The sequence below is a fragment of the Daucus carota genome, chromosome 8, assembly GCF_001625215.2.
Source record: "Daucus carota subsp. sativus chromosome 8, DH1 v3.0, whole genome shotgun sequence".
Classification (NCBI taxonomy): domain Eukaryota; kingdom Viridiplantae; phylum Streptophyta; class Magnoliopsida; order Apiales; family Apiaceae; genus Daucus; species Daucus carota.
Window position 1 is genome coordinate 22,284,154 of NC_030388.2, and position 60,143 is coordinate 22,344,296.

The 60,143-nt window shown below is 36.9% G+C and overlaps 7 protein-coding genes across 9 annotated transcripts; 5 read left to right on the forward strand and 2 right to left on the reverse strand.

Moving 5' to 3' along the window:
- The first annotated feature begins 5,500 nt into the window (after window positions 1-5,500).
- On the forward strand, window positions 5,501-8,302 carry LOC108197468 (uncharacterized). Its single transcript, XM_017365101.2, has 5 exons — window positions 5,501-5,643; window positions 6,262-6,512; window positions 6,606-6,817; window positions 7,160-7,427; window positions 7,691-8,302. Exons 1-5 carry the CDS (start codon window positions 5,610-5,612, stop codon window positions 8,012-8,014), a joined length of 1,089 nt encoding a protein of 362 aa, XP_017220590.1. The 5' UTR covers window positions 5,501-5,609; the 3' UTR covers window positions 8,015-8,302.
- A 127-nt stretch (window positions 8,303-8,429) lies between these two features.
- On the forward strand, window positions 8,430-11,230 carry LOC108199078 (protein SOSEKI 5). Its single transcript, XM_017366833.2, has 3 exons — window positions 8,430-10,133; window positions 10,271-10,340; window positions 10,453-11,230. Exons 1-3 carry the CDS (start codon window positions 9,848-9,850, stop codon window positions 10,979-10,981), a joined length of 885 nt encoding a protein of 294 aa, XP_017222322.1. The 5' UTR covers window positions 8,430-9,847; the 3' UTR covers window positions 10,982-11,230.
- A 2,848-nt stretch (window positions 11,231-14,078) lies between these two features.
- On the forward strand, window positions 14,079-15,208 carry LOC108198708 (uncharacterized). The gene is made up of 3 exons (XM_017366484.2): window positions 14,079-14,279; window positions 14,360-14,449; window positions 14,988-15,208. Exons 1-2 carry the CDS (start codon window positions 14,187-14,189, stop codon window positions 14,447-14,449), a joined length of 183 nt encoding a protein of 60 aa, XP_017221973.1. The 5' UTR covers window positions 14,079-14,186; the 3' UTR covers window positions 14,988-15,208.
- A 5,885-nt stretch (window positions 15,209-21,093) lies between these two features.
- LOC108198873 (zinc finger protein ZAT11) lies at window positions 21,094-21,899 on the forward strand. The gene has a single exon (XM_017366647.2). It carries the CDS (start codon window positions 21,181-21,183, stop codon window positions 21,724-21,726), a length of 546 nt encoding a protein of 181 aa, XP_017222136.1. The 5' UTR covers window positions 21,094-21,180; the 3' UTR covers window positions 21,727-21,899.
- A 6,113-nt stretch (window positions 21,900-28,012) lies between these two features.
- Window positions 28,013-30,332, forward strand: LOC108197827 (zinc finger protein ZAT4). 2 transcript variants are annotated; one of them, XM_064083596.1, is made up of 3 exons: window positions 28,013-28,702; window positions 28,736-28,819; window positions 29,763-30,332. In XM_064083596.1, the coding sequence occupies exons 1-3, from the start codon at window positions 28,192-28,194 to the stop codon at window positions 30,146-30,148; spliced, it is 981 nt and encodes a 326-aa protein (XP_063939666.1). In that variant the 5' UTR covers window positions 28,013-28,191; the 3' UTR covers window positions 30,149-30,332. The 2 variants fall into 2 exon arrangements, with proteins under 2 accessions (XP_063939666.1, XP_017221026.1); XM_017365537.2 differs by having other exon boundaries at window positions 28,016-28,819.
- A 153-nt stretch (window positions 30,333-30,485) lies between these two features.
- Window positions 30,486-33,545, reverse strand: LOC108197828 (WAT1-related protein At2g39510). Of its 2 annotated transcripts, XM_064083598.1 has the most exons (7): window positions 32,306-33,545; window positions 32,096-32,158; window positions 31,877-31,993; window positions 31,340-31,626; window positions 31,078-31,239; window positions 30,736-30,887; window positions 30,486-30,635 (listed from the first exon to the last, which is right to left on the reverse strand). In XM_064083598.1, the coding sequence occupies exons 1-4, from the start codon at window positions 32,515-32,517 to the stop codon at window positions 31,347-31,349; spliced, it is 672 nt and encodes a 223-aa protein (XP_063939668.1). In that variant the 5' UTR covers window positions 32,518-33,545; the 3' UTR covers window positions 30,486-30,635; window positions 30,736-30,887; window positions 31,078-31,239; window positions 31,340-31,346. The 2 variants fall into 2 exon arrangements, with proteins under 2 accessions (XP_063939668.1, XP_063939667.1); XM_064083597.1 differs by having other exon boundaries at window positions 31,078-31,626.
- A 144-nt stretch (window positions 33,546-33,689) lies between these two features.
- LOC108197884 (WAT1-related protein At2g39510) lies at window positions 33,690-36,260 on the reverse strand. The gene is made up of 7 exons (XM_017365625.2): window positions 35,857-36,260; window positions 35,664-35,726; window positions 35,463-35,579; window positions 35,127-35,364; window positions 34,818-34,979; window positions 34,211-34,362; window positions 33,690-34,114 (listed from the first exon to the last, which is right to left on the reverse strand). Exons 1-7 carry the CDS (start codon window positions 36,063-36,065, stop codon window positions 33,919-33,921), a joined length of 1,137 nt encoding a protein of 378 aa, XP_017221114.1. The 5' UTR covers window positions 36,066-36,260; the 3' UTR covers window positions 33,690-33,918.
- Between the last annotated feature and the right edge of the window lie 23,883 nt (window positions 36,261-60,143).

The following is a 60,143-nucleotide window of genomic DNA, read 5'->3' on the forward strand; positions in this document are numbered from 1 at the left end:
TAACGGACCGTCCACGAACGCGGTTATTCTAGGTTAGTTGACTTAGGATCAAGTTAGAATTATATGCATGCCACATAATTTTCATCCATGATGTTAGATTCTCTTAACGAAATTGAATAAATGCAAGTTATTATTTTTTTGATGAGTCAGCTTCAATTTTTTGAGTTTGATGATACATCTACAAATGAGTCAAGATCATAATTATTTGTTCTTCATTTAACTCGTCTAATTTGTTATGTCATATATCTCTAGTCATAGTTACATATTCCCGATCTCTCGAATGAGTAATTATACTTCATTGATGATTGTTGAAATCTAAAAATTATCACCTTGTAAAATATATATAGATAAAAAGTTAAAATCATATTATTAAAAATATATTTTCTTACAATTGCATGTAGCCTCAATATGATTTAAAAACTTATGACATGCAATTTTATTGTGATTATAAAACTTAAGACATACGTACACTTACATATGAATGTTACAGCTTAGGCGCTTCTAAAATGATACCAGCTTCTGTTACTCTTCTTCATGAACTCGAGATGGCATCCAAATCAGGGTAAGTTTTTTCTTCTTAAAGTGATGATATGATCAATAAGTTTTATGACCAATAAATATATTGCATATACTGCTCTAATTATATAATTACGAATAATATATTTATAATAATATGTACACACACGTAATAGAAAATGAAATTGTATGTAAATAGATGTACAAACACGTAATAGAAAATGATAGTAGTGATTCATAATTTACGATTCATTTTACTTTATAAATTTTATCTTCTTTTTTTTTCAGGTGTATGGTAGCTTTAACCAAATTAAAGTGTGCATTTGATGTGCTACACAAACATTTGAACTTTGTTCTAGTGGTATGTTTAATTTCGAATAGTTTTTTTTAGTTGTTTAATAAAACATGTTTTTAATTAGATGAAATAAATCATACTAATCTTATATTTCGTACTATACCTCAGTTGTTTTTCTTACATTTTTCATGACCTAATTATTTATATAATTTTTTAAATATTTAAAATCTAAAGGGTGTTTAAGTTGGAGTAGATTTTTAAATAATTTAAATATTTATTCATATTATAATAGTTACTCCTTTATTATGAATAAAATGAGTTGTTGGAGTTATTATTTTTTCAGAGAAGATAAAGATACAAGCTTAATTTAATTAACGAGTAAAATATAAATTTTAAGTACCGACTAATTATCAATTTTTCTTAATAATATAATATGTTTGAGAGTTATATGTCAGACTCTTATATAATATATTACTTCACTTTCAAGAAAGTTATTGTTTGTTATATAATAATTTTTAAATAGTTTTCTATTGTAATTATCAACTTTCTTTACAATAATTTTTATTTATCCATATATTTCCTCACATACCTAAAATTTTATATTCTTTTAATCCCTTTTACATGTTCTTTTTAGAAAATATATATGTACTCACATACTTGTTTTTTATCTTTTCAAAAAAAAATTGAAATAACTTTTCCCATAAAATAGTCATATATATTATTTTCATCGTTTTATATGTGTGTTTATATAAATAACTTATTTTTACCAATTATCATTACAAATTCTATCATAAAACGAACAAGTTTACCATAATTTAGCATATTTATATTATGTATTTGCTTTTCGTAAAACAGAATCAATACATGCTTATATGTTTTAATCTCTGAGTCTTGTCAAAGCAACATTTTTTATCTAATTGATTAATATTATATAATGTGATTTATATGCAGTTGGAGAAGGAGGTGCTTGCCAAGTAAGACAAAAATCACAGAAAGGAACGTGGCAAGTAATAAATATTCTAGAATCATATATTTCTATAAACTCTCAAACTAATCTTCAGTTTCGCATTGGCTTTAATTTTTATGTTATGATGTGGTGATTTTATCATGTTGATTTTAATTTTAACTGCTAAAAGAATATGTTGGTGATGGGCATGAATATGAAATTGGTGAACAGTTTTTTTGATATTATTTCTGAATAAGTTTTGACATCGGTCAACGGAGAATAAAGGAGTGCAGGTTCATTTTCTATATTTTTCATACATGTATTGATTCCTGATCTAAAATATTATTATTCTAGAGTTAAGTTCCATGTAGTCTACATATTTACTGTAGTACCGTAGACCACGTATATTCTGCAATTATAGAATGGAATAAAAAAACATTGCAAAATGTATGAAACTTGTTATTTTGTGAAATACATTCTATAAATATCACTATTTCATGAAAAATATTGAAAATCATTTATGTTCGACAAGTAGAACACATATGTTCTGTAATATGTAAATATGTTCTGCAAACTTGACATGTTTTGCAGAATAATATGTTTTTCACTATTTAACTTGTAGAATGTTTAGGATTGTCAAAATTTTTAACAAAATAATGATGTTTATAGAACATGATTTGCAAAATAACACATTTTGCAATGTTTTTATGCTATTCAATAGTTGCAGAACATACGTGGTCTACGGTACTACAGTAAATATGTGGACTACATGGAACTTTGTTCTATTATTCTAATATATATGTTCACCCATTAATTCATTATTCGTAGCTTAACAATCTGATTAATCCTTGATCAAAGTCCCGATCAACTCAATTAATCTACATTTTATCTTTATTTCGTGATTTCACCGATTAAGTCAATTTCCTACTTTTTACAACACTTTCTAATATTAAGAATCAAAATATATATTAAGTTAATTAGTTTATTCCCTCAAAATATTCGAAAAGCAAAATAGTTCATGTGGGTGTTTGGGTGGGGCATTTAGGTCCTGCTTCTAGAGTTTTAAGTTAGAATCGCTTATTCGTAGTGTTTGTGTAAAAAATCGATAAGCACTTATAAAAAATTAGGATTTCTAACTTTTGTTTCATGACTTTATTTTTTTCCCAAACATTTTAATCACTTATAAGTCTAATTAACTTCTAACTTTTACTTCATTTTTTTTACTTTATATAAGAAGCACTTATTTTAAGTCCATAGCTTTAAGCTGAGTAAAAGGAAAGTGTGAAGTTGCGTGTAATATTGGTCTTATAAATTTATCTTCAGAATTATGTTTATATATTATATATAATAATATATAATAAATTTTTAAAAACATTCTTATTTTATATGTGTTATTAATAAATAACGCGCACTGCATTTTCCTCATGTGGCAAATAAAGTCAGATCTATACAAAATATGTACAGCGTAACCTAAATATCGTATCAAGAGATCTTTGATATGATATAAATATTAAACTTTTAGAAAATTATTATAATATCGTATCAAGAGATCTTTTTAAAATCTACTGGTAGTCTCCTATAACTTAATTTTTAGTGATTTTTGTTTTTTAAATTTAAAATTTTATTTAAGAATTTTTAAAAATATTTTGAAGATCTTAGCTAGTTTATTTTCTGCAGTAGGTTATTTGTTATGAGTTTATTCTCTGGGGTGACAACTTTGAATTTGACCCGAACATTTTAAAAATCATTACTTGAACAGAGAGTAACTTTATAAACTTGCTTGTTAAAAAACAAACACGAGTTATTTTTATATATTTCATGTAATAAAAACTGGTAAGCAATCTTGATTCTCTAGCTTAGTGCGCATCTCGAGATAACAAGACGTTCTCTATACATAACACCACGCCAAAATTTAATCATTATAAAAATAATACTCTATGAAATTCAGCCGCTCAGGAGGTTTTTTTTATAACTATGCGGTCTTGTTTCGTTGATTTTCTTAATAAATTTTTTTGGCAAAGTTTTTTTTTTTTTTCGTTCTTATTCGTTTTCAGAAGGTTTTTTGGATTTGTGAGTGGATCGGTTATTTCCTAATGTAGGTTCGTGGTGTTATATGTAATCATTTTTGTTTGCTCTCATTTGTTATAATTATAATTTGATTTCTCTCCGTGTTGAGAGTGAGTGATTTTTTTCTATTTTTGTGAGAGTTGATTTGGATTTATCGATAAAATCTTTCGGGAATTGCATTTATGGTTGATAGCTCAAACAATTTTTTTTTAAAAAGATGGTGGACACATAGCAAGGATCCATATGAATATACTATCTTCATTTTTAACATCGCTTACTTGTCTCATCTTGGTACGAGGACAGACAGATCAATGAATAGATGATGTTGTGTGAGTATCTACAGGCTCTAAATTATCAACAGACAGATCAATGAATAGATGATGTTGTGTGAGTATTTACAGACTCTGAATTATCAACGAGCTCTCCAAATACGTTGAAACGTGTTAATCTATTTTATATTTGTTTGACTCGATCATTTTTATAAATACCGTATCACTATTATTTATTGAATTATCTTATTCACTTCAAAAAAAAACTATATGGACAGTTTACAACATTTTTAATTCTCTCCAAACGAATATTTAACTTCAAATTCAAAGAGAAAATAAAAAAATTAAATGATCTTAGTTCTCCCTCGTCTTTCTAAAAACTATATAAGTGTTCTTAACTTATTCATTAAATATAATATTTTTTTTAATTATTGTACTAACTTTTTGGAAGTCATTATTTATTTTTATTTTTTTAGAAATGATTTAAGAGCCTCCATGAACATGAAGACATGAATATGCTCTTACGACTTGGAGAAGCTACTGCCTACTAGTTGTATTCGGTATCTAGTTAGTTTACTGGGGACCATCAAACTGCAATGGAGTTGCATGTGACAGATGCAAAATACCAATTTATATTTATATAATTTAAGCATCGAATGTGCATGGACCATGGCGACGGCTTACTTCCGGTTGACTTATCACAATATAAATTTTGTAAAATTAATATCGACTAGTTGTTGGCTTTGAATTTATCTTCTCCTGTTTATGTAGTCTTGTATTCCATTCGGATTCGATTTATATTATTCACTTCTTTTATTTCAAGGATAAATAAAAGATAATAGTCGACGATAATGATCCAATTCTATACATTATCTCTCCAAATGAATAAAGTATTAAAATTTAAAAAATATATAAATAATAAAATCATTATTTTAATATAAAATTAACACAAATTGGATCAGTAAATTTGAAGCGCTGTTAAAATTATATTAAAAATTTATAATACAAGAAAAACTTAGTAATATATAAAAACTCATTATGCCAACGAGAATAAGATTAATAGTAGATGAAAACTAAACGGCTTATGCTCTGTTGTCCATTGACATCCAGGTTCGACGCTGATTATACTAATTTATATATAGACTTGCATTGTCAAAAAAAATAGATGAAAACTCATCGTGCGAGAAAAGTTTTTAATTCTTTCTGAGATGCTTTAACATATATATTCTTTCGGCCCGACTCCTGGGCCTGATATTGAGCATGGACCCATAACGTCACGGCCCATATAGGACATTCATATACAGACAGCCCACTCATTAAAGTATTATCGTAAAGATACTCGGCAGTGACATAAAACTTTAAAGACTAATAATTTGTGTGGGCCCCTCTACGGCAACTACTTCTATGCTAATGCAAATGCAACTACGTATAATTTATAACCACATGTATAAATATGGGTGAACATTAACAGTGATAGGTTGTCAAGATTGTTGGGCAACTAATACATTCAGCTACCATGGATGGCAAGAAGAGGTTTCAGTTCTTATCAGGTTCATTTCTTACAAATCTTCTTATACATCGATTTGTGATGGACCTTTTAAATGACTGATTTTATAGTGTGTTCGTGAGCACGTTAATAATCATTTTTTGGTGACTTCGTGAATTTCTATTGACTTCAATTTCAATTAATAATAATGATACACTACAGAAAATATTGCCAATCAAAATCTTTCCGCTAAATAGATGTAGTTGTTAGTATGTGCTTACGAGCACATATTAGGAAGCCTATTTATAAGATACTCAGGCTGTAATGAAATGTATTTTTGGAAATATCTTGACTTAGAGTTTCTTGATTGATTGCTGGGAATTTGGAGTATGTGGTGTGAGTTTGGAGTGGTTTTGTGGAAATTATGTGATGATATTTCATTTTGTTATCAACAAATATGGTGTTTCATAGGAATGACTCTGGTTGGTCGGTCATGAAATTTACGGGAACTTAGTCAAAATCAGCGTCTCTTAAGCTTTGTTTGTCTAAGAGCTGGTAAATTTTATTTATGAATGGATTTAAGGCAAAGTTTATGTAATGTGATATTGCTTTGACTTTCACTCAGTCATAACTTATAAGTTATAACACTTGTTTTACCAAGATTTGTATTCTTGTGTTTCAGTGATGTTTCGGAGGACTGTAGTCTTTCTCTTGATCGGGCTTCTAGCATGGGCTTATCAGGAAATGTGTCCTCCTCCTCCAAAATTGTGTGGATCGCCTGGAGGTCCACCTGTTACTGGTCCTAGAATAAAGCTCAGGGATGGAAGACATCTGGCCTATATGGAGCTCGGAGCACCCAAAGATGTGGCCAAGTATAAGATAATCCTCGTCCATGGCTTTGGCTCTAACAGATTTGATACAGTTGTATCAAAGGTTACTTTGATTGCTGACAAAGAACATTTTACTTTTGGTCTGTTACATTATTCAGATGGTTCATTACAAATGAATGAATTGGTGTTTTGATAGGATTTACTTGAAGAGATGGGGGCAACTCTAGTTACTTTTGACAGACCAGGCTACGGAGAAAGTGATCCTGATCCAAAGCGAACATCCAAAAGTAGCGCCCTTGACATACAAGAACTTGCAGATCAATTGGGATTAGGAGCTAAATTCTATGTAGTTGGGTTTTCTATGGGAGGGCAGGTGGCTTGGGGCTGCCTTGAGCACATCCCGGAAAGGTAACTTCGAATTTTGTGAGGTCAATATTGGTACTATGCAAAGTGTGATTAATATTATGAAGACAGTTGAGAAAATACAAAATAAAATTAAAAAGACATCAAATAAGAATTTTGGTACCTAGTGATTCAAATTAGTTCTGGAAATGCATTTGAAGGTTATCATGGATTGGGGGATTGGGTGATAAGTTTTTCACCATACTTAAGTTGTTTTAATCATGTATTTGACTTCATCATCTTTATGGAATCCAAACTTCCCAAAAGTTTGGGGTATCATCAAGTACAACAATTCTTTGAAAGAAAATTATGCTTTATCTTAGTTGAGATGCGTTGGTGTGCTGGCAGGTTGGCTGGAGTAGCACTTCTTGCTCCGGTTGTCAACTACTGGTGGCCTGGTTTTCCTGCCAATTTATCTACAGAAGCTTACTATGAGCAGCGTGTAGAAGACCAGTGGGCACTTCGGGTTTCTCACTACACCCCGTGGCTAACATACTGGTGGAATACTCAGAAGTTGTTTCCAAGCTCTAGTGTTGCTTCTGGAAGGCCCAATTTCTCTCGTCAAGATATTGAAATTTTGACCAAACTTGCTGTAGCTGGAAAACCAAAAGACAAGGTATTACTTCACTTGTCACATATTCGTAGTTCTGTAACAATTCATAAATAACAAGCGAAGTAACTTGTAGATGATCATACACAAGTCAACAAGAAAACTCATATTTCAAGGTTTTGAAATATTCAATTGATGACAGACACGGAATAAGTTTAATATCATGACACATGAGGTAGAATAGCACGGGGTTATATATGATATACTTAAAATATAGAGAGTGTATGTTGGAACAAAATAGTAATTGGCTTTGATTTTTCTGTTAATAGCCCCTGCAGGGATATTCTACACAACAGGGAAAATTTGAGTCCGAGTACCGAGACATGATTATTGGATTTGGGAAGTCAGAGTTAAATCCAATGGATCTGAAAAATCCATTTGCTGGCAAAGATGGCTCAGTTCATCTTTGGCAGGGAGACGAGGACGGCCTTGTTCCTGTTACATTGCAGCGATATATTGCTGGGAAACTCCCATGGATTCGTTACCATGAACTAGCTGGTGCTGGACATGTTTTTCCATTAGATAAGCATATGGGTGAAACTATCTTCAAAACTCTTCTACTAGGGGAGAATGAACCAACTGCAGACAAGTAGCTAAACATCGTTCTTTCCCCGTATCAATATGTATACTCTTCTTCTTAAGGGTACTTTCTCATTGTTAGTCACGTTACATTTGTGTAGATGAGGATGGGTATGTAGGTGCTGAAGCAGTAATATAAAAGAAAACTTGCAAATTTGTTGAGTCTTTTTTATATTACCGCAATCTGCGTGATAGTATTACAGCAGTCGGTTTTATTGTATGATCTATAACTCTATTATTGGTTTCTTCTAAGGATAGAAGAAGTACAACACTATCTTGAATAGTTATGAATTTTGTCTTAATTAATTTTTGTTATAAACTTGATAATACTGCATTGGTTTATCTAATTATCTATTGCATCTCTGCATTAGGGGGCAGTGATGAATTCATTCACATTAAAAGCGCGCAACTATGCTATCTGGTATATGTTCCAGAATATATATACCATCTCTGTGTTTCAAAATAAAATTCTGATGTCTTGCTCAGATGTTTCCGACGTGCAAGTCTCTTATGACCTCTTATATAATTCAATAACAGGTACTGCCAATGTTTTCAATCTTCGGTTGTTTATATGAATGGTATGCAACACAACACATTTCTTGGTTGTTTCATGCTTTCTGTTCAAGTAGCATTCTGGAAATAGAATTTTATTTTGTATTTAATTGACATGTAAATTCCAACTAGATCTCAACCAAATAGGCTGTAATCGGTGACTGAGCTTTAGTATATCATGCATTGGTTCAGAGAGAAGAGCTAGCAGAGAGAGCTTCGATAAGTAGAGTAAACACGTTGACATAGAAACATGCTGTGGCAGCCATGGGTGAAGCTGCTACTTCTCTATGTACTAGACTATGACAAGAAGAACTTCCTTGGCCTGGACTCAGTTTGAGCTGGTATGTGAGATCATTTTAAGAACTTCAATGACTGAGACTTCTCACCTTCTAGTGTTACAACCATTAACGATCATTTTAATCTCTCTGATCAATTGCTGACCCTGTTACAAGATGTCAAGATTTAATGTGCTCTGCTCAAATGTTAACTTATTAAATAACTCACTGTAGACTTCACTTGCTCTAACTCGCCATTCTATGCCCGTGTCTATTAAACTCTAACTCGAGACCTAGAGGGGACAGGGAGTGATATAGCTAAAAGACCACTGATGACCGCAATGTTCTTGCAGGTTTGTAAAGTTTTAAATATTTTGTGTCACTCTCCGCTGTGCTGCTGGGAGCAGTTGAACCAAATTATGTATTCAAGATCACATTTTACACACGAAATCACCAGCTTTCTCTGAGTGATATATAACATACCAGACATGAGTTATTTATAGGCAACAACTCCTAATAAACCTGTTTATATTCTATATATTACCCCATGTCCCCATCTATCAACCCTGTTATCAAATAATTAAATTTGTTGTTCTGTCTGACTGTCTCCCCCACTTTAATTTTTAATTTCTCAGACCAAAAGGTTAAACAGAGCTTATTCTGCTATGTAAACTTACAAAACATGCGTTCATAGCTTAGGTAATGCTCCACAGCACAAGTAACACAACAGCCTGATAGTGTCTTCGTATAATCACATGTCCACTGTACTATTCCCATTATTAATACCTAATGCCATGCACTTGTACTAATATATTAGAACATCCCAATAGATTATTAATAGTTACACACCAGGTTCCAGGCGGGAATAGCCTTCAAATTCGAAGTAATCATCTAGCTAGCTGCTTAAATTTCCTAAGCTCTTCCATAATCCCCTTTAAATATCAGATTTCACACACAAATACTCACAACTCGACACTGTTCTTTAGATAGTTCACATTTTGTAAGTGAAATAATTGATCTATGGCCGCCAAGGCAAGATCGAGCACAGAGCTTTTGATCCCAAACAAAAAGCACTACTATGGCCATACGAATCATAGTAGTAGGAGTAGCAGTGTAGATCAAGAAAGCAGCAAGAATATATGGGTGGAAACCGAACAAGTTAACAAGTCCAAGAGGATTAGCAGAAGTGGTGGTAGTAAACTAGTCGAGGTTGTGTACTACATTTCTTCTCCAAATGGCAACCTTCAGCATCCTCATTTCATGGAGGTTTCTCTCCCTCATTCCTCCCATGAACTCCACTTTAAAGGTACCTTATTAATCACTACAAAATGTCCAAATTTTCCGCCTTTTGGTCAAGTACTAATCTCAGTGACATGAACACTTTAGCTGAGTAGCTGTGTAGACTTGACTCAAATTTTGTCTTCCATAACATTTTTGGTGCAGATGTGATTAACAGATTAAACGAACTCCGAGGAGAGGGAATGGCCAGCATGTACTCATGGTCTTCAAAACGGTATTCTATTAAATACTCTGCAATGTAGACAGATACAATGTTCCACTAATCTTCCATTCAGAAAAAAGGTACTTATCCCTTGAAATTTTTTTAACATCTTAAAAAATTACAGGAGCTACAAGAACGGATACGTGTGGCAAGACCTATCTGAAAACGACATCATTAATCCAACAAACGGCAAAGATGAATACATAATCAAAGGCTCCGAGCTCATCCAACACTCTTCTTCATCTACCATAACATCCTCTGAATCCGCGTCTCAAAACATGCCTGAGAAATGCAATGAAGGCCGAAAAATCACTGCATCTCCAGCAAAAATAGTCAAGAGAAGGAACCAGTCCTGGAGCTCATTTGATAACCCTCCTACAACAAATGAGAACAAAGTGTATAAATGTGAGTCTAGCAGAGGGTTCGCAGGAGTTGTGACGGGGAAAGAGAATGCCTTAGAGGTCTGTGGGGAAGATGTGTCGCCTACAGCATCACATTGTGAATCGGAAGTGCTGGAAAGCGCGAGTGGATGTAGTGAAATGGAGTACAGGAGTGGTGATCGGACGGTTAAGAATTTAAGAGGGAGGATGAAAGTTACGAAAATGTTGATGCAGTTTATTAGGTGTGGTTCTGTTCCCATGAAAGGATTGTGATCTTGCAGTTTCGAGTTTGGACAAGGGAGTGAAATGTTGTGACAAGAGAGTATTATGTGATTGTGGTCACTGGTCTGGTTGCAAGTTTGTTCAAGATGTTTATGTTTGCAGTTTGTGCTTTGCAGTTCTTTTTGCCAGGTCTGCAGTTTGCAGACATATATATTCAGAACATTTTCTACAATTTTTGATGATGATTATCTTGTATGATTTTTACATGTTATCTTTGTTATAGTGAATGGTTTACTGATATTTTCTCTTTGATTAAAAACTTTTCTACATTCAAAAGTTCCTAAAAGCTAGAGAACTTGGTCACAACATGTGGATGGAATTGTTGCAACGAGGTAAACATCATTGTCAATGTCTTCCAATCAAGGTCTGGCTGAGGAGAATGAAGGATCGAGGGGTGTTTGGGTCGTGTATGGGAATGAGATTCGAAAATTGGATGATCGGAATTCCATTTCTTGCACAAAATTCGTAATTCAAATACTAACGCATCAATTTGATTTGAAATTTCGATTTTTATTAACCGACTCATTAACTATTAACTATAAATCAAATGCTTCTTAAATTAATTCAACAACTTAGACTAATTTCCTCAACTGGCACCCGTCTCAACCCCATTAACCTTGATTGGGACTTCTTTTTGTATACCCTGCTCGATCTGCGCTCGTTTACGTCTGCAATTATTTTATCATAGACCACATGGATCAGTAATGTAGAAAATAAAGAGATAATTCTGAAATATATTTATGTACGATTGAGAATGCATAAATCTAATTATAACGTTAAGTATTAATCATACATCACTTTCAAAAACTTAAAACTCAAGCTTAAACAGAAAAATTGTTTTTGAATTAGTTCTAAGGTGAAATTATATTATACTTTGATTCTTCGTGAATAAAATTTCGATTACATATTTTTTTAAAATTAAACAAAAATAATTTTATTTGTATAATCAAAATATTTAAAAATATGTGTTAAGAACTAAAATATTATATAATTAAAATATATATTATTTTTAATTAAAAATTTTCTCCTCTCAAATTGAGACTAAACAGATCAGACTTTACTGAAATATACACATCCAATATAAATAAAATTTTAAAATGTGCAATATCTGATAAAAAAAATCATCAATTTAAATTATTAAAAATTAAAAATGGATTATTAATATAAAATTGACAGCGTAATAAAATTTAAACCAAAAAATTGAACCTGTGCATTTCTTGAGGGAGAAGATTGGAATACAGTTACATTGGGTTTTGGGGTGTAGGGTTTACAAGAAAGAAAGGTACCGTAGTTGATCAAAATCAAAAATGGTAGCCAGAAATATTGAAATTGAATTGAAGAAACTCCGTCAAGAGAAAAGGATCTGGCATGCCGCTTGTCTCATATTTTGGGGACTTGCTATTTTTGTATGTAACAAGTCGTATTTGTAATTCACATTATCGATTAAGCAATTCATATTTTCTCAATTTTGATACAATCACAAAATCTCAGGAAAGGAGTATGTGCAAGGAAAGGGTAAAGATAGGAGGAAAGGAATATGTGCAAGGAACGGGAAAGCATGTGGGAGGAATGCGAGGTTGATTTTCTGACAGTTCGAATAAAGGACACCTGTCACTGGTTGTATTTTATTTCGGTTCCATTTAATTAATTAGCATTTGTGTTTGCATAAGGAAATTTGTAATGGGAAAGAAAACTAGATCTTAGCCTGAATTATGAACATCTCTATGCTCTCTGTATCTTCTCTGGATTCCTATTAATATTCAGTATTACTCTTCAGGATTACTTTTCGTATTGGTTGATTCTTAGCATTATGTTACAAGATGTCAAGATCAAATGTGCTTTGCTCAAATGTTCGCTTACTAAATAACTCAGTGTAGAATATGGTTTTTGAGCTATTTACTTGAGAAAAACAATTCAGTAATGTCGTTGCGCAAAGCAGGCAGGAAAGTAGAGAAGGTATGAACGATACATCTTTCTGCTGCAGTTTAACGTCTTCCATATATTAAAAGGATGATTATGATATAACTGTTTGTTTGATGTAATTACTGTTTTCCCTAGTATGATTGAAATTCTTAATTTGCTCGCCATTCTATGCCCGTGGCTATTAAACTCTTACTCGAGACCTGGAGGGGACAGGGAGTCATATAGCTAAAAGACCACTGATGACTGCAATGTTCTTGCAGGTTTGCAGGTGTGTTATTCTCCGCTGTGCTGCTGCGGGCAGTTGAACCAAATTATGGAATCAAGATCACATTTTACACATGGAACTCGCTAGCTTTCTCTGAGTGATATATAACACACCAGAAATGAGTTATGTGTATAGGCAACAACCCCCAATAAAGCTGTTTATATTCTATATATTACCCCATGTCCCCATCTATCAACCCTGTTATGCAATAATAAATTTTGTTGCTCTGTCTAACTCCCAAGTTAACTTTTAATCTCTTAGACCAAAAGGTTAAACAGAGCTTATTCTGCTAATTTAATAACTTCCGCTAAATTCTTGACTGCACCCCTCTCAACCTCATTCACCATTCAATCTCACTGTGGGTGGGTGGGTTTATGATGAAAATACCTCATGTATATGCTTGAACTGCGCTCATTTATGTCAGCAATAATTTTATCACAGATTCAATAAATTCCAAGGCAGAAAGAAGAGATAATTTTAAAGTTAATTTGTGTACAATTGAGAAGGCATAGATTTTAAATTAGTTCTAAGGTGAAATTATTATAGATTTTGATTCTTGATGAATAAAAATTTTGGTCACATGTTTTTGTTTAAAATAGACTAAAGCGTAATTTTGATTATGTGATCTAAATATTTAAAGATGCATGTCAAAAATCAAAATGTCATGTAGTAAAAAGTTATATGGATTATTTTTAATAAAAGTTAGTTCTCTATTCTCTCAAATTAACATCAACCTAATCATATTTTACTAAAATCTACTTATATTATATAATTAAAATTATAAAAATAATGTAAATATACAAGTTTCAATTAAAAATAAATTAGTTTAAATCATAAAAAAATAAAATTAATATTAATGAATTGACGGTGTAATAATATTGAAACCGAAATTCGATTCCAAATTTATGTGCACTTGGTGAGGGAGAGCACAGGGGAGTACAGTTGGGTTTTGCCTTTTGGGGGTTTAGGGTTCACAAGAAAGAAAGGTACAGCACTTGAAAATCGAAAATGGTAGCCAGAAATATTGAATGGAAGAAAGTCCTGCACGAGAAGAAGTTCTGGTTTGCTTCTTTTCTCATTGCTTGGGCAGCTGGTCTCCAGGTATTGCCTTTTGTGTGTATAACAAGTCATATTTGTAATTCACATTACCAATTAAGCAACTCATGCTTTCTCAATTTCAGGGGCATATGATGTGGTTGAAGAGGCAAGACTCTTTCAAGGAAAAGTTTGGGAATCTTGATCAGACAACCGAGATCGAGGAAAATTCTTAGGTGTTACAGTTTCCGGTCTATCGATATCTTGTTAATTCTATACTGTTTCATTTCTGGTTCTGCTGGTAATATATATACATGGCTTGATCGTAGATGATAATTTGTATTTTGTTATGGTGCTTATAGTTGGCTGTTTCGAATTATGTTATGTAGAAGACTGCATTCTGTTCACTTAGTGATTTTGTTATTCAATACTGAGTTTATCTGAATATAGGGATGACTAAACAGCTACAATGTCCGGTCGCAGAAATAAAATGATTGATACCTAAATGCTCAGAATATATGTTATGTAGAGTAAATGTAAACTCACTTGCTTGGGCCTTAGAGTCTTGGACTATTCACGGAATTCTGCTTAATTTAAAAAATTCCGGTTTTATGAATGAAACATTGTCTTATCGAAGATACTATCTTAGCTTGTCCAGAACCTCTATCAGCAGCTTGCCTGCTGTTAGGGATCCACAGTTATGGTCTCTCGGTTTACTAGGTAACTGGAATATCTTCTTCCGTTTCTAATTAACTCCTAGTTATCTTTATCTAGATGGAAAAGGTTGATGGAATCGCCAATGCACAAAGCACAAGTACAATGTGTAAGTTTTGCTACAAGAATACGAGAAGGAGGGAGCGGGCTTCCAGATTCAGTCCTCATTTCTTAATTTTGTGATTTTATATGCTGTCTTGTGGACACTTCTGAACAGTTCGATATCGGCTTTCATAATCCTGAACATTTTTGATAGTATTACAGATACTTGTACTGATCTACTATTCTGCCCTTCGTGTCCTGGCTATTCACAGAGTATGAAAAGCTGATGATTAATTAGTTATCATAAGCTGTCATGAAAAAACTTCATTTTAATACCATTAGCTGGCAGGCCTTTGATGCAATCAAGGCAGTAAGCTTCGGATCAGGTCCATCAAACCTGAACGAAAATAAGGGATCCAGCTTAGTGGTCTACCCTTTTTTTCAATGCAGCAAGAACTAGTTTTTTTCGGTAACAACAATTTTATTATTGCTACACTTTTAGTATGGTTATAGGTTTTAATAGATTCTGAATTCTGCAGTCCGCATACCATCATAGCACTCTAGGAGATTTTTGGAGGACATCTTGGTAGATGTACGAGTATGATTTACTCTACTCTAGTTTTTCTCATTCGACACTGGAGTATTCTCTGCAAGAAAGAATATCAAAAGTGAATAAGAGAATAAATATTCCAAGTTCGAGGCTTATACTCTAGCTGTCGAAAGTTACTATGTAGGCTATAATTTTAGAAGGTTTTACCCATTTTGATTACAAGAGTTTGAGGGTTCAAATTTCTGTGAAGGTAGAGTGTGTAAGTGTTCAATTATTTGTAATTGACCATATATCAGCTGTTTTGTGTGTCTGTGGAATCAAGCAGGACTTCGGGTGACTTGTATGCCAGTCTTAAGTGTTTCAAGGTAGACATCTTTCACTCTTTCTTTCAGTATAACTACAGTTACTAATAGCATAGTCAAAAATATACGAGGATAATATAAATTCTGATCATCTTCTGCAAGGCACTAATATGTTATTTGTATTTAGAGCACATCCTACGACTTGGTATAAAGACATATATAGGCATTTAGTAGCGCTAAACCTTCTGTCCCAACCAAGAAAGGACAATTTTTCCAGCTAGTGGATGCAATGGTGATTACAATTGTACTAATTTCTATATCTAGTTCTAGACCAGAACCAAGAAGTTTGCCTTGGAACTTAATTAGTTATTTGCTACTGTATCAACTGCTTTTCGTGTGTAATGTATTGAATGCTGAATGAAAATTGTAGCAACGTGGTATTTTTCCTGGGTGTTTTATATTGTCAAGTGACAGATACATGAGCAGACAGTTGCGACTTGCAAACTAGATTTTAGTTTCATTTTTTTTATGATTGTCAAATAAGGCTTTCCGGTCTTCAAATTTTAGGAGAGTCGGCTATAAACATAAACTCTCACATTGATGGATCTTTTGACTCGTCAATTTTTCAGAACAGAAGTGATCCCCTACCTAGCTCAAAAGTGACTTTTGCGATCACTCTGAGCATGGTGAGTTTTTTCAGTTTGCAAGAAACCGAACCATATACATAGGTGAAGTAAGACTAAACAACTGATATCTCATTGGACCTTATTCAGCTATCATTATATGAAATGTATTTGAATGGTTCTAACCATTACGCTACGAATTAATATTTAAAACTAAAATGAACTAGAAAACGAGTGATCAACTAGTTGGCAACATCTTTAATTTATATTTTGAGTGATGGCTCATGGCATTTATGGTTAATCAAAGCTGATGGAGTATTAGTTTACATAAAGTCAAATAATGAATTTATTAGGGTTGCTAAAATTGTTAGAAAATATGGAGCTTACAGAAGAAACGGGTGCTTTTATAAAGCTCATTCTGGAGGAGTAAGAATGAGGAGTTTTACGGCTTCAGACAATTGACTATTATCAGTTAAAATTTGGTCAATTTGACCACAAAAATTCAAACAAAACAGATAAACTGGACAATTAACTATTATCAGTTAAAATTTGGTCAATTCGACCACAAAAATTCAAACAAAACAGATAAATTGGGACGGATGGAGTATTATTGAGTGAAGCGCAACGGAGGTTATGCCGTAATGAAATACGGTGATCCTATATATTTTTGTAAAGTCAAATTTAAAAAAAAAAAAAAAGTAAATCTTTAAGAGAAGATATGATTTTCAACTTATCAACCTCTGGTTTATAAATTAGGAATTAGTTCATAACTTTTTTACGGTACGAATAATTTATAAATTTTGAATGTTTTTTCAAAAAAAAATATCCTACAATTTTGAAATATTTATTGTAATTACAATTCCACGTTTTGACGCAAGCTATGAGGTGGGGCATCAGTCAATCACACGGAATAGCTGTTAGTAGTGATGACCTTGGCGAGCACATAATTTTCCAAGCCTTCTGGAAGTAAAGCATAAAGTAGTGTTACGTACAAGCTCAGTTACTCTGTTCGCCTCTTGGTAGGAGTAATACATGACAATTCTGTGTGAATTTGTCGAACACACAGTCTTGACTTTTACTACTAATTAACGTCCATATCTTTCTAATATCATACAACGATTTATATATACCCCTAGCTAGTTTTGTATATGATATATATATTTTACATCATTTTTTCATCCGTATAGTTTATTGGTTGACAACAGAAAAGGTTACAAAATAAAGTAGTAAAGATTCTTGTTCTGTTCTTGTGATACTGTAAATTAATTAATAATTTGCATGAGGCTACACAAAATAAAGACTCAAACCTTCTAGGTTGTGCATGCGTGCACAAGAGTGTAACAGAAGAAAGGGGTAAATAATCTTGCACCTCCAAGTATAACTGTCATTTTAAGTCAAAAAATTCTAGGTTGTGTTGACTTATTTGAGTTTCATTGACTAAGATAATGAAAGCTATATATGACTAGTTGTCATTTGGAATGCAGATAGTATTGTGGCTTTCGTTGATTAATTACTTTAATAAACAGAGATTATTTGTTTTGGAGATTTTAAAATAAAAACTAACCTAGCTTAATTGCCTTCCATGACCGTAGACTTGATAATTTAAAATTTGCAACCATCATTTTATCAGATTTTATTTCTTTAAATTTTCGTATGAATATTAAGAGCATCTCCAACCATACAAACCCCTTGGCTAAAAACTGAGTTGGCATTTCAAATATAAAATATTTAGCCAACCTGTTGAAAAAATCATACTCCAACCACGTGAACCTGTTGTCTATAATTTTAGCCAACCTGCTATGGATGACTATATTTGTCGAACCTCTACGGGTCTGTAAGAAATCTGTAGGATGATTGCACATCATTTATTACCATATTAAATTGATATATTCTATTTTAACAAACTAAAATATTAATAACATTCTATTTTTAAATTATAGCCACTACCATTGAAGTACAATGTCTTACAAGTTCAGCAAATTTTACATAATGTCTTACAGGTTCAATTTAGCCAACGATTATAGTCAACACCTTTGTAGATGCCCTAAGGCCCTGTTTGGAGATTAGCTGTTAGCGGATTGAATTAGATGTTTTGACTAGCGGATTGAATTAGCTGTTTCTCATAAAACTGTTTGGTTAATAGCAGATTAATTAGCTTTTTCTGACACAAACTAAAACCTTTAACCCGAAAAACTCCTCAAAGTAGCTTTTTCAAAATTAACTTTTTGGGTCCAAACCTCTATTTCAATCCGCTAACTACCAAACACTTATATTAGCAGCATCTAGTGGTCAAACTCTAAACCATCTCAAAACTCTAATTTTGTCTCAAACCTCTAACTTTCAAACAGTCTAATACTAAACGAGAGGTTCGATATATGGTTAAACTATTTCAAAGTTGTTAATTACAAGATTAACATGACATATAATATAGATCGACTTATGTAAGTCAGTATATATAATGGAGTGTTTTGGTTTCTCTTCGTCAAGACGTAGTGTAAAATCGAACGAGATGTGAATATGAAAAACACATAAAGTTTGTATACAACTTGGATACAATTTGATCAAGTAGTTAATTAAAGCCTATCACCTACTTAATACATTCACATTTATACATTCACATCTATAAAAACAGATAGTAAGAAGTATATGTTATATTTGGAATTTTCGAAATCCAAACGATATTATATACTTATATATAATTAAAGATCATTTTATAGGAGCACTTTATGTACTATTATATACATAATATATATATAAGTTATAACCCGATAACCACGCTCTTTATAACACATGCATGCAGTATTTTTAAAATCTAAATAATATGGAAACGTACGGATATATTATAGAAAGCAGAGTGGAATGATCATGCAAGTAGAAATATTATCAAAAACGAAATTACAGATAATATCACATTGATGATAATTGTCACACGAAACCTGGCAATGGATAGAAGTTTGACTAGCTAGCAGCCTTCTACTTGTTAAAACCCTACCAACCATAGCCAACTACCAGAACTAGATAGTCTTTACCTCATACGTATTCACGAGATTACTTTTTCGGTGATCATTGAATCATTGAATCTATCCGTTCCTCGTCTCCGGACTTCTTAACTCGCACATTTTCATAGCTAGTTTTGTGTGTGAAGCTGGATTTTTCTGGATTTTAAATAATACCTAGACAGTTTTTTTTTTTTTTTGCTAAATGAATACCTAGACACTTCTCAAAAATATTTGTCACGACTTTATATATTAGCTACTTGTAATTTGTTAGTTAGCGGCAGTATGTTTTTAATAATTGAAAAGTTGTTTAGATATGGCGCATGGAGCACGAAATCATGCATGGTATAAAGTCCACATAATTAACGTGCAAGATTTTGAGATTAAAAATGTGTATGATCTCGTTGTGAAGTCACTCCTAATCATCAGTTTCAAGTTTCTTGTGTCCAGTTGCTCAAAAAAAAAAAAGTTTCTTGTGTCCAAACTTCAAATGTAATTAACTCGATCTCCATGCATTATCACGGAGCCTATAAAGAAAAAATAAAAATAAAAAGAGATCACGCACACTACAACAAAACAGGGTATTTACGAAAATGAGTACAAAAATATTTGTCAATTTTAATTGAAATGGTTCTAAATAATCAATTTGTTTTAATTAATTAAAACGCCCAATACAGGGCGTTTGATAAAGTTGTAAATATTAAATGTTTAGATTAATATAAAGAACAAACCCATATGTTATAAATTCGATAATCCTGAAAATAATGTATATAGTTTAGACTTCCATTTTAGTCGAGTGAGATTATTCTCATATATTTTACTTCTTAGGAAATGATTATAAACAAAATACTAGTATATTATATATCTATATATTTTACATTTAAATATTATATATAGTTGATATATCTTAAATTTTATGTAACATATATATACACATTCAAATTTTAATAGTGTGTTCGAATTTGATTGAGTTTAGATCGAATTTGAGATTGTGGACCGGGTATATATAATCAAAATCCATAGAATTTAAACTCCAATTCAAAATATTGAACTTGATAACCAACAACATAATCGGTTATCGTCCGATTAGACTTCTTACCATCTTCTCTATATACAATATTCTAACTAAAAATTAATTAATTTGTGTGATGACGGAAACTATAGCTGATAAAAGTAATTTGAAACTATAGGTTGTCCTTTTTAAATAAGGATTTAGAAACTCACTTAGAGATTTACTCTACACATAAAATTTTATATAATGAAAAGCATCTTATTGTTGAAGTCATTAATAAAAGTGTTCATACCTCTAGTACTACTATTCTAACGTACAAGTAGAAGATTATACTAAATCTAGAACAATGATAACATGAAATTAAAGTAGAGTCACGAGCCACGACTCAACCTTCTCTACACACACAATCAATCAAAGTCCATCTGTGACTTCCTATTCCCGCACTGTCACCCTTACGTCGTGCATGACGGCTTGCTAGCAAGTTACCAATCGTTTTCCATTTTTACAAAAACACCCCCATGCTCCCTTTCTTGCTTATAAGCAACCATCAAGGGTAGCTTGGTAATTTGACACATTCCAAACCCTACACAAATAGAGATTTCTAACTTAAGTCATACTTCCAAGCATCCCAACCCTATAAATAGACCTAGCCTGGCTCTTTCCAAAAAAACACTTTCTCATCTATTCATATTCACATTTTATATTCAAACATTTGAAAAACCCTAAACATGGTTTATTTCTCATTGAAGAGAGACAGGGAAGCTGAGCATTTCGATGAAAGTATCACAAACATGGCCAACTACTTCATTCTACTCTCTCGCGGCAACATAGTGATCGATAATTCTCCGACGGCGGCGCGTGTCTTCGAATGCAAGACATGCAACCGCCAATTCCCCTCATTTCAAGCCCTAGGTGGCCACCGAGCAAGCCACAAAAAGCCTAGACTCATGGGACTTGATCCCTTGGAAGATCATGAACAAGAGGAGTTGTCACCGGCTAAACCTAAAGTTCATGAGTGCTCGATTTGCGGACTAGAGTTCGCTATAGGACAAGCCTTGGGAGGTCACATGAGGCGGCATAGAGGTGGAGGTAGCGGCAGCCCTACCGTGAATGAGAAAATTAATCATCTTATTCCGGTTGTGAAGAAGTCAAATAGTAGAAGAATTATGAGTTTGGATCTTAATTTGACACCTTTAGAAAATGATATTGAGTTTCGACTTGGAATCGAGGAGAGGAGAACTGATAGCTTAACAATAACTTCCGGTAAAGAATAATTTCTTATAATATATTGAGACAGGTTTATGTATATCGCCTCTGATCATTCATATATGGGTGTAGGGTTTAGATTGCTTCAATTTTTGTATGATGAAATGCTACTGTACATACAACAGATTTTGATCAAGATCATTTGTTTATAGAAATAAGAATTATTAAGTCAAGCAATGTATGTACCTGTATTCTTGATTTTCTATTGTAACAGTATTACTACATATATATTATACTATTCCTTGTTGACCTTTTGTTTTGAGTAGTTAAAGGTCGATATTACCACGTATTAGCACCGTTTGCAGTTTATAATAATTATTCGTAATTCCAAAATAAGATTAAACTTTGTCAAAAGCTTAGACGTAATTAAGAGGCGACAAAACAAAACTTTTCTAGTGCTGTTGAATTCGGCTGCACAAATATGTGGTCACGTATACAGAACGATGTTAGTAAGGACAATACTAATAACTATTTCGAATAGATAATATGAGGATTTTGTAGGAAAGTCTTTTCAATTTCGGTGGAATTGGTCTGCAGGATGAAAATTTTGAGTGATTCCATCCCATGAATATATAGTATTTTCTTCTCTCAGTTCCGGTCGCAATAAGAATGCTGAGTGCGTTGATGAACTTTTGCTATGGTCCTTAGACGCCTGCCTGAGCGCTCTGAAGATGGTGGCAAGACAGAACAGGCGGCCACTTTTACTGCATCATTTCACTGGACAACCGGAACAAAAGAACTGGGAAAGGGAACCTTTGCATGAAGATATTCCCGGCTCAACGACATGTTTCTAATTAAAACAAGAGTGAATTGCATTTTGCATCCCTTATCTATGACCAAAAAACAATTTTGTATACCTACTTTCCAAAATTGCATTTTGCATCCCGTATGTTTCAAATCCGATACAAGCTGCACCCTCAATCTATTTTAGCATCCAATTAAGACGTTAGAGTTAAGTTTTTTAAGGGTATAATAGACTTTATACATTTCAACAGTTATATTATTGTGTATATATATCAGCTCTTTACATCTTAACTCTTATTATGTTTCTTCTTATAAGTGATTATCTTCATATAATTGTAGCTAGCATGTTCTGTTCAATGAATTGAGGGTTTTTATTTACATAGCTGTGGAGAAAGCTGCGCAAGCAATACCAGTATGGAATGGGGGTGACAAATTTCACATCACAATGTCAGCGGGGTTCATGAGATTGCTGTAAACCTAGCTGAAAAGACTTGTGCATGCCTAAATTGGCAGTAATATCACCATTGAAATGTATAAAGCCTATTATCCCCTTAAAAAACTTAATGTTAACGTCTTAATTGGATGCTAAAATGTATTGGGGGTGTAACTTGTATCAGGTTTGAAACATACGGGGTGCAAAATGCAATTTTGGAAAGTAGGTATACAGAATTGTTTTTTGACCATTGATAAGGGATGCGAAATGCAATTCACTCTTAAAACAAATATTGGTGAAAATCAAAGAGTAACTCCAACAATGTCATAAAAAATGGTGTACTAGTGATTGAGGACATCATCTTCATATATTAACTTAAACAACATGCCTAATTATTGTGTTTATTATTAAAATAGTTATATATTTGAATTATTATTTCATGGAAATGAAAAATAGAGAAGAGAGGAATATGTTGAAATAAAAGAAAATTATTTTTTATTGATAGAAATGATTTAAGGTTTGTATATTTGCCTCATAAATAAGGCACTTGTTAGATAACCTAGTGTTGTAAGACAACATTAGAACATTGTTAGAACACTTAAGACATTTGATGAAAAATGTTGATCCAACAATGTTCTACCAATGTCTTATCTCACTAAGACAACCTCTTTAAGCCTTATTAATAAGACATCTCTCTCCTTACCCTATCCAATTTTTTACCACCCTCTTTGTCTCTCCACTTTATATTATGCTTTAATGATGAAAGAGAATTTTTAATAATAAAATATTAAACATATATTAAAATAAGACACGTTGTGGAGTTGAACTTAGATAAATACTTCCTTCGTTTTGAAATATAGGTCGCTTGACTTTTTGGCACACGTTTCTAAGCCTTTTGACCGCTTAGTTGTCTCGGGAGACCCGGGTTCGACTCTGGCTCATCTGAAAAATATTGGAACAGATATTAATTTATAAAGCATATAAACGTGCATTGTAAAAATAAAATAAAATAAATCATTCTATCATTTCACACCCATGTTTACCCGCCGAGGACCCATACTCCATACGTGAGGAATCCCCTTTTCTTGAGGTGGCCCATTTTCAAAGTTTATATCCATTACTACTATATACTGGGCCATTAAGCTTAAGCCCATCATAACAAAATCTTTTTTTTTCGGTTACACAATTATTTTCAGCAGGAAGTTCCTACTGGGAAGTGGGAACAAACAGATTTTCCTTTTCCATCCGATGATATCCGATCTGCTCCTATTATTTATCTTTTTCATAATTGTAAAACTCACCGATCTGTTCGAATAATCGTCTGATTAAGTTACAACATACGCTGCCGATTCATTTTTCTAAATCCAATTAACGATAACATATTTTTTAAACTAATATAATAAATTGCTTCAAAAAAATTAATAAATTAAATATTATTATAATAATTTATTATATTCAAATAATATTTCAATTAATTACGGTGACTCCACCAATTAATTCCTTACTTCTTCATTAATTCCTTACTTCTTCCACACTCCTCCTTTCTCGTTCAATTGTACACTAAAGGTATTCCCTCCATCCCACTTTAAGTGTCCTGTTTTGACTTTCAACGGTCAAATTGACCAACTTTTGACCAAGCATAAAGAACAAATTCGTTATTATTTTAAAAAACTAAAAATTACATTTTATAGTATATTGTAAGTACTTTATAGTGACATAATTTTTTTTATTTTCAAAAACTATATTATATGTATGTGTAAATCTCAGTCAAAATTTCGTCAATTTTGACCATTCAAAAGTCAAACAGCACACTTAAAATGAGATGTAGGGAGTAATAATTATCTGAATATATTATTCAGTTTTTCCCTGTTTTCCTTATAATTGCTCAACTTTTGGTAAGGTTGATACTTTTCAATTTATGTGCACAAATATAAGTTTATCTGTAATATCAGAACTTTGGAAGTGTAATCAATTTTAAGAAGTTATTTTTTTTTCTTCTTTCAAATTATTTGAAAACGTGCATTCTATTTCAATTAATGAAATTAAAATGATATGATTTGAGTTATAATTTCGAAACCTCATATTTATATTCATATTTGAATGTCCTCGGATTTAAATAAAATTCAAATCCATATTTTAATAACATCTTACTTGTTTAAATTCTGAACTTCCAATAAAATCCAGGTTTCAAGGAGATCATACAAGTTCGCACATTGTAACTGTATAAACCAGGTGGTTATGTGACAACTTTTCTGTATTTACACGAGTCTTGTAACTCCATAATGCAATACACCAGCCTATAATAACCGTGCTAAAGTATGACAGTTCAATATTGAATTGAGCATATTGTGCAGGTTTAAAAGTTACCCCGATTGGCGGAATCCCATCCTGGGCACCAGGTGGATGTATACTTGAATGATCGCTGTCCCGGTTGAGCAATCTGATCCTTCGGCACCAGATGAATGTACACTTGAATGATCGCTACGAAATCTTTCACTTTCTGCAACTCCTATAAATATTTCTACGGCCCAATAAAAATTTGGTGACTGTAGCAATTAAAAAAAAAGATGGAAAACAAAATTATGAAAGCTGAAAGACAAAGAAAGCTGACAGGACAACATAAAAGAAAATTTTGAAAATCATACATAACTAGAAGACGTGACAAAAGATATGATATCTTGGAAAATACGAAGAACAGAAGAATCCTCCTTTATACAGCTTCACATGTAGCCACTTTTGACTGGACACGATCATGGTTACGTACCGGAAATTTTGCATCAGCATTCGCATCAGGCTTTCCTTGATCAATAGCTTGCAATTCGTTGTCGGACTTTGATGAAGGTTGATCCTTACTCTTGCCCCATAAAACCAAATATGGGTAATTGCTCTAAAAGCCCTTGAAATGAAAATTTGAAAAATATTACTCGGCTGATGTTTCACAGATATGGTCAATTGTCATTGGCATTAGCTAGCAGATGTTGAAAATCGTTTAATACCTTCCCAAGAACAATTGTTTCGAGAGCAAGAAGGGTCCTAGAATCGCAACACTAACCATGCTTAGAGGGTGGAACGATGCACAGACTATCCAGTATCCCCTGCACCCCAATATCAAACATATTGAGTCTATATTAAACATTAATTTTACCTTCTTGAATTACTTAATTTATGTGTGTTGTAACTTTTGTAATGTTATAATGCGCCAAATTGAAATAATAGAATATTTATCATGTCACCATTTTAGATAATTTAATTAAGAATTTAATGAAGCCGTTTGAATTAACTTAAAAAAAATGACTTCTTGCTTATAATAAAGAAGTGGAATAGAATTGAGAAGTAAACAAGTTAATAAAGTATTTGGAAAATAAGCAGAAGCTGTGACAGAAGCTAGCATTCTCAGCTTTATAAAAGTGTTTCTACTTCTTTAAACAAATGGGTGGGTCAAGAGAAGCACTTCTGCTTCTCTCAACCAAACACGCCCATATACATACAGGAATCTGTTATTTAAATTATGATTACTAAAAATATAGTATATATATTTTATACTCATTTTTAATCCAATTTGTACCTCCAATACTTTTTATAAAAAAATATATATTTCCCCTGCAACTTGAATATTCTGAGTTAAAACCCCGCCTTAATCAAAGCCAAATCGACACCAAATCCGTTGACAAAGATCAACAAGTAACTATCAGCCCACCGACTTCGCGAACTTGTAGAACATTTCCCTATCTCAATCCTATAAATCCTCCACACAAAGCCAATATTTAATATTTCCTGTAAAACTAATAATTTACCTGATTTTTTTTACAAAGTTTGGGAAAGAAACATTTATAATTTTTCAAAGTTCTTTTTGTTTTATAACATTTATTTTTAGTTTCAAAAAAAACATTTATTTTTCTTTTTATTGAAATTTTTTAAAATACAATGCATAGAGAAATATATTTAACATTTCACCTCAAAAACAAAACAATATAAAATTGTGATACAGGGAGCAAAATCAAATCAGAAAAGCGGAATCGAAAATATAAATTCTGCTGGGTTTGGATCCAATTTCGTGGAATTTCGATTTATTTCGTACTGAATGAATTGATGGAGACTCCTAAAAAATATTTCTTCGAATAATCTGAATAATATATATAACAAATTTATATTTATAATTTATATATCTTATAAATTATAATACAAATATCTGGTTTATAAATTCAGTTAAATATATCTTGGTGATATGGTGGTGCTAATTGATTTTATAACTTTTTATTATATATAATATATTTATTTAAAATTTGATTTTTTTTGGGATTGCACCGAACTAGAATTGTTTTGTTCAGGTTCAAATTATAATACAATTCTTTCCAAGAAAAAAGAAATTTCGATATTCAATCTGTTTAGTTCGGTCCATTTTTTCACTAACCCATCAAATGAGTGGGGTTGAGCGTTCGTTGGTTTTAAAATCCGACCGAATTGATTAAAAATCAAAATTTCATTTTCTTCCCAAATCGAGCCGTACCAAATCGTTCGGTCCGAACCAAAAGAACTAAATTTTTTAGAAATAAATTTTTTTATCACAAATAAAACTAAAATTCATGATTCATTAAAAAAAATCAATAAATCACCAAAAAAATATAATTAAATTCATAAAATACATATCATAATTATAGATTATAAGACATAAATAAAATATAAATATAAATTTATATTATATAATGATTGGTTTATTCGGTCTAACAAAAATATATTTTTAAGAACTAGACCAAACCAAATTATATTTCGATTTATAAGATTTGAACTGAATAAACGAATTTAAAAATAATTAGGACGAAACCTAAACGGTGCCGCAATTTTTTATTACGGTCAGTTTGCTCACCCTGACCAACGAGTAGCGTGTCATTTTAGACAAGTTTTTGGATGAAACAATAGACAACTTTCTAATATTACTCCCTCCGTCCCTTTTTATCTGTCCATTTTGGGGAAAAAAACACATACCAAGAAAAAATTGATTGTATGAACTTTTTCGTTAAATACCACTAATTAATATCTTGAAAATGGTGGAATACCCCTACTTTATGTCTTGAAAACATGAATTCAACCAAGTTTTAAATAAGTCAAGCTTTGAAAATTGAAATTATAGAGATATATTTGAAAAACTATCATTAAATTAGTCTTGAAAGTATAAATGGACAGATAAATAGGGACAAATTTTTACTTCCAAAGTGGACAGATAAATAGGGACGGAGGGAGTATTATTATAACTTCGTCGCAGAGACTCATCAGCCTCCGTAAATTTGTTCAACTCACCATGGCTTTCATCGCTGATGCAGCTATGGGAAGTGCCATAAGTGAACTACTCAAAGTCGTCATACACGTTGTCAAACAAACCTTACACTTCAAAACCGATCTGAAAAACCTTCGGAAAACACTTGAATCGGTTAAACTCGTTTCTGATGAACTCGAGAAGCTTCACAAAGTCCTGGATCGTCCTAAAGAAGAAACCGAGCGCTTCATAGAACAGTTAACGCGTGGTCTAGAACTTGTGCACAAGTGTGGTGCAATAAATAAGTGGAATTTCCCTAAGCAATACACGCACTCACGGAAGCTGGTGGATTTGGATAAATCCATAGTTAAGTTTTTCAACATAGACGTGCAGGGTTTGGTGGCTGTGAATACTTTCAAGACTCTGATTGGTGTTACGCAGAATAATGATAAACTCGATCGGTTACTTGGTTATATTGAGAACGATACAGATTCTGTGTTTGGGGCTGATTTTGAATTAAATTCGATACTCGACGCCAACGGCGATGAGTTATCAGGTTTGGGTACTGTTACTGTTACTGATCTTGCAGGTGGGATTGTCGAATTGAAGGACGACACGTGGATTGCGACGACTTTGACTGAGATGCCCTGTCATCATCCTCATATTTATCAAAGTAAAGCCATTGTTGCGGTGAATATTATTTTTATTGTTTTACATCAAAATTTCCTTTATTTACCGCATTTATTTTACAAATCGGTTTTTATAGATTGTTGTCAGATATATATATTTCTTTTTTTATCTTTAAATATAATTATGATTTTATTGTTTCATTTAAATTTCATCAATTTCTTTTTTCTTTGTGTTTAAAGAGGATAACTATTATTGCTTACTTACATATTTCGCAATTGAATTTTGTAATTCGATTATTACTAGATTTATAAGACTTTATTTTATAAATTGTGTTTTAGAAATGTTGTATCTTTAGTAATCTGTGTTTCATTTGAGAGAATGCCATAGTTCGATAATTTTTTTTATCATATATTGTGATTTTGTTTGTCGTCTATTAACGATTGTGACATTTTAGATGATTTTGTCTTAGTACCTGGCATAATCTTTCGTGCTTGATTTTTTCTCTCTTCTTTATTTTCTTCCTTTCCGCAGATTTTTGTTTCTCATCTGAATTTTCTTCTTAGTCATTAAAGTTTCATTGACTAAACTTCCAAAGCCATCTTTGCGCGACCTTTGATTAGTCGATAGATTTTTTTGAATGAAAGTTCTCTTTTCTTCTGAGTTTTGCGGAGTTTGTTTTTTCTTTCGAGTGTTTTTTTTCAGACATCAAAATTTTTATGAGACATTTCGACATACCCTCTGGTTAGATAAAAAAAATTCTATGTAGGAAAGAAACTCTTCCGATTCTTTCATCATCGTATTTCGATATAATTAACTGAGGTGGAAGTCTTATGACAAAAAAAAAAATTACATACTCTGTCTGTATTTAAGATTCACGTAGTACAATATTTCATACATAATGGTGGTAATGAAAGCACAACAGACGTGACCAACTACTTGATTTTACTTCTGGCGACAACATAATGATCGTAATTCTCTTATGGCAGCGCGCGTTTTCGAGTGCAAAACATGCAACAAGCAGTTCTCAACATTTCAAGCACTAGGTGGCCACAGAACAGCTCACATAAAACTAATTCGACATGTGAGACTTAATAACTTGAAGGATCACGTGGAGTCATCGTCCGCTAATCCCAGAGTTCATGATCAGGGCCCGTTTTCTGGTCCAGAGTTCGCTACAGGGGAAGCATTGGGAGGTCATATGAGGAGGCATAGAGGTGGAGGTGGCGACAACCCTACGGTGAATGAAAAAATGAATCATCATATTCCGGTTGTGAAGAAATCAAGGAGCAGAAGAATAATATGTTTGGATGTTAATGTGACACCTTTTGAACATGATTCCATCGACTGGGGTTCAAGTAACTCCTCCGGGTGATGGTTCTTTTCTTTTTCTTTCTTTTTTTTTTTTTTGTTTTTTTCTCAATTGATTTTTTTTATAATATATAGGGAGTTTTAATGTAAGGTTCAAATCATTTCAATTTTGGATGATGAATGTGATTGTACATGCAACAAATTTTGATCATGATCAACCTTGTTCACACAAAAGGTTTATGGAGTCAGGCTACGTGTGAATTAGTATTCTTGATTTTCTTGATCCTGCGCACCAGGTGGATGTACAATTGAATGATCGTTGCAAAATCTTTCACTTTCTGCAACTCCGTTATACTGCTTCACATGTAACAGCTAGTTTTGACTAGGCATGATCATGGTTACGTACTGGAATTTTCGCATCAACGTTTGTATTAGGCTTTTCTTGATTAATAGCTTGCAATTCGTCGTCAGACTTTGATGAAGGTTGATCCTTACTCTTGCCCCAGAGAACCAAATATAGGCCAATGACTATGGTAATTGCTCCAAAAGCCCTGCAAATCAAAATTTCAAAAAAATTAGTTGGCTGATGTTTCACAGATACTGTCAATTGTCATTAGCATTAGCTAGTAGATGTTGATAACCGTTTAATACCTTCCGTAGAACAATTGTTCGAAGAGCATAAAGGGTCCTAGAATCGCGACAATAACCATGCTTAGAGGGTCGAACGATGTAACAAAAACAGGACCTCTCTGTCTCATTACCAATCCTGAAATATAGTAACCAAGCCCTGCACAGACTATCCCCTGCATCCGAACATCAAAAGACGAAAACCAGTTAGGCTTGTTCTGTATTCCGAAATGCAGTATCTGAAACAGTGACTGACACAGCCCTTGATTTCACATTTAGTACTAAATATTGTGAATATTGACACGAATTTGAGTAATCAAGATTGGTTTATAGAAGAATTTCAAGAATCGAGAATAGAAGTCTTACACCATAGAGTGCAGCCTTGAATTTGGTATCCCAGTGAATGGCCCAGATTGCTAAATTTTCCTTTTCAACTACAATGGTCAGTATGATCCCTTGTATTGTACCCATCATACATATCAAGGCTGTTAAGGACAGTTCGGCGGGGTACGACTTCAATGTCACCGCCTGTCATATAAACATGTAGCAAACGATCATGCTACTTTCAGTGATTAGCAATGGTATATAAGTGATAATCGATATTTAGGCTTTATCACAATTACTGAACTGGGCTTCTACATCTTATTAGGTACAAGTCTCTGTCTTTCTTGGAGAATCACAAAACACGCCCAGCAAAGACAACCTGCGGTGATCATTAGGGCGCCTTTAACTGAGTCTTGTTGTGGATATGTGGCAGCTCCATCGGCTTTTGCTGCAGCTTGATCATGCTTACTCCACGGCAATCCAATGCTTGGTCCTGTAACCATTGTCATTATCATAGCTCCCCCTACTGTCACTAGTGTCCCTAGTACCTTCACTTGACTGTGAAAACTCTTAATATTCACTTTTTCGAGCCTATCAGTAACATGAATATTAGTATGATTTTCTTCACCATAAGAGCTAGCACTCCATGTTGCAGACACTGGTTCTCTCATGTCTATATTCAGCATTCACATGGGCTTTGGCCTAATTTCAGTTACAAGTTTATAATTTCCTAATTTCTATAACAGGACACTTTATTTTGTAACATAATTGCCTGAATGTCGAAAGTTGTTCATCAGTCTATAGCCATATAAGCGAATACAACTTATAAATATGTATGCACCTCAGGATCCAAGCCATAACAAAAGTTATGGCAGGAAGAATGTTGCACATTGCTGATGTGAAAGTTGCACTTGTATACTTCATCCCTGTGTAATATAAGTTCTGGTCTAATACTGGCCTGTCCATGTGATAAACATAATAATAAAATTAGAGAGGAATGAGATTATGATTAAACTCGCGTTTAGAAGATGATCAAAAGCCAAGGCATGTAGAGAAATACTCAAGTAATCCCAGCAGTACTATGTTCCAGAAGATCGAGGCAGTCATTCCTGGCCTTGCCTTCCTGTTTGATCACAATCAGTAAGTGCCTCGTATTAGTTCATAAATTCAGCTGTGTCACAGAAAAGCAAATGAGATATTCACACACACACGCCCACACAAACACGTAGGATGTGTGTTTGCATGAAATAATTCTGCAGGAGACGAAGACCTTTCCAAGAAGACAGCAAAAGGAGTGAAAATGAGAGCAGCAATGGCATTGCGGTAGACTGTATAAGTGTAAATGTTCATTCCTTGATTTATAGCAGCCTTTGTAACTATTGGCATTCCAGCATATCCAAACTGCAAAAATATTACTCCCAGATAAGGCTTCCCTCTGTTGTACATCTCCAAACATAATGCACTCATTGAATTTTTGTTCATGCTTTCTTATGATCAGAGGCCAGGAATTCCTACTAATCAAACAAGGTTTATATTGATTGGATCATATGTAGCAAGTTACCGGAAGGGGAGGCTTCTGTCATTTTTATAGTGTGCATCTCCGCAATCAAGTCTTTCTAATTTGTTGTGTAAAGCACTGCAATTAACTAATTAATTGACGGTGACTAACTCATATAAGCGACAGAGTATGACACGGAGCAAACATGCCAAAGGAAGGCGCTAGCTGTTGGATTTCATATACGATTGGATGTTAAAGGAGTACAACACTGAGCAAACGTGCCAAGAATATATACCTGTTGTTTCCAAGTACTGGTGGAATATATACCATTTTGCATGGTTCTGCTTGCAGGCATTGAAAGTTTCTAGCAGCATTTTTAATTCCGTAAAGTACTGATAGGAAAAGCTCAGTAGTTATTAAATAAACTTGACATGAGCCTAATCTGGAGAGGCTTCTGTTATGAACAAAATTTATCAACTCAAAATCTGAAGCACATCCCTCCGCTTTTCTGTAGACATAACAGCTTACTTTTTATATACACCAAGCCTTGTACACAGGGCGAAGGGCGATGGCAGATGAGGCCTGGTTCAAATACATTTCAATAACTCCTGTCTGAGAAAATTAAGCAATTTCATAAAGTTCTTTCCGGTTCATTAACTAACTGTGCGTCTCTTTCCATGTCTAATGAAGTTTTTGACAAGAACAGTATATAAACGCTTCTAGCCTTTGTTTAACATATGTGTTGAATACTCCAGGTCATTGATACAGGTTAGACGTTCCCATCGATATGGATGATAACGTTTGCAGTTAATAGTTAATCCCGAATACAGATTAAACGTTAATTAAGATGTTAACTATTGTCAACCACTAATTCTATTTCCTCATGCATTGAATCACTTCCCTTTGCAGAGGCAAACCTAATTGATGTGCTTTTGCCATTCGAAAAATAAGACAACCACATAACATAAGCAGACCTCTCTAACTTCTGTCCTGGTAACAACTCATGGCCTAATTACCTGACTAGTTTTAATCATCAAATTTGCGTCTGAATCCATGTCTACCTAAGTTATCTATAGACTAACAAAACTGCCAAACATATCCAACTTGTAAATTCATTTTTAGTTCATAAAACTGACACACATCTTACTCATACTCCTCAGAAGATAAGAGATTTGTTTCAGTGATTTTATTGACCCAAAAATGATAGCAGAACTTATACATCAAAAACACCATAGACATGAGATTACACATAGAAGGCCAGGAAGTAAATATTAACTTGAAATAATCAAAAACGCTAATACATAAGAGGGGGAGACACTAAAATATACAGTTCTTTTTGGTAAAGAAGTAGACTCGAATGATATCTTGCCTTCATTTTAGCTTCTTTATACAGCTTCACTGGTAGCAGCTACTTTAGACGTTATTTGGTCATGCACCGGGATTTTTGCATCAATATTCGTGTGAGACTTTACTTGATCGATAGGCAGCAATTCGCTGTCAGACTTTGAGGAACACTGATCCTTGCTCTTACCCCACAGAACCAAGTATAGGCCAATAACAATGACAATGGCTCCAATAACTCTGAAACAGATTAAAATGCAAATATTTTACTCAGCTGTGATGTTAAATGTTTCGTCATAAAGAATAGCCAGCAAGTGTTATAAATTTCTTTTGTACCTTCCCAGGACCAATTGTTCTGATAGCATAAAGGGTCCCAGAATCGCAACAATAACCATGCTTAGTGGCCCGAAGGCTGTGACAAAAACAGGTCCCCTCTGCCTCATTACCACTCCAGAAATATAGTAACCAGCCCCTGCACAGACTATACCCTGCATTACAATAACAAAATTGGTGAGTCATATTAGAAATCTTTTCTTACTTTTTCAATAAAAATACATTATTGGTCTATGCAACATGTACACTTTTTTTTTGCTTGTCTACTCTGCTATAAAGACTGTGTCTTTTCTTATTGCTTTTGGTATGCACTATCTTAAACAGTGGTAAAACCAAGTGGTAATTTAGAAAAGTACCGTCTCTCGTTAATTTATAGTTAGTACCAGATACAAATGTAGAATAATCTGACAGGATTATAAGTAGTTCTTCTGAATATTGTTGTGGAAACTGGAGCATTGTGACTCTTAATTTTAGTGTATAAATTATTTTCCTGGACTATAAGACACTTGGAAAAAAATGTTGCTCCATGAATGTTTGGCTTTGTAGCACAAAAATTTGAATCTGCAATGGATCGTGGATACCAGTAAAGACAGAGAAATAGAAATCTTACACCATAGAGTGCAGCTTGAAATTTGGTGTCCCAGTGAATGGCCCAGATTGCCGTATTTTCCTTTTCAACAACAATGGTCAATATGAACCCTTGTATTGTACCCATCATACATATTAGGGCTGTTAAGGAAAGTTCAGCAGGGTATGATTTCAACGTTATCGCCTGTCATATAATGCACATACAGCAGACTATGTTAAGTTAATTACCTGTACTAGCAGCCTAATTAAGATGCTAATCATGCACAATTTGTTGCAATTATTTAAGTGTTCCTCGTACTTCATGCTCATTCGGTACTAATAACTTTCTTACTTGGAGAATGACAAAACAGGCCCAGCAGAGACAACCTGCTGCGATCATTAGGGCGCCCTTAATGGAGTCTTGTTGTGGATCTGTGGCATCGGCTGCTGCTGGCTGATCATGCTGACTCCACGGCAATCCAATAGTAGGCCCTATAACCAGTGTCATTATCATAGCTCCCCCCACAGTCACTAGTGTTCCTAGTACCTTCCCTTGACTGTGAAGTCTCTTAATATTCACTTTTTCAAGCCTATCAACACATACATGTACAAATCAATATTACTTTGTTTGCATAATTAGCTCGCGACTTTGTAAGATTCATCTAGTGAAAAATCTCAGTATATGCACCTGAGAATCCAAGCCATAACAAAAGTTATGGCAGGCAGAATATTGCACATAGCTGATGTGAAAGTTGCACTTGTATACTTCATCCCTGTATAATACAAATTCTGGTCCAGTACAGGCCTGTCGATGCCATAAATCAAATTAGAAACGGAGAGATTAATATTGAACATGCATATAAAAAAAGTTATCAAAGCCAAGGCATACTCCAGGAGTCCCAGCAGCAGAATCTTCCAGAATATAGAGGCTGTCATTCCAGGCCGAATTTTTCTGTTTAATCACAATTAAAACTACCTCGTATTAGTTCGGATAATTCAACTTTGTAATAAATAAAAAATGAATTATTTCTCATGCACAGTAACATGTACATGTATGAGTGCTAAAGGAGATGATCGAAGACCTTTCTAAGAAGATAGCAAAAGGAGCGAAAATAAGAGCAGCAATGGCATTGCGGTACACAGTGTAAGTGTAAATGTTCATTCCCTGCTTTATAGCAGACTCCGCGATTATTGGCATCCCAGCATACCCGAACTGCAACAATATGACTCCCAGATATGGCTTGGCTGCGTTGTACATCTCCAAACATGACGCTTTCGAGATTTTATCCATGTGTTTTTATGAAGTACTTAAGGTTGAGAATACCTGCTAACTAAAGAAGGTTTGTGTCTTGCAAGTTACTGCAAGCTCAGGCTTCTGTCATTTTTATAGATGCATCTTCCGCAAATAGATCTTTCTCATTTATTATGAAAGCACTGCAATTAACTTATTTGATGGTGACTAATTTGATAGAACATAAAGGAGTTCTGCACTGAGAAAACAAGTTTAAGTGGAGTTTGGATTTTATATATATAGTACATGATCAATGTTATTTCTCTTTTTGAGGGAGGTTTTCAAATATTACCTATGGACTGTATACCTCAAAAAAACAAATAGAAAACAAGTCATGTGTAAGATGTAATAACAAATAAATCGGAGAAGACATGAAATGAAGGATATGGATGAGTCCAAGTCCAGTACGAAACTATTATTTTAAAGCATATTTGCCTCCTCAGAATGATCATTGATAAAATAAATTATGATGCTTTTATAGAAGAACGACATCAAGGGCAAATTATAACCGAGCCGAACAAGAGAATCATTACCAGGTGGGGGGACTAAAATTGTGTTTTGACAGTTATGTATTTTGTTATATCAAACCCTAAAACTCTACAAAATAAATTTTATATATTTGATGAATCATATGTGCTACTCCTCATAATTAATTAAATGTGTTAATCAATAATAAATTAATTTGTAATTGATTCGAATAAATATCTATTAAATCAAAACAAAACTTAATTTGTAGATTAAAAAATTAAATTATTTGAACCCAAGCGCAATATAAAATATAGCAAAACTAGTCTGGTTTTATTCAAACTAATTTTTTGCTTTATTCGTGTTCACAAGTCACATATATGGAAAAGCTTCACATTTGCAAAGACCAGAAATTTCTTTCGATCGATGGAGCAACACATAGCAAACACTAGTAAACATGTCATATGTGTTTTTCTATATAAAGATAAAGAAAATTTTATATATTTTCTATTATGTGGGACTTAAGAGTTCACATCATATTTTCCACTCTTAAAGGGACTAACTTTGGACGATCATATGATCTCATTCATCCCTCGATCATTTTGAGTAATTTTTGTAATTTAAACATGACTAAGAAAGCTCTCATAGAAGACAGTCCATTCCAAGTATCACTGGTCACGTAGGCGTAACAATTGCCTACTCGAAATACATCTCATAGTGACTTGATAACCATATTTTTCAAGGATCCCTACATGGATGAGATTGAGGTTCCAGCGGCATACATCAGAGAGATATACATACACGGAAGTTGGCTCAATGATAATTTCTTCGGTTAATACTACATATGAAAAGTAAAGAAAGCTCTTTGAACCTTTCCTTGACTAAACATATCGACTCTATTGGTAGATAGTATACGCAATTGTCCAAAAATTGTTTAATCATTTATGTAGATGATGATATATATATTCAACACCAAATTTAATCTGACTCGTTCAGCTCTCATGAGTATGTCCATTTTGGTTATGGACATCATCCGGTTTCTGCAGGAGTTTTCAAAAAAATATGTCTCGTAGATCTCTTCTAATGCGTCCTAATTCTCTCACGCATATTGGATCTTTATCTTAAGGAGTAACTCGCATTTACTCAACTCAATTTCATGCATTCAAAATTTTGAACTTCATATATTCGTCAAATATTATTAACTGCATTAGCTTATCCTTACGGTAACGTGTCTCACTATTTCCTCATTATAAGAATAGGTTTGAGTGTACCCCACAATGATTTAATCATCATGAAGACGCCTTTAAGCAACAGTCTTACGGCCCATCCCTCTTGATGAATTTTTAACGAGTTATTTTGATAACCTTTTGATTAGCAGATCAATAATATTATACTTTAACGGCACGGGGTCAATAATAATAATTTTAATTGATATTAATTGTCTTAGTGAAACTATGTTGTCGTCGTATGTGGTAAAACTGTCAATTTTACATCATATTTTGTGATCTGCGATTGAATGTCACAATGTACGCTTATTGTAGTCACGGCTTCGGGTATATTGGAATGTCCACTAGAAATTTAGCGTAAATAGTTCGCCTCTTATACATATTTATCTAATATGACAAATGAAGTTTTTATCATGAAACGAGTTATCTTGATCGTACTAACCCATCCTAATTTTTTTCCTTAAGCAATAATTTCACCCACTGCGCGCCCGAATAGGAGATGGAGCAAAACAAAACAAACACAAATTAACATGTGACATCCATCCATCAATCTTGAATGTTTTCTAAACATGTCTCGGAAAGCTTTCATGCAAGAGAATCCACCACAAATATTGTTGGAAGTTTGTCATTTTGAGCACAAATTTGAGTGAGACTCGGCTACGTGCTCGTGGCGGATATGCTTGGATTCTGTTCTCCTCCGAGAGAGCTTTCCAATGCATGTTTATTCACTCAAAACGACTAAAGAATGGATGAGTTGTGATGATCCAAAGTTGCTTCCTTGGTAGTGGAAAATTGGAAAAGAAAGCTAGTATCCCACATAAAAAAGAATATGGGCCTTTAATGGCTTTATATAGTAGAACACTCTTGTAGTGTTTAACTTGTGTTAGTATGTTATGCTCCACCACCTACGTGCGCAGGGGGGTACAAATTGTGGGATTTCGAGGCAAATTTCGTGGCTTCGCAAGCCTCGGGCTTTTCCGCGTGTGCGACCTGCGGACACGAATGCAGCAAAATCTGGGCCCGAAGAATTACGGACTACTTTTGCTGAATTTATTTTTCCACCGGGTTTGGGCTCAATTAAATTGACATTAATTCTGATTTGATTTCGGAATTAATTGCTTGGTTTAAATTAATTCATTTTGATTACAGATTTAATTTAATTTATAACCGCGTAAATTAATTAACGCATTTTAATTATTTACGAATCGTAGCACACAAGTCTTGCATTGCCTATATATATTCATTATAGATTAGGGTTTGCATTCACGAAAACACACAGCCTCTCGCGTCCAAAAACCCTAGCCGCGTCGGTGATAGTTCTCAGTCTTGTTCTAGTTCGTCGAAGGTGCTTCTCGCATCGTCAATCCGTTTTATCTTGGGAGGCGATCGTTCATCACATACGGTGAGGGCGAAATACGTTTTAAGGAGACACTTACGCACTGGACTCGGATTCTCTTACATATATCCTTCGTTTGATTACTGTCTCCTACGCACTTCCAGTTTTTTGATATTTTGCACACACAAACACAGTTTGATTTTGAACAGATTGTATAACAAATATCACTACTTACATGCTTGCTATAATTAACTACTCAAAATATAAAGAGTAAATATATAGCACTTTGGTGGCTTATACTATTTTGAATTTGCACGTTAGTGGCCGTCGTATTAAACTCAACATTTGTGTGGCCAAACAAATCATTTTTTAACAAATGAAGGGCTCCGCTCGGTGCGACCCAACGCCGTTAACTGACCAATGGCCTTAACGGCCGTTAACGGCGTTGGGTCGCACCGAGCGGAGCCCTTCATTTGTTAAAAAATGATTTGTTTGGCCACACAAATGTTGAGTTTAATACGACGGTCACTAACGTGCAAATTCAAAATAGTATAAGCCACTAAAGTGCTATTTACTCAAATATATAATGTTGCGCCAGAACGATTGCTCCATATCAGGCATTCATCTTTGTCCATTATGTTCTTTCTAGTGGCACTTGATTTATATACATATGCGATCATGCCAAGTACATGCACCAGTTGTTTGCGAGTTCAGTTTTTATAATTATTAATTTTCAAGATTCTGTACAGTAATAGCATTATTTTTAGCGGTAATTACAAGTAGAGCCGGCCAAACGGGCCGAACCGTTCGAACCGGCACGCCCCGAACCGTGTTTTTAACCGCCCGAAACCGTATAAACACGGGCCGGTTCGAAAACCGCATGAACCGAAACTGAGTACGGGCCGAACACGGGTTTAGAATCGAGAAACCGAACCGTAACCGGCCCGAAACCGCTTTAACCCGCTTGAACCGCACAAGCTGGAACCGTTTAACCGCGGTTTGAACCGCGAACCGCAAAACCGCGGTTTAACCGTGGAATTCTACACCGTAATCTGTATCAAATTTATATTTAAATAAATTAGCCTGATTTAAATTTTAAATATTAAGTTTATATTTACATAAATTAAATTTTATTTAAAAATGTCATTTTATAATTAAATTATTAAACACTCTACTAACTTATATTTTAAAATCTTATAAATCATCACCACTTAATAATTTTATAAGTTATATTAAACTGATTTTGATATAATAATTATATATTATATTATATACTATTAAATAAGATATTTTTAATTTTATGATAAAAAAATATTTAGCAGGGCGGAACCGGACCGCGGAACCGCTGGAACCGCTTGAACCGCGGAACCGGCCCGTGTTTCCTTTCGGTAGCAAATGCATGCCAAAATGCATGCCAAATCACATATTCGATATAGACGAATATTGGTAACTTTTAATTATTCAGTATTTTTTATTCAGATTAAATTTTTATAACCTGTTTTAGCCCGTATTTAAATATATTATAACAATATATATATATATATATATATATTCTCTCCGTCCCATCAGATAGTTTATTTTCACTATTTGCACGCATTTTAAAATTCTTATAAAATATAATTTCATAACATTTTTTTTAATTTATTCTTTTTTTGAATAAAAATTTAAACGTCAAATTTTTCTATTAATTAAATTAGAAAAATATAGAAGTTTATATATTAAACAAAATAAAAAGTTTATATTTTAATAAAAAGTGTCTATTTTAATACACTCGATATTTATATATTATTTTTTGTTTTATATGAAAACATAAAAGTTTACATTTTAAAATGAAATTGAAACTTAAAAAAAGGTAAAATTTATATTTTAATACACTCGATATTATATATTATACACTCGATAAAAATTATTTTCAAATTTATTATTAAATTAAAGGTAAACCGTTGAACCACGGTCACGGTTTGAACCGTTGAACCGCGGAACCACGGTTTGAACCGTGGAACCGCGGAACCGCGGTTCACCGTGTAACCGTTGGGCCAACGGTAACCTGCTGCCACAGTCTCAGTCGCAGGCTCACAGAGTCGCAGGTCGCAGCAGTCAGCAGCACAGCAATTGCAGCCTTCTTTCAGTCACGTCCAGTCGTCCAACGGCTCCCTGCACAACGGCTCCCTCTCCAACCCCGACTATATAAACCCCCGACCTCCCTCCATTGTCGACACATTCTGTGCTCTCTCTCTCTCTCACTCTCTCTCTCACTCTCCCTCTCACTCTCATCTCAGTCTAAACTCTGCTCTCTCAGTCCTTCACTCTTCTCAGTTCGCAGACACCATTTCCGGCCACCTTTAATCCTCGACGAACTAAATAAACACCAGTTCCGGCCACCGTTAATCATGGAGGAAGGAAGGGGTACAATATCTTCGCAAGAATCTAATCCCAGTCCCACAATGCTGCCGCCACGAGTCCCAGTTCCGGCAGACTTCTCCGGTGAAGGTTTGTTTTAAAATGATTTTGTTTTAATTTGATTTTTGTTTTGATTTAAAATGATTTTGTGTTAATTCGATTTTTGTTTTGATTTAAAATGATTTTGTGTTAATTCGATTTTGTTTTTGTTTTTATTTTAGACATAAAATGATAATGTTTTAATTTAGATTTTAGATTTAAAAGGATTTTGTTTTAATTTGTTTTTGAATTAAAATTTAATTACTGTGCCAGTGGGTGGTTTTCGAATTTAAGTTGTTTTTTAATCTAATTTGTTTTCCAAATTCAGGTGGCAGCAGTGGTGCCAGTGGTAGTAGTGCTCGCAAAAAGAATTTGAAGTCTCACGTGTGGAATTATTTTTCGAGGGAACAGACGGATGATCCTACACGAATTAAGATTCATTGTTTAATTTGTATAGAAAAAAGAATCGTTCAAGAACCCTTTACAATGCGTAAAGGCGGCGGTACGGGTACACTTAATCGGCATCTTGTGGAAAAGCACGGTATTAGTAAAGAAAGTCACGAAAGTGGAGAAGCACGTGGGGAATCGTCTTTACAACAAACGCAAATCGGTAGTTTCATGTCTTCAAACCCCGGTGGAGGTATGCCGTTTTCTTATAATAGAGAAAGAATGATTAATGATTTTGCTACTTATGTTACACTAGATGAGTTGCCTTTTTCACATGGTGAAAGCCCTAATTTAGAACACATGATAAGAAATTAGACGAGGATTTTGAAATATTAACATGGTGGAGAAATCATGAGATACAATTTCCAGTTTTAGCTAAAATTGCAAGGGATGTATTAGTAGTCCCTGCCTCTACAATTGCATCGGAGTCGGCTTTTAGTGCAGGTAGAAGAGTTTTAGACGAGAAGAGAACAAGTCTCGCGCCAGATGCGGTAAAGATTTGCGTTTGTAAAAAAGATTGGGACCAAGCTGCTAAAAGACAACAAGGATTAAAAGAAGATGACTCAGACGGTGAAGAAGATCCTTGGATGTTGATGGATACTACGACCGAAGAGGGCAATTCTTCAAATGAACAAGAAGAATAAATGAAAATTTTCTTTCGTTATGTATTTATTTATTTAGTTGTACAAGCGGTTTGTTCCGTTGAATTTTTTAGAGAGGAGTCCTCTCACATTATTTGTAAAAAATTTTTTCAATTTATAAAATTTACAAGAGGTACCGCCCTCTTTTTACCATTTTACTACAAAATTTTTTATAAGTTTATTATAATTTATTATTTAGTTACATAATAAATAAACTAAAAACAAAAAACAAAACTTAAACTAAATAAAGAAAAAACAAACAAATGACAAGACGTGCACTGCTTGTCTGCTTGTCTGCTTCTGCCACTCTGCCACTGCCAGTGCCATACTGCCGTCCACTGACCACTTGACAACAAGATAAGGCAACCCGCGAATTCGAACCGCTGAACCGTGAACCGGCCCGAACCGCATAACCCGATAAACCCGTATAACCCGTGTAAACCGTGTTATACGGTTACGGTTTTGCTTTTCTTCAGCCCGGACCGGACCGGCCCGGACCGCCATTCTTGGCGTGCCGGTTACGGTTTCACCGGAGACGGTCCGGAAACCGCCTGAACCGGCCCGAACCGCCCCGGCCCGCCCGTTTGGCCGGCTCTAAGTCGGAAGCATGGCGCAAGACAAAAGATGAAGCACTTCCCGTGGTTTTCTGTGGAAATGATAACCTCAGTGCGCTTTTTCATTTAGATTGAGCCATAGAGCCAGGAGGGGCCTGGCTTGAATTCAATACATTATGTTTTGTCTATGACAAAAATAAAAACTTTGTCAGAGGATAGAGTTCTCTCCAGCTCATAGTTAGGTTAGACTCTCTTAGGTAGTAGTATTCATTTTGATTGATTACTGAATAGAAAATGTTAAAACAAAGTATTCTCCACGTTTCGTTAAATTGTATACGTTATTTTTTGACATGTTTCTAATACCATTTTAAAGTAAATTTTTATAAAATTTTTTCTGAATAAAAGTTTGATATTTAAACTTCACTACAAGAAAACTGTAGTATTGACAGTTTTCTTGTAGTGCTTTTATCAAAAAAATTGAAAACATCATCAAACTATATTTTATAAGAAACTTGAAATGTGTGTAAATAATGGATATATATATATATAAATTACTGGGACGAAGAGAGTAATGAAGAAATAAATGCATTAGATAATAGTATAAATTTGAAAAAATACAGATTCTTTATAGTAAGAATAGCAGAGAAATAAGAACATGTCAGAATAAGATTATAAGCACTATTCCATTCCATTCTTCTTCTTGGTACAAATGGACACAACCTAAGTCTAACTTAGTTTGCCTTTGCTTCACGTTCCTGTTGTCTGCTTTTGGGTGAAGATCACTTCGGGTTGCTAAAAATACCATCTCAAGCTTTTGCATGTATACTGTGCATACTGCATGATACAGTCTTTGCTTAACAAAAGTGTCGGACGCTGAAGGCCTCTCAAAAAAATATTACATCCTCTGCATTTTATATGCGTTTGACCATTTTCACGTCTTGACTTGATAATTTACATAAATTTAATTTAAATTTTGTTTATAAATAAATATTTAAATATATATATATTAAGAAAATTAAAAATAAAAATAATACATTTTACTCTCAAATCAAAATCTATGAGAATATATAAAAAATCAAATAACTAATAAAGTGGACTAATTAAATTGGATCGACCAAAAGAAAGAATTGTTTCACGTTTAAGTGACACGGACACCGACCGAGGAGATCATTACAACAAAAAACAAGTTTTATGGGTGAGAATAATATATAAAAACCTACAAGAGAGGAAAAAATTTGTTAAACACCCAAAAGTTGATGAAGACGTAATTTAAAAAATATGCTCATTTAGAGAGTGTTATCGGCTTTTCTAAAGAATAAAAAAAATATATAACTCATAGGCAATACTCATTTCATGAAAGAATATCCGGGGCCCGTTAGTGTGCATGAATTATATTTATGACCATATACATAAAATATACTATTCTTTAAAACAAGTTTAATTAATAGGGTGTAATTTTATTTTCACCTCCATGCAGGTCCGCTCTATCGAGATGCAGGTCGGCTCTATCGAGACTAACAAGAAGATATAGCAAGTCCAATAAGTTTCTTTTAATTAAGTTACAATTTGAAAATATAACAAAAATTGTTTTTCAAGTATTTATCATTTATTGATGATTATGCCTTTCAAAAAAAAAAATTATTGATGATTATAGGAAAAAGTATATATTGATTTCTTAAATAATAGTGATCTCTCTTCATATCTTAATAATGAGAAATCACTATCCATTCATTATTTTATATATTAATATTTCACACCAGAAAGATTCATATTAATAAAATATTTATTTTTTATTTTTTTCTCTTTAAAAATAATTGTAATTTAAAAAGTTTGTTATATAATGATAACAGATTTAAGAATTTTTGTTGAATCTATACGCAAAATATTATTACTGATCACTAGATCTATTCATTGGGCCAATAAGATTATAAACTCATTATTCTTAGGAATCATCAGTGGTGAAGGACAAAAAAACACCATAATTGCACCTTCTATGCACATATATAGATACATCAAATATAACATTCAGAACCCCATAAATTTTCATCAACAAACTGTACATGTTTAAATCTGCAAAACAACTCAAACATGACATGGATATTATATCATTTAGATAACCCGGCAACTGGTTACAATAGTCACAATTCTTTAATAATTTTAGTTATATTGTAATATAATTTATAAATAATATTGAAAATAATATTAAAATATAAAATTAAATTAACATATAATATATACAGAATTTTATTGAACTTGATTATTAGAAACCTACTTAACATATTCAACATTGTTATGACCAATTTTGGTTATAAGTGGAGACAAGGGCGCGCCCTTCTCGGGGCATTCCTGGGGGCGCGGCCTTATGTTTCGGAGAAAGATGCAACGTATATGGAGGACTAAGAAGACAAGGCAGCAAGGATCAAGGGCGCGCCCTCAAGGGCCGCGCCCACAGTTAGATATTATGTGTGAGGATGAGTGAGTCTCGATGACGACCCTTCCGAGGGATATTGAAGACAACCCTTCCGGGGGATATTGAAGACAACCCTTCCGAGGGATATGAAGACTAGTGCCAGGCTCATCTGGAAGTTATCAGGCTCATCTGGTAGTTCCCGGGTTACGACCGGGCGTGATCTGTAATCCCCAATCCTGCTATCTGCCGGGTTGTCCTCGTGCGGGGGCTTGGGGTGATCACGGTTGTAGAAGGCCCTCAGGGGTGACATGAAGGCCGATCATATGTCTGGGTCCTGTATTCTGGTGAGTTAGCCCTCATTGGGGGACTGAGACGATCGTGTAATTTGGCTCCTCAATGGTCTTACCTCTTAGTGAGAACCTTCACTAGGGGGTAAGGACGCGTCCCTACACCTCAAGGAAGTGGTCACGGCTCTATCCGATGTCTCCTCCATGCTACGAAAAGTAGCGGTTAGTGTCATCTCTCGTAGTGGAGATGATGTCGTATCCGTGATGTACTTGGACTAGGAGTCTAAGGTAGTTGCCTCCAGGCTTACTTCTAACTGGAGTAGAACTCTAAGTGATAAGTCACCGGCCCAAGGTTGGTCTTATCCCCAAGAGGCCTAGTCCTGATCAAACTAGGAGTCTTGGTTCAATAGAACTACGTATGGCTTGATCCCCTATAAATTTAGGGGTACGTAGGCACATTAGGGGATCATGAGTTGCGAGCACGTGAGACCAACTCAAAACCCTAATCTCAGCCACCCCCTAAAACACACAACCACCGCACTCCGGCGACCAAAACCACCGTCCCAGATCTTGATTCCAGCCATGAACCTCATCTTTGTTGATTACCAAATTCCTCTATCAACAAATTGGCGCTAGAAGGAGGGGCCTATTCAAGATCTACATCTATGGAGGAAAGATGTTAAATCAAATCTAATGTTCTGAAGATTTTCATGGTGGACATACAAGAAAATTCGCAGGGATTGTGCTACAAGCATCACCAACACTGTTTTGGTCATATCTTGATTTCTAGACATCCGATTTAGATGATCTTACAGCCCACGCGAAGCTTGTCAAATTCCGGTTAATTCAGAGGTGGTACCATCAGGAGAAAAGGGCTGGAATCGGTCTGAAAATAGGGCCGAAATACAGTTACGAATTTTCACCCAAGAATCCTATTCAGTTTCGAAAACCTGTTGCTAATCGGTTTAGGATGACACCTAAACCCTATTCAGAGAAGGAGATGATGATAAAAGGAGCCAACAAGAAGGCTCTTGGAGATGTCCTGATACTCTTAAAGTTGGAAGGAGTTGAGGCTAATTTGGCCTAAACAAGATGAAATTCGGATTTGTGGGAGAGTCTGCGCACCAATCACGATTTTGGCTATAACTTGAGTTCCAGGAGTCAGAATTGAGTGATTTTACTGCTCACGCGAAGATAGCAAAATTCTCTACAATCCAGGAGTGATTTGGTATTCTACTTTCTGGTCGAAAGACACATAAAAGGGTCTGAACAGTCACGGTTTATAAGAAAAAGAGCTGCATCTCAATCCCTTAAGGCGCGCCTCCACCTGACAGGGCGCGCTTCTATCGTCAAATTACCGGGAGCTCAAAGGAGGACCATCTTCAATAAAATTTCAGGGATAACCTAAGCTGCGAGCAGGGTTTTTTGGAATGGGGAGTCAGCGAAGGATGCAATTTTCAGAGACCCGACACGTTCGAATGGCGCGCCTCCCCCTGACAGGGCGCGCCTCCAGGTAAAACTCCATTCTAAACCTCCTCATTATTTCATTCTCTAGAAAAGTATGGCGTATATCTAATTACAGGTGATGTGGTGTCCGACTACCACCATAAAAAATGCACCCCTTTACACCTTTGAAGAAAGCGCGCCTCCCCTTGACAGGGCGCGCCTCTAGGTAAGTTTTTTGCATCACCTTCACATACTATTACCAGCTAGTTTGTCGTGGTTTAATCCGTTATAGGAAGGAGTTCGCATCCTTGGACTCAAAGGATTTCTGAAGTGGCGCGCCCTCCCCTGAGCGAATGCTTCAAGGTTTACGAGAGGCGTATCTTGTGGGCCTAACCACATGTGACGATATGAAAGGGAAAGTTACGAGCGGGGAGTTATTCAAATAGAACCTAGCTTGAAAAGTTATAAAGGGTGCGCGCCTTCCCCTGACCGGGCACGCCTTCAGGTAAATACTAAACCCCTTCAGTATTTGGTTCTCTAGGACTATTGCATGTATAAAGCTGCAAGTATCGTGGTGTTCGATTACCTCGATGAGGAATGCGCCTCTTCGCCGTGCCGAATAGTCGCGCCCTTCTCTCATAGGGCGCGCCCTCAGGTCAAGTCCAACATTCTAGAGGAGCTGTCTTTCTTGATTAGGACGCGCCCTCCGTTCTACAGGAACGTAGCATGATACCTGCAAGGTCTTTGATCAAGGTACACTTAAGGCCTTTCAAAGGTTACCTAATTATCCATGACCAACTCTGGGTACTATGAATTTTAACCATCCATGATACGCTCTGGATGTCATCCACGATCTACTCTGGATGCTATGATTATTTACCTATCCATGATACGCTCTGGATATTATACTTGCGCATCCATGATACGCTCTGGACATTATACTTGCGCATCCATGATACGCTCTGGATCTTACATATCCATGATTTTGCTCTGGATAACACTTTATACTATTGATTCCCCATTGAGCTATGAGCTCTGGGACCCGTGCGATGCACCGGAGCTTTTTAAACCACGATAAGATTCGTGATGCCCCATATGGGATGATGTATGGACTGGGGAGTGGTCCTTTTGAATTTCTTAAGCAAGTGATTCACGCGTGAAAAAGTAAGGCTGCGCCAAAGGCCGCGCCCTCTACTTAATCCTTGGAAAAGATCAAAAGAGCCCACATTATATGTAAGGCTGCGCCCTCTGCTTATACAGTCCTTGGAAGAGAAAAATATTGCAGGAAAGGAAGCGCCATCGGCCGCGCCCTCTACTCAGGCAATTCTTTAGAAAAAGATAAAAAAGGGGGGTCATGTTATAACAAGGCGGCGCCATTCTGTAAGTCGCGCCTTATATGTACTGTTCCTAGGTATCATGGACACACTAAGGCTAAAAACAGCCACAAACCTTCGCACCGCGAAGGCGCGCCCTTCTTTTGTTGAAGTTTGTTGTGAGAGGAATTGATACAACACCCCCAGAACCGTATAGCACAATTATAGGGATATTTGTTATAACTACGAAAATCACGGCTAGCTCTTAGGGGCTACCGTTAACATAAACTAACGAAACAAATGAGAAACAAGTGTGTTTAAGGGCTGAGCTTGCAAAGAACCAAACAACGAGGCCGGAATTATGGAATTCCGTCCTGCAATTGCCCGGAAATATCTGTCACAAAGGTTACACGTGCCTCTCTTTAGAGTGTAGAACTCGTGAATATGATTCTCCTCCCTTTGCAAGGTGCCTACATACCCTATATTTATAGGGATCAAGCCCATGTAGTTCTCGATTTAGGACTCTGAAGAGATAAGCTCTTATCCCCTCGAGTTTAAGATAAAACAGCCTTCTTTCAGTAGTTATCCAGCGGTATCCCACTCCAAGTAGGTTACTTGAAGCCTTCATCTTGCATAATTATCCGAATATTCTTGAATTATCTTCCCCCGATCATAATTATCTTCATAATGTATGTATTTATCCCTTAATTCGTAGATAAATAATAGCTAACACACTCCCGATATGTCTCCAATTCGCCCTCCTAGAAACAAGGAAGAAGAGTCCTGTTTGGAGTCTGCCTGCCATTCTGCCCAGGCGGCGGAAGCCCTGCCAGCGGCATCCCCTAACTACAGCCCCGTAACTGCAAGCCAGGATGCACTTAGCGGTAACCCCTAGCAGTGGTAACCCCTAAAGCGCCTTCAGGTGCAACCCCATTCTGATGGCAGCCTTCACTATATTTCCAGTGTGAGTCCATACACCTTCTTGTACACCTTCAATGATCCACCCAGCCATGGTGAAGCCCATTATTCTTAACCAAATGATTCCAATAAGCCCAAGTGAAGCCCAAATAATATGATGGGCTGTAAAATAGGCCCAGGGAGATTTTATGGCACAACAACTACCCCCCGGTTCCTTGAAGTATTAAATACGAGAGGAACCTAAGAACGGTAACCCTCAATCATCCAGCTGCAAGCCCTTGAATTATGTCAGAAATTAGTCGTATATTATTTCTAAGCTTACGTGGGCGTAGCCCGATGTAAGAAACAAGAAATAATTCAGACGTAATTCCCACACATAATTATAAAACCAATTATATTAATTCAATACAACCACCGCAAGCCTTGAATATTTATTCCCAAAGATAATTAAAATTATTTTCCAATTTGTCCGGGCTCGCACAAATCCAATTCCAGCTCTTTTAACTTCCAAAGCTTATCCAAATATTTGAATATAAGGCTTATCCCATAATTAAAATTTGAAATCATTCCAAACCCAACCAAATCGCCTAGATTGGTGGTGCAGCTGTGGAGTCCCAATTAAACTCTACCCCTTCAGCTGTCTAATCCCCTCCTCGGGAAGCTTCACACCATCAAGGCTTCCGCATGCCTATCCAATCGCAGCGCGCCACCTGGCAGGGCTGTCCCCCACTTTTTCCCACTATATATACATCGGCCCGAAGCCTTGCCTTACTTTTTTTTATATCTCCCCAACTCTTCACTCTCCCACTTCTCACACTCGAAGCATCCCAGGCGCAGAGCTATTTCGTTTTTCCGGCGTTCTCTTCGGCTTTTCTTCTACTTCCGACCAAAGGTATGTTTCTTGACCTCCGGCTTTCCTTTTCATTACATTCATCCATGTTTGTGGCTAAATGCTTGTATGATCCATGCCTGTTTGTCTCTTCTCTACTTTTCAATTGCTCACCTCGGTATGCGTGCACACATCCACATTTGTCCATCTGAGGTTACTTCAGTAGATTAAACCGCCAATATGCCCTGCATGCCAGTATAGTTAAATATGTACACTCGTTCTCGGAATGCACACACACCACATGCTTTGATTTGGCCCTGATTATGTTATGTGTATCTCGTGACCTGACTGCCACTCTCGGCGTTGCTGTGACGCCTTGTCGATTCGCAGCCCCAATTACGATTTTAGGCCATAAGCCCTAGGTTCCCAATCAGCCTTCAGAGGAAACCCCTCTTTTGCGATCGAAACCCCTTTGTGTGTCTTTATCTGCCTTGGATGTTTTATTGTGTGATTTGCTGCGTTGTACTTGCTTAGATTGTAGCCTAGGGTAATTATTGGATGTTGACTGTTGTGGTTGAGACTGGGGTTAGGATTAGGCTTCCCGCTCCGGGTCCCTTGTTGGGCTTCCCGAAGAAGATGAACCGCCCTCCGTGGCCTGTGCCACCTCCTGTGAGGGATGTAGTCCTCTTACACCTCAGGGCTCCAACTGAAGCCTTTTCATTCCTTCCTCACGCCCGTAGGGCTCCACCCTTGCAGCCCAGTCTTCCGCAAACCCTTTCTCCTTCTTCCTTTTTGTTTTTCTTTCTCTCGACCGCTCCTCATCTTGCTGTGTCCTTTCGTTAACCCATCCTTTCCTATTGTAGATGTCTCAAGGATCCATGTCCTCACACTCTTCTCAGTCTGCCACCAGCAAGGCTCCCGTTGTTGCAGTTGACACGGGATCCTCTTTTAGCCAGGACCTTCAACCTGCCCGGCCCAGCTTAGGGGTTAGCTCCAGGACCCGCTCCAGGCGCAATTTGGTGGTGAAGGAGCTCAACTGGACAACCTCTGAGTCCAGTAAGGCGGATGGGACCTCGGGCTTCCCGCTGGACCCTGCTGCTGAAGCCCTCGAGGGGAGCCCCGAGGAGGCTGAGCGGGAGGCTGAGGCTTCCGTGGAGGTGATCGAGCCTCCAGCTGTAGTCCTGGCCTGCGAGCATATGGACTCCATCATGACTCCTGTTCGGCTGCAGTCCCTATTGGAGTCCTGCAACCCCGGCTGCACCTTGGGGATCCCGAAGCCAGGAGAGAGGTGTCACCGCTTTGACACCCTCAAGCCAGGCACTGGCTACCCCAAAGCCGTGCTTTCCGCCCAGTTCTTCAGGCTGGGTTTGTCTCTCCCCCTCCATCCTTTCATCCTGGAGGTCTTGGACTTCTATGAGGTCTCCCCCATGCAGCTCACCCCCAACTCCTACCGCATGGCGGTCTGCCTCTACATCCTCTATGACATCCACCATGGGGTGAGGATGTCTGCCTTGGAGTTGGGCTGGTTCTTCCAGCTGAAACTTACCGGCAGGACCCCCGGTTTCTTCTACCTCACTGCCTGGAACACCCATCATAAGAAGGGCATCAAGGGCAACCGCCAGTCGATGTCGGACTGGCAGAAGCTCTTCCTTTACTGCTATGACTGCCCAGTCTACAGGAAGGACTTCAATCTCTCCCCCAGTAAGCCAGCTTTTCCTTAATCCATTGTCCAGTTTTGCCTTTTAGGGTTCCCGTTTAGTTTCCTTACGCTTGTATTTGTTGTAGACATGCCAGTGCAGACTCCTCTGGCGGGAGAGTCCCTTGAGAGGGCCAAGCATGTGTTGGGGCTATCCACCGGGCTAGGTGATGGCTCCAGCCTGCTTACTCCGGAAAATCTGGAGAGGCTCGGTTTTTCCACCACGATGGTGGATGCATCCCCCGTTGACGAGGGGGGTGCAGATGTGGAGGCGACGGGAAACCCAGGTTTCCTCTTAGCTTGCACCTTTGAACTTACTTTCCTGATATTCGCTTTATAAATTTCCTTCCTGCATGATTTGTGATATTTATGCCATCTGCTATGCTTGCACCTCTCCATGTTTCCGTATATGTTTGAATATTATCTAATTGTTTCTCTTTGTTTCTGTCTGCAGATATGGCTTCCAACGTTCCCAAATTCGTCAAGCGCTCCACCAAGTACGAGGACCTGTTCGGGGAGGCCTCTGATCCTCAGGCTCCCCTTCCGGTCAAGCCACTCTCTCAGCTTCCTTCTCCCTCTCTGGAGCAAAAGAAGGCCTCCTCCGGGGGTCGCAAGCGGGACCCCTCCAAGACTGCTGAGGCGGGGTCTTCAGCTGAAGGCCGCACAAGCAAGAAGCCCAGGTTAACCCTGGCCCGCAGCTCTCCCGCTTCCTCCTCTTCTCAAAAAACTCAGCTATTTCAGCGGATGCTCTCCGACCAGGTCCCCGAGGCTACTGTCCGGGAGTGGGACAGGCTTTCAATAGCCGAGGCCACCCGTGACAAGGTGGTGGCCAACGCTAAGAGCTTGTTCCTCGATCTGAAGATGGGGGAGCATGTTGCTGACACCGCCCGGGTCAATGAGAAGATGAGGGCGGACTTGAAGCAGGCTAAGGCGGACCTGGCTTCCGCCGTCAAAGACAGAGATCTTGTGCGGAAGGCCAACCAGGAGCTGAAGGAGGCTGAAGCCAAGGTCCGTGAGGAGAGGAGGAAGGAGGATGCCGTGAGGCGTTCCTTGGAGGAGGAGACGGATGGCCTGGGGAAGATGGTGAAGAGGCTGGAGGGCCAGGTGAAGGAGTTGCAGGAGGCTGCCGCCGCTGCGAAGGCGACGAGGAAGGAGCGGGAGGCCGCCGTTTTCGAGGCCGGAGTTGCCGCAGGGGTCAAGGACTGCGTGAAATCGGCCTACCGCTTCTTCCCTGACAACGACTGGGCCAAGTTGGGGCCCGATGCGGCGGTAGCCCTTGAGGAGGCAAAAGTTGAAGAAGCCACCAGCTCTGGGAAAGCCGAAGCCAGTGCCAAGGAAGTTCTTGGGGGTACTTCTGAGGGAGAAACTGCGGCTAAGGACCGACAGGAGGCTGAGAAGGCATCCCTTCCGGAACTTGATGTGGTGGCCCAGGTGGAGGCCTTAGTTGTGGCTCCCTCCTCGAACGCAATCTCCTCGGACGCCCTGGCAATCGATGAAGACCCCAAGGCCTCCTCCTCTCCAGCTGCTTCTTAATCCTCCCTTCCCCGTGTTTAATTAAACCTTTATTAATTACGAATATTTTTGCTTGGCGCTTGTCGTCATGAATTGTTATTTTTTGGATGAGGGTGCGGGCACCTCCGAATGCTCCGCAAGACATTTACTGCTTCAAGGGACCTCCCCCTGTGGGTGTGGGGAGGAATTTTCCCTTGAATTTTATTATCTTTATAATAGCTGCACTTTTCCTCCATTACTTGTCTTGTATGATTTTTCTGCATTCCCTTGGATATTTTTGTGCTGGTTGCCTAACTTTTCCATGCAGGTAGAAGGGATGAATATAGGGGATAACCCTTGTACTGAAAGTGTACACATTGTCCACCTTCTGGGGTTTGCGACCCTTGGGGCCTTGTTCTTCAAGGTTGCTTCCTTCTTTGCGAATGTATGCTAATGTATGTGTTAACTCACGAATAGCGTATATAAAAGCACTTGATCTTTCCTTGTAATACTCCGTTCAAGCATAGTTGAATCCGATCTCGCATGTGTGAAAATCTAGGAACACCATTGGGCTTAAGCTCCAAAATGACCCCTAGGTGTAAGCCTTTAAAGTAGTCTCCCGGTATAAGTTTTGAGATAATTTGACAACGTAGGCCTTGTAATAATTCCTCCAAATAAGTTCCGAAGTAATCCCACGAAGTGAGCTTTTTAGTGATCCCACAAAGTTGGCCTTGTAATAACTTCACCAAGTAAGCCTTATGAGCCTGGATAGGCTTTAAACTCGAAAGCTGCGGTAAGCCTTCAGCCTTGAAAGCCTTGATAGGCTTGAAACCTTGAAAGCTTGAAAAGCTTTAGCCTTGAAAGCCTTGATAGGCTTGAAACCTTGAAAGCTCGAAAAGCTTTAGCCTTGAAAGCCTTGATAGGCTTGAAACCTTGAAAGCTTGAAAAGCTTTAGCCTTGAAAGCCTTGATAGGCTTGAAACCTTGAAAGCTTGAAAAGCTTTAGCCTTGAAAGCCTTGATAGGCTTGAAACCTTGAAAGCTTGAAAAGCTTTAGCCTTGAAAGCCTTGATAGGCTTGAAACCTTGAAAGCTTGAAAAGCTTTTGCCTTGAAAGCCTTGATAGGCTTGGAACCTTGAAAGCTTGAAAAGCTTTAGCCTTGAAAGCCTTGATAGGCTTGAAACCTTGAAAGCTTGAAAAGCTTTAGCCTTGAAAGCCTTGATAGGCTTGAAACCTTGAAAGCTTGAAAAGCTTTAGCCTTGAAAGCCTTGATAGGCTTGAAACCTTGAAAGCTTGAAAAGCTTTAGCCTTGAAAGCCTTGATAGGCTTGAAACCTTGAAAGCTTGAAAAGCTTTAGCCTTGAAAGCCTTGATAGGCTTGAAACCTTGAAAGCTTGAAAAGCTTTAGCCTTGAAAGCCTTGATAGGCTTGAAACCTTGAAAGCTTGAAAAGCTTTAGCCTTGAAAGCCTTGATAGGCTTGAAACCTTGAAAGCTTGAAAAGCTTTAGCCTTGAAAGCCTTGATAGGCTTGAAACCTTGAAAGCTTGAAAAGCTTTAGCCTTGAAAGCCTTGATAGGCTTGAAACCTTGAAAGCTTGAAAAGCTTTAGCCTTGAAAGCCTTGATAGGCTTGAAACCTTGAAAGCTTGAAAAGCTTTAGCCTTGAAAGCCTTGATAGGCTTGAAACCTTGAAAGCTTGAAAAGCTTTAGCCTTGAAAGCCTTGATAGGCTTGAAACCTTGAAAGCTTGAAAAGCTTTAGCCTTGAAAGCCTTGATAGGCTTGAAACCTTGAAAGCTTTCCTTCCCACCGGTGTAGCCAAGTTATCAAGTTGTGTTTACGAGTTTTAGTGTATTTAGCATTTTCGATTTCCAAATTTATTTGAATTTTAAGCCAAATGAGTAATGTTAATGATACGCCTACTACCCCCCGAGTTCTTTAGCATAATTTTAATTATGGTGGAGAACTAGATGCAATTGAAGCCTTAAATAATTTTTTAAAGCATACATGAAGTATTCAATTAACAATCACGGTAAGCAAGTAAGCATACACAACATTTTCATAACGGAAAGCTGCAAAATTTTATTGAACCACATGGTAGAAATTGACATAGCATAATATTGGGGGGTGCAACGACACTACCCCCCGAGCGTCCTAGCAAGTAAAGCAAATAGTAGCCTGATAATTCTCCTAAAAGCATAGCGATTACAACTAATAAATCGCCTTTATTTCCTGACCCTTAAGCCGAAGCCTACAGAAATACTACCCGGGTGAAGCTACTGGTAATACCTCTTTAAGTGTTGGGCATTCCATGCCCGTGGTATGAGTCTTCCATCCATGTCTGTGAGGTGATAGGTACCTTCCCAAAGCACTGTTTTGATGATATATGGTCCTTCCCACTTTGCACCAAAGGCCCCATGAGCGGGAACCCTCATGTTAGGCATCATTTTTCTGAGAACTAGGTCTCCCGTTTTGAGGGGTCGAGCCCTTACTTTCTTATCAAAATATTTACGGGTCCTTTGTTGATATGCAGCAAGTTTCAATTGAGCCGTATTTCGTACTTCTTCAATCAGATCTAAGTAGAGCCTGTGGTTGACTTCATTATTCTCAGGGTCGTAGTTATCCCTTCGAAAAGATCCTGCTCCAACTTCTACGGGAACCATGGCTTCACACCCGTATGTTAGGGTAAACGGGGTTTCGCCGGTGGTAGACCTTGGAGTGGTGTTGTAAGACCACAACACCATGGGAAGTTCCTCCGGCCAGCATCCCTTTTTCTCTTTCAGTTTGGCTTTCAAGGTGTGCTTAATAATTTTGTTTACGGCCTCCGTCTGACCGTTGCTCTGAGGGTGGCACACCGCGGAGAAGCCTTTCTTTATGCCAAGGTTTTCACAGAAATTCATCATTTCATTGCTGTCAAACTGTTTCCCATTGTCTGATATGAGCTTGTAGGGAACCCCGTAACGACAGACGATTGCGCGACAAACGAAGTCTACCAACTTCCTTGCAGTGATGGAAGCTAGGGGTTCAGCTTCAGCCCATTTAGTAAAGTAATCTACAGCCACGACTGCATATTTCACCCCTCCTTTCCCTTTTGGCAATTCACCAATCAGATCTATCCCCCAAACAGCAAACGGCCAGGGGCTTGTCAGGGTCTTCAGGGATACCGCGGGACTCTTGTTTGTATTAGAGAACCTCTGGCAGCTGTCACAGGCCCTGGCGAAGGCATGAGCATCCTTGTGGAGGGTAGGCCAGTAGTAGCCTTGACGAAGGATTTTGTGAGCGAGGGAGGCACCCCCCGAGTGATTCCCACAGATCCCCTCATGCACCTCGCGCATAATGTATTCACACCTTACCCCAGCGACACACCTGAGGAGGGGCCGATTGAATCCCCTTTTGTAAAGGATTCCATCATAAATTACATACTGGGCAGCCTTGTACCTCAATTTTCTGGCCTCATCTTTGTCTGTAGGCAGGGTTCCATTGGCTATGTATTCGTGGATTGGGGTTGTCCAGAGGTTAGTCTCATCAGCTTCAACATCCATGACTTCAATTTTGGGGATGCTAGGCTGATACTGGATTTCGAGGGGGATCACCCCGAGCATGTGTGCATCCCTCTGAGAGCCTAATTTGGCTAAAGCATCAGCATCTGCATTCTCAGACCTTGGTATTTGCTCTAGCTTGATTTCTCTGAATTTTCCAATTAATTCCTGGGCATACCGCATATAGAGATCAGTGCGGGGACCCCTAGCTTGGAAGCCTCCTCGGATGTGCCAGACTACCAGCATAGAATCACTGTAAACATTCATGTTTTCCACTCTCATTTCCAAGGCCAGCCTCAGGCCAGCTATTAGGGCTTCATACTCCGCGTCGTTGTTAGTGGCATTGAAGTCGAAATGAATGGAGCTTTGCAGCTTATGGCCTTCCGGACTGACTAAGACAATGCCAGCCCCGGCCCCATTTCCATTTACAGCCCCATCGACGTACAGGTTCCACCAAGGGGAACAATTCTCAGGTATGGCTACTGAAGACTGGGGTTCAGGTGTGCATTCCATCCCTTCGACCTCAAAAGTAGGTGGAAATTCTAAGATGAAGTCAGCTAGCACTTGCCCCTTTATTGCGGTTCTAGGCTTGTACTCTATGTCAAACTGGCCCAGCTCGACCGCCCATTTCATGATTCTTCCCGAGGCTTCCGGCTTGTGCAAGACCTGTCTGAGAGGGAAGGATGTTCGTACTTCAATCTTGTGAGCCTGAAAGTAAGGCCTTAATTTGCGGGAAGCCAAGATTAGTGCATAGGCTAACTTCTCCATGTTTGAGTAGCGGGTTTCAGCATCAAGTAATCTCTTGCTCACATAGTATACTGGCTGTTGGGCTTGCTCTTCCTCCTTGATCAGGACGGCGCTAATTGAGAACTCGGAAACCCCTAGGTAAAGGATCAAGGCTTCACCCTCCGTTGGCTTGGCCAGCAGGGGCGGGCTTCCAAGTTGCTCTTTCAGCTTCAGGAAAGCAGCCTCACATTCTGTCGTCCATTCAAATTTTTGCCCCTTTTTTATGGCTGCGAAAAATTCTCTACATTTGTCTGAGGATTTTGAGATAAACCGGTTTAGGGCGGCGACCCGGCCTGTAAGGAATTGCACCTCCTTTACGTTCCTAGGCGACCTCATTTCAATTAAGGCCTTGATCTTCGCAGGGTTAGCTTCGATTCCCCTGTGATTGACAATGAAGCCCAAGAACTTGCCGGATTCAACCCCGAACACGCATTTTTGGGGATTCAACTTCATCCTATGATCCCTCAGTATGTCGAACATCTCTGATAAGTGTGTAACATGATCGTAAGCCTCCTTTGATTTTACTAACATGTCATCTACATACACTTCCATAGTTCTTCCAATCTGATCTTTAAACATCTTATTGACCAGCCTCTGATATGTAGCCCCAGCGTTTAATAGCCCAAACGGCATGCCTATATAGCAATAAAGCCCCCTGTCGGTGATGAAGGAGGTGTGTTCCTGATCTGGCTCGAACATGGGGATCTGATTGTAGCCCGAGTAGGCGTCCATGAAGCTTAACAGTGCATGCCCCGCAGTGGAATCCACCAATTGGTCAATTCGAGGGAGCGGGAAGCTATCCTTAGGGCAAGCCTTGTTCAGATCAGTAAAGTCTATGCAAGTCCTCCACTTTCCGTTAGGTTTTTTCACCAACACTGGGTTTGCTAGCCAAGTGGGGTAAAAAGCTTCTTTCACTAGGCCTGCCTTCAATAGTCGGTCTACCTCTTCTTGAAGAGCGGTAGCCCTTTCCCCGCTAATTGGTCTTCTTTTCTGTCTGACTCCCTTCCTGTCTGGGTCAATATTGAGGTGGTGGCACATGACTTCCGGGTGAATCCCGATCATATCCGAATGGTTCCAAGCGAAGACGTCCAGATTATTCTTTAAGAATGCGGTCAGGGTTTCCCTTAGGTCCGGTCCCAACTGTTCCCCAATTTTTAGTTCTTTAGTGGGGTCGGACTCATCCACCAAGATGGACAGGGTATCCCCAGCTGCTCCAGTCTTCACTTGGGTTTCCGGCATCCTTGGGTCGAGGTCGATCTCAACGGTAACCTCTTTGTTGCCACCCTCTTGGGGTTGCGTACCCAGGATTTCATGAACGGGAAGCCGTGTTCGGTTTCCGAGTTGATAGGTTACCATAGCACTATTGAAGTCACAAGGTGCCTCGCACTCATTTTCTTGCTTTTTATTCTGGGGCTGTTTTTGACCATCTCCTTCGAAGTCACTGTCAGTAACATCTTCCACAATCCCTTCAACCAGGGTTTCAGCTGTATCAATTTTCTTTGCTGGGAGTTCATCCGTGGGTGCAAGCCCTTCATGCACGGCATGCGAGGCTTCTAGATAAGGATCTTCCCCCGGATGTTGTACGATGATCACCATGTTGCAGGTTGCTTTCACAAACTTTATTAAAACTCTTCCCTGAGCCTTGGTTTCAGGTTTCTCTTCAATATCTACCTGCTTGTAACAGCTCTCCGGGATATCTTCATCCATTTGTTGGGCTTCTTTACAGGCTTTTACTGCGGACCTCAAAGCCTTGCTATAACATTCCCGGGAGTCAGCCTGACATCCTCGTACACACCCTACCCCATTGGGGGTTGGGAACTTCATGGATAGGTGGTATATTGAGGTTACAATTCGCATGTCCCTTAAAATGGGTCTGCCCAGGATCCCGTTATAGGAGATGTCTTCGTTTACTACCATGAACTCTGCAACCTGAGTGACAGCTCGGGGTTCCACTCCAAGGGTGATTGGGAGTCTTACCCTTCCAACAATCTGGACAGCATTCCCCGTGAAACCATACAACTCATTATAGCAAGCCATCATATCCTTATCCGCCATTTTCATTCTTTGATACGCATTGTAGGCCAAGATATTGACAGAGCTTCCGTTATCGACGAGGAGCCTGTGTACATTGACATTTCCGATCACGGCTGTTACCACCAGGGCGTCGCTATGAGGATGGTGTACCGCGCGCGCATCCCCCTCAGTGAAGGTAATGTCCATAGTCTCCCCTTTGAACATTTTGGGAGGCCTTTCAGACAGATG

What these genes read in the sequence shown, in the direction of transcription:
- LOC108197827 (XM_017365537.2), top strand. Translation starts at nt 28,192, where the DNA reads ATGGCTTTCATCGCTGATGCAGCTATGGGAAGTGCCATAAGTGAACTA. An exon ending in TCATCCTCATATTTATCAAA is followed by an intron (nt 28,820 to 29,762) that starts GTAAAGCCATTG and finishes CTCTTATGGCAG; the next exon opens with CGCGCGTTTTCGAGTGCAAA.
- LOC108197468 (XM_017365101.2), top strand. Translation starts at nt 5,610, where the DNA reads ATGGATGGCAAGAAGAGGTTTCAGTTCTTATCAG. An exon ending in GAGGTTTCAGTTCTTATCAG is followed by an intron (nt 5,644 to 6,261) that starts GTTCATTTCTTA and finishes CTTGTGTTTCAG; the next exon opens with TGATGTTTCGGAGGACTGTA. An exon ending in CTGGAAAACCAAAAGACAAG is followed by an intron (nt 7,428 to 7,690) that starts GTATTACTTCAC and finishes TTCTGTTAATAG; the next exon opens with CCCCTGCAGGGATATTCTAC.
- LOC108199078 (XM_017366833.2), top strand. Translation starts at nt 9,848, where the DNA reads ATGGCCGCCAAGGCAAGATCGAGCACAGAGCTTTTGATCCCAAACAAA. An exon ending in CCATGAACTCCACTTTAAAG is followed by an intron (nt 10,134 to 10,270) that starts GTACCTTATTAA and finishes TTTTTGGTGCAG; the next exon opens with ATGTGATTAACAGATTAAAC. An exon ending in TACTCATGGTCTTCAAAACG is followed by an intron (nt 10,341 to 10,452) that starts GTATTCTATTAA and finishes AAAAAATTACAG; the next exon opens with GAGCTACAAGAACGGATACG.
- LOC108197828 (XM_064083598.1), bottom strand. Translation starts at nt 32,517, where the DNA reads ATGAACAAAAATTCAATGAGTGCATTATGTTTGGAGATGTACAACAGA. An exon ending in TTTGCTGTCTTCTTGGAAAG is followed by an intron (nt 32,159 to 32,305) that starts GTCTTCGTCTCC and finishes GTGATCAAACAG; the next exon opens with GAAGGCAAGGCCAGGAATGA. An exon ending in GTACTGCTGGGATTACTTGA is followed by an intron (nt 31,994 to 32,095) that starts GTATTTCTCTAC and finishes TCACATGGACAG; the next exon opens with GCCAGTATTAGACCAGAACT.
- LOC108198708 (XM_017366484.2), top strand. Translation starts at nt 14,187, where the DNA reads ATGGTAGCCAGAAATATTGAATGGAAGAAAGTCCTGCACGAGAAGAAG. An exon ending in CTTGGGCAGCTGGTCTCCAG is followed by an intron (nt 14,280 to 14,359) that starts GTATTGCCTTTT and finishes TCTCAATTTCAG; the next exon opens with GGGCATATGATGTGGTTGAA.
- LOC108197884 (XM_017365625.2), bottom strand. Translation starts at nt 36,065, where the DNA reads ATGGATAAAATCTCGAAAGCGTCATGTTTGGAGATGTACAACGCAGCC. An exon ending in TTTGCTATCTTCTTAGAAAG is followed by an intron (nt 35,727 to 35,856) that starts GTCTTCGATCAT and finishes GTGATTAAACAG; the next exon opens with AAAAATTCGGCCTGGAATGA. An exon ending in GTTATGGCTTGGATTCTCAG is followed by an intron (nt 35,365 to 35,462) that starts GTGCATATACTG and finishes ATGTGTTGATAG; the next exon opens with GCTTGAAAAAGTGAATATTA.
- LOC108198873 (XM_017366647.2), top strand. Translation starts at nt 21,181, where the DNA reads ATGGTTTATTTCTCATTGAAGAGAGACAGGGAAGCTGAGCATTTCGAT.